The 72,089-nt window shown below is 40.7% G+C and overlaps 3 protein-coding genes across 3 annotated transcripts; all 3 read left to right on the forward strand.

Annotated features, from left to right (window-relative positions):
- The first annotated feature begins 6,712 nt into the window (after positions 1 to 6,712).
- On the forward strand, positions 6,713 to 8,428 carry LOC147448261 (uncharacterized). Its single transcript, XM_086523776.1, has one exon. The coding sequence runs from the start codon at positions 6,713 to 6,715 to the stop codon at positions 8,426 to 8,428; it is 1,716 nt and encodes a 571-aa protein (XP_086379902.1).
- Positions 8,429 to 9,038: 610 nt separating this feature from the next.
- LOC147448262 (uncharacterized) lies at positions 9,039 to 9,937 on the forward strand. Its single transcript, XM_086523777.1, has 2 exons — positions 9,039 to 9,476; positions 9,632 to 9,937. Exons 1-2 carry the CDS (start codon positions 9,039 to 9,041, stop codon positions 9,935 to 9,937), a joined length of 744 nt encoding a protein of 247 aa, XP_086379903.1.
- Positions 9,938 to 51,201: 41,264 nt separating this feature from the next.
- LOC147448263 (pentatricopeptide repeat-containing protein At5g27110-like) lies at positions 51,202 to 58,246 on the forward strand. The gene is made up of 6 exons (XM_086524117.1): positions 51,202 to 54,288; positions 54,467 to 54,551; positions 54,672 to 54,702; positions 54,793 to 54,876; positions 54,985 to 55,121; positions 55,247 to 58,246. Exons 1-6 carry the CDS (start codon positions 51,302 to 51,304, stop codon positions 55,256 to 55,258), a joined length of 3,336 nt encoding a protein of 1,111 aa, XP_086380243.1. The 5' UTR covers positions 51,202 to 51,301; the 3' UTR covers positions 55,259 to 58,246.
- The last annotated feature ends 13,843 nt before the right edge of the window (positions 58,247 to 72,089 follow it).

Consider the following 72,089-nt stretch of genomic DNA (forward strand, 5'->3'; position numbering starts at 1 on the left):
ATCCCAACAAGTGGTATCAGAGCTTGGTAGTGAGAGCATTGAGAGCTTCATCATCATTGTTGAGTGTGTTGAAAATTGCTGCTGTTTCATTGCCGTTTTTCGGTTTCGCGCACGCGCGCATTTCTAAAGAGCAGAAGGTTTTTCCGAGCTTGGCATTGGAAGGTTTAGCACTCCGCGAGTATTTTCACCAGGCGTCCTAGTGTTTAACCCCCCTTTCGGAGCCATTCGTGCCATTAGAAATCCCATCCGAGCTACAGACTAGGAGCTGCGTTTTTCAGCTCTCTTTGGTAGTTTTTTGCTGCCAGAGCTTCCATAGCCATTACAGGTGCCATTGTTGTAGTGTCTTCCACTTACGTGAGCCCACAACTCATTTGAGAGTGTGTAGCCTCTTCTTGGAGTGGCCTCATACACACAGATAGAGTGGGAGTTTGGCGACATTGTCTTCTTCGACTACAGGTACAGGTACATGTGCAGGTACAGGTACAGGTACAGGTACGGGTACAGGTACGGGTACAGGTTACAGGTTACAGGTTACAGGGAGCTTTGGATACAGGTTTCTTCTGTGGTTACAAAACATGTATTTTGACTGTGGGACAGCCATGTATATGGTTGTGGTTTGAGTGGGAGCTTCTACTCTTCTGGGCAGTCTGTTTATGCGTGTTCTTGAGCTACAGGTTTACATCATCTATGTATGTTGATGGATGTGGATATGGCAGTTTGACAGACACTCTTTATGCATGATATTGTGGAGATTTGGTTCACTTATACATAGAGCGGGTTTGCTCTTGCTTGCAGTGTTGCGGTTTGAGTACGGACAGGTACTTGGTTGACATTAGAGATTGGACTTCGTTGAGCTTGTGCATTGGTTATATGCTCACTTGGATCCATTTATGCTCACGGATTTGTGTAAGCTTGGTCAGCTTATGTCTCTATTGTGGTTATTCAGACATGGAGTATGTTTATGCCTCTATGACAGCTCATTGTTGATGCATTTTGTGGCACGGTTTTCCTAGGCCGGTTGAGTTACAGGTGTCACGGGTTTATGCATTTGTTTGTGGATTTCTACGTACGTTTTTTGACCATATTATGAGCTGATTTATACTCTATGCATTTGCTCTTTGATTGAGCAGCAGGTGTTGTCAGATTTGCAACACTACTTTGTTGTGGCAGTTTGTTGGTTGGTTACAGGTTTCTCATTGTTGCATTCTTGTTGTAATGGGCACTAAAGAGGACACAGTTTTCAATATTGAGAAGTTGGATGGTGCTAACTTCTCATATTGGAAAGATCAGATTTGGGATGTCTTGGTGCAGAAGAAACATATTCGACCTCTAAAGCTGCAGGGAGTTAAGCCAGAGAACATGGAGAGGGATGATTGGGAGGAGTTGGATGAGATGTGCAGGTCTACCATTAGGCTTTCCCTTTCAAAGTCTGTTTATTACAATGTGAAAGATGCACAGGGTGGAGCTTATGAGCTATGGCAGCGGATTTGCGATATGTATGATAAGCATTCGGCTGCTTCTATGGTGTATTGGATTAAAAAGCTTATTGATTTGCGAATGGAGGAAGGTGCTTCCATGAATGCGCATTTGAATGAGTTCAATACAATTTTCAGCCAACTTGCTACGCAGAAAATTACGTTTGAGGACAATGTAAAAGCTATGTTTTTACTTGTCACGTTGCCTGAGTCATGGGACAGATTTAGGACAGCCATAAGTAACTCGGTTCCTGCGGATGAGTTGACAAGTACTAATGTGGAGTCTAGTCTTCTCACGGAAGAGATTAATCGAAAGAATAATGCAGGTAGTAAGTCTTCTAGTGCAATGGTTGTCAGAGGCAGGACTATGGACAAGTATAAGTCCAACAGGGGTAAATCTAGAAGCAAGTCCCGTGCAGGCACAAGTAAAAAGGATGTGGAATGTTTTCATTGTGGTAGAAAAGGCCATTTCAAAAAGGATTGCTACAAGTGGAAAAGGGAAAATGGAGATGGTAAGAAGAAAGACCATGATACTAAGGACAAGCCTAAGTCCAATGTCAAGATTGAGGAGTTAAATGCAACACAGGGAGAGTGTAGCTCTCAAGATGACCATGTATGTGCTCCGACTAGTGCTACTAGTGAAGAGCTTGGTGATGTGTTGCTTGCATCCTATTTTGATGACGCTTTTCTTCTCACTCATGAGAGTAGTATGCCTACGGATTGGGTCATTGACAGTGGTGCTTCTTTTCACGTTACACCTCATAGGTCGTGGTTTCATGACTATGATGCTTCGAGCACAGGTACTGTCAGGATTGCCGATGGGCGTTCTATGCAGATTCATGGCATTGGAAATATTCATTTGGCTATGCCAAACTCTACTATGTTTGTCTTGCAGCATGTGCGTCATGTACCGGCTCTTGCAAAAAGCTTGATTAGCGTGGGTCAGTTGGATTCACTTGGTTTCAATGTATCTTTTGGTGATGGAGGTTGGAAGCTCACTAAGGGCAGCCTTGTTTTGGTTAAAGGTGCTAAGAGGAATACGTTGTATTCCCTTTGTGTAGCTAGTGTGGCTGATCACATTGTGGGGATCACTGAGCAACCTCCTGCTTCTTTATGGCATCAGCGTTTGGGGCATATGTCACTGAAAGGTTTGAAGTTGTTGGCACGTGCGGATTACATTCCCGTTTCAGATTTTGGTGGTTTTGAGTTTTGTGAGCATTGCCTTTATGGTCGACATGCTCGGTCTTCTCATAAGAAAAGTGTTCCACACAGATCTTTGGAAAAGCTAGCTTTGGTGCATAGTGATGTATGTGGGCCGATGCCCAATGCTTCTCTTGGAGGTGCTATGTACTTTGTTAGGTTCATTGATGATGCTAGCAGGAAGGTATGGGCATACCCCATTCGTAAGAAGGATATGGTGTTTGATATATTTAAGCAATGGTTGGCTCTTGTTGAGAACCAATCAGGTTGTAAGTTGAAGTGCTTACGTACGGACAATGGGGGTGAATTTATGTCTCATGCTTTCACAACATTATGTGTTGAGAAGGGTATACGGCGCGAGCTTAGTGCTCCCTATACACCTCCTCAAAATGGTGTGGCAGAGCGCATGAACAAGACTATACAGGAAAAAGTCCGTAGTATGCTTTCTATGGCTGGTTTGTCAAATGGATTTTGGGCTGAAGCTGTTGCCACTTCTGTGCATTTGATAAATCTTTCACCTAGTGTTCCTTCGAGCATCAAAGTGCCTGAAGAGGTATGGACAGGTTTGCCACCTTCGTATGGTCACCTTCGTGTTTTTGGCTGTGAAGCTTATGTACATGTACCTAAGGCAAAACATAGAAAATTGGATCCAAAGAGCAAGAGATGTATCTTCTTGGGTTATGGTAGCTCTGGTGAGATGGGTTATCGATTGTGGGATCCTATTGATAGGAAGATTGTGCGCAGCCATGATGTTGTTTTTCATGAGGACTCTATGTATAGAGCATCACCGCGAACGGTTGAGGTTTGGCGTGTGATATTTGAGGAGGATGGTCATCGGTATGATGGTCCCATGGCTGCTCGTGGGCAGCCCATTGACCCTCAAGTGGGAGATCAGCCCTTGTTGGGAGATCATGTAGATGTGGGACAGCCAGATGCACCTCCTGCACAGTCTTTGAGGCGTTCAGAGCGGCGTGCAAGACAGCCTCAGCGTTTTGTGCCTTCTATGGATTATGTATTGTTGACTGATTGCGGGGAGCCATCATGTTATGATGAGGCCATGTCTAGTGTTGACAAGCTCAAGTGGGAGCAGGCTATGCAGTCAGAGATGGATTCGCTGATCCAAAATGAAACGTGGGAGCTTACTCCTTTGCCAAAGGGTAAGAAGGCACTACCATACAAGTGGGTTTACAAGATAAAATTGTGTTCAATGGATGCAAAGCCTAGGTACAAAGCAAGGCTTGTGGCTAAAGGATTCAAGCAACAGAAGGGCATTGATTTTGATGAGATCTTCTCCCCAGTGGTGAAGATGTCTACTTTGCGTATGTTGTTTGCTTTGGTAGCTACAGAAGACATGGAGTTGAAGCAAATGGATGTAAAGACAGCTTTCTTACATCCGGACTTGCACGAGGATTTGTACATGGAGCAACCAAGTGGGTTTGTTATTCATGGTTCAAAGAAGATGGTATGCCGGCTTCTTAAGACCTTGTATGGGCTGAAGCAATCATCTCGTGAATGGTATCGTAAATTTGATGCATTCATGAGTTCATTGGGCTATGTACGCAGTTATGAGGACCCATGCCTCTATACTCGCAAGGCTGCAGATGGTAGTCTTATTGTTTTGGTTTTGTATGTGGATGACATGCTGATCGCAGGGAAGTGTATTTTTGATGTGGATGCCTTGAAACATAGGCTACATGAGACCTTTTCCATGAAGGATCTTGGGGATGCCAGTCATATTTTGGGTATGCGGATCACTCGTGATCGTTCTCGCAAGATGCTCTTTCTTAGTCAGAAAGAGTACATTGACAGGGTGCTTGAGCGTTTTCATATGGAAGGGGGAAAGGCCATTAGTACCCCGTTGCCTCCATATGTAAAACTCAGCCATGATGACTGCCCTCAGACAGATTTGGAGACTACAGAGATGTCTCAGATTCCCTATGCGTCAGCTGTTGGTTCCTTGATGTATGCCATGGTGGCTACGCGTCCAGATCTTGCTCATGCAGTTGGTGTGGTTAGCAGGTACATGTCTAACCCGGGCAAGCGTCATTGGGATGCAGTGAGAGGTATTCTTAGATACTTGAGAGGGACTTCAGACTTGTCCCTATGTTATGGTGAGAAGGATATGTATGTTTGCGGATATACAGATTCAGACTATGCAGGGTCAGTGGACTCGAGGAAGTCTACTAGCGGCTATGTGTTCACAGTTGCAGGTGGACCGGTTTCGTGGGCGTCACGTTTACAGCCATGCGTTGCTTTGAGCACTACAGAGGCTAAATATATGGCTGCCACTGAGGCTGCCAAGGAGGCCGTATGGCTCTCACGGCTAGTGGGAGATCTTGGTATGGCTGGTGATGCTCCGATTCTACATTGTGATAGCCAGAGTGCCATAGCGTTGGCACGGAATCTTGTCTTCCATGCGAAGACAAAGCACATTGAGGTGAGGTATCACTTCATACGAGAGGTGCTAGAGGACAAGCGCATAGAGCTTGTCAAGGTACACACTGACGATAACCCTGCTGATCTACTCACGAAGTCGTTAGCCTCACAGCGGTTTGCACACTGTAGATCGCTGATGGGTATGGCTTGACTTCTTTTGCTGTACTTTGGCCACTTTAAAGGCACACTACCTTTAAGTGGGAGATTGTTGGTTAAAGGCCCGTGTGCCCGGCTGCCCGTTGTTCAGCCGCCCATGTACAACCATTCATTTACTCATTCATAATAACTATACTCATAACTACACATTGTAGTGTGAGTACCGCCCCGCCACACACTGTGTCTATCTCCTTCTTCGTGTTGGCTCTCTGTGTGTGTGCTCTCCGATCCCAACAACAAACCCCAAAATTTTCTATTTCGAAGGAAACCCAAGTGATTCCTCATATTACAGTGGAAAACGTAGAACTCCTTACCTCATTTACGTTATTCTGAGAAATATTGCATGAGACAAGCAAGACCCCTTGAAACTTTTTCTCTTAGCATAGTAGTCAAAAAAATGGAGAGGGAGCTGGGAGAGCCAGTCTATTGCAATGGGGCAAGAAACTCTGATAACCAATCTACCAAACTTTAAGATTCCTCTTCTTCTTTATGCAGGTAGCCATGATAGGCACGTTTTGTAGCACAATAGGAAGACCCCATTACGAGGTAGGTTTTGAATGTCATACGGGCAATGCTAATAGACTTGCCGATGAGTCTTGATACCTAAGCATACTATTCCAATGTGAATTGGGAGAACCAACCTACAATATTTGGAGAAGGAATTGGAAAAGTCAATCTACCACATTGGGTGAGAAAACCACAAAACCACTCTTACCACACTTGGGTGGTTCAACCTTTCTCTCGTTCTTCATGCAAGAACCCATGAAAAATCTGTTCTTGATGTCATAGAGAGAACCAATGATATGAGATGCTAAATAACCTTCAAGAAGTCTCACAACTGAGTCTTCAACTCCAATGGTGTCATTTCATATTCAGTTTATCCTATGACGTCTATTAAATTTAATATATCTTACTAATAGAAGAAGTGGGAGGATGAGTGAAAGGAAAGGTTTGTTAAAGCAATAGAAAGGATCTATCAAACAAGCCTTGAACTCATGCGCACTCTTTATTCCTTCATTTGGTATAATACTCCAATTAATATGATGTGTTGAGGGTATTATATGCTTGCATTTGGAAGTTAGTATAGATAAGGAACTTCCCTACCTTAAGTACACTACTTTAATTAATACTATGATGTATTGAGGATATTTTATGCTTTCATTTGGGAGTAACTAAAATGATAAAACTTATGCACTCATTATGAACTTAGTGTTTTCTCTGTTGCTTGACAGAAGCATTTATGAGGACAAGGGACACATGCCTTTGTCTTCCTGAATCTACAAGTCATTCCTCTCATGTGCGTGCACCCCGAAAGGTTGCATGAAATTATCGACGTCAACTCGCTACACAACGTACGATATACTTGCTAGAGGATGCCTTGCCATGCTCAACAAATGGCCATGGTCGTGGTAGGAGTCCCTCCATATTTGTGGAGGGTTCTATCCATGGTGATGTCTATTCCACAAGTTCCTTTGCAAACTGTCACGCAAGGACAAGGACGAAGACATCACACTCTTTCATGTTTGGATGCGACAAGAAGATATTGTCGACAACGGGCAAGGCAACGCACCTCCAACATAAGACAACAGCGCCATCAACATGACGAACACTTTTGCCCTCTCATAGACGCTCAAAATGAGGAACAGGTCCCGTATGTTCATGACACATCACTTGGAGGAATTGCTTGCATTCTACATGCCTATCCATGTCTACGAGGTGTCCACCCTTCCCTGCTACCATTGATACATGTCTCATTGCCTACAGATCATACAGGAACCATGTCCTCCTTCTGTGAGTTTTGCGGTGCACGTCTTTGGCCGTGTGAAATGAAGAAGGAAGATACACCATCAATGGGAAAATATTGTTGCAAAGGTGGGAAAGTATCCCTCTTTCCTCTTGCAAGACCGCTAGATGTATTGGAGAGGCTACTCACTAATAGTGATGCTTTGAGTAGGTCTTTCAGAAGAAACATCAGGAGTTACAATAGTGTTATGGCATTTGCATCTCTTGGAGCTACCATTGATGAGACATTGATGGGTAGGTCTGGTGCATATTGCTTTCGTGTACATGGCGGTGTGTACCATCGAATTGGTTCTTTGCTACCACATGAAGCAGGGGATCCAAAATTTGCACATATATATGTATATGATACTGAGCATGAGGTTCGGAATTGTATGAGTGCCTTGGATGGTTTGAATTTGTCCACTCTTGAAGCATTATCAATGATGATGCGATCATGTAATCCGTATGCAAATGCCTTCTATAATGTTGGTAGAATGTTACGTGACAGTCCTGGTGTGGAGATCAAAATGACAATTTGTGAGAATAGAAATACTTCCAGGCAGTACTTGATACCTGTTGGCAATGAGGTTGCTGCGATTATGCTAGGTCAAGGGGATGTACAAACAATTGGCCATCGAGACATTGTGATACATTGTCAAAATGGAAGGCTGCAAAGGATTTCAAATCTACACAAGTCGTACATGCCACTATTGTATGTTCTTCTCTTTCCACGGGGAGAAGATGGATGGCATATCAAGCTTCCTTATGATAATGTGCATGGCCCTTTGGATGCCTTGGTTGGTCGACAATGTGTCACTCAAAGAGAGTACTATGCATATCGACTACAGGTTCGTGCTGATACAGAGTCATGCTTGCTTCGTGGGGGTCGTTTACTTCAACAATTTATGGTTGATGCATATTGTGCCATTGAGGAATGTCGTCTTGCATGGGTCCGTACAAATCAGCAGACGTTGAGGGTAGAATTGTATGCAGGCTTGGTTGACATGGTGCATTTGTCTGGGAGTGATGCTGTAGTTGGATGGTCTGCAGGTCGAAGAATTGTCTTACCGTCATCTTTTATAGGCGGCCCTCGGCACATGTACCAATTGTATCAAGATGCAATGGCGATTGTGCGTGCAAAGGGAAAGCCAGACCTATTTATCACATTCACATGTAACCCCAAATGGCCAGAAATAAATGAGGCATTACTTCTAGGACAGGTTTCCTATGATCGACCAGACATAACCACCAGGGTTTTCTTCTTAAAACACTCGAGCATGATGAAGTATATCTTAAAGAAAGATATTTTTGGGAAAGTGGTGGCTTACATGTCCGTCGTGGAGTTCCAAAAGAGAGGCTTTCCACATTCTCATACATGATTGATTCTAGATCCTCGATGTAAGCCTCAATCAACATTTGACTATGACAAGATGGTTTGTGCACAGCTGCCAGATAAAAATCGATTTCCAGATGCTGCATGATATCATTGTTAGTTGTAACATTCATGGTCCATGCGGTGAGTTCAATAGTTCATCTCCTTGCATGGTTGATGGCTGATGTATTAGAAAATATCCACGTTCATTTTGTGAGCAAACAAGCATGGATAATAATGGCTACCCCATTTATGTGCGATGAAACAATGGCTTCACCGCCAAGGTTAGGGGTTCTACTATTGATAACGGATGGGTTGTGCCATATAATCCTATTTTGTCAACACTATTTAATGCGCATATCAATGTTGAGGTATGCTCGACAATTTCAGCCGTCAAGTATGTCTATAAGTACATCTACAAGGGGCATGATAGGGCAACTGTAAGATTCCATACATCGGTACGTGATGCACAAAGGGTGAACATTGATGAGATAGACATGTACACAGATGGCCGCTATGTATATGCATCTAAGTCTTGCTAGAGAATTTTTGAATATCCTTTGCACAATGACGCACAAGTTGTTCAGAGATTGAGCGTGCATGTTTCGGCTGGTCAAATGGTGACTTTTCGAGATAATGATAGACTTAATGATGTCTTGCAAAGAGATAATGCAGAGAAGACCACTTTGACAGAGTGGTTCACATGCAACTTGGAGAATCCTGAAGCAAACGATAGTTTGTACATTGATTTTCCTCAAAAGTGGGTGTGGAATTCAGGTTCCAAGAAATGGACAAAGAGATGTCGTGGGGACACTATTGGGCGGATGTATTTTGTGCAGCCCTCTGCAGGTGAACGATATTATGTCTGTTTGCTTTTGACTATTTGTAAAGGATGTAAATCATTTGAGGATCTACGCTCCGCAAATGGTGTATTGTTTCCAAAATTCAAGGCAGCATGCATTGCAAGGGGTATCTTGGAAGATGATGGGGAATGGTTTGGATGCATGGAGGAAGCTTGCAGTACACATACACGCTTGCAATTGAGACATTTGTTTGTGACCATTCTATTGTTTTGTGAACCCTCCTCCCCTCATCTCTTATGGGAAAGATTTCGACGTTTTTTGTATGAGGACTATCAACACATGTTGGAGATGAGGACTATCAACACATGTTGGAGATGAGATATGAGTCGTTAGATGGTTGTGCACAGGTTTCTGAAGGGTGTGCATTGAGAGATTTGCATAACATTCTTGGTACTTTTGGACGAAGTTTAGCTGAATTTCTTGGAATTCCAATGCCTGATGAACGCTTTATGACACGTGATGAAAATAGCTTGCTTTTCCAAGAGCAATGCCTTGACACAATGCAAGATCTATCTGTGTCACGTGAAATGGAGCAGAGTCTAAATGAAGATCAAAGGATTGCTTTTGAGGCAGTGTTGCATGGATTGACTATTGATGGTGGGGCTATTTTTTTCCTAGATGGTCCTGCGGACTGGGAAAACTTATTTGTATAATTGTTTGTTGTCACGTGTGCGTGGAGAAGGAGAAGTTGCATTGGCCACATCATCTTCTGGTATTTTAGCATTGCTATTGCGAAATGGACGCACTGCACATTCTAGATCCTTGGACCTTGATAGTTGTAGCACATGCAATATCCTTGTTCAAGGTCAACTTGCTGAATTGCTTAGAATGTGCAAGTTGATTGTGTGGGATGAGGCTCCTATGATGCATCGATATGCCTTCGAAGCTTTGGACAGGTCTTTGCAAGATATCATGTGCTCAACAAATCCATTTGGTGGAAAAGTGTAGCTTCTTGGGGGAGATTTCAGACAGATCTTAGCAGTGGTGTTCCATTTTGATGCTACACTTTGTCAATTGCACTTATGGAATCGTGTGAAGATTCCTAGATTGGCACATAGCATGTGTGTGGGAGGTGGTGATGTTGCAAATTCTGCCTATAGAGAATGGCTTATGGATGTAGGAAATGGGACTTTGACAATCGATGATGAACAAATGATAGAAATCCCCCTCACATGGTGCTTTCTTCATCCTCATTGGATGTATTGACAGGTTGCATCTATTCAAAAATTAATAAAGATGTGGTCCATGCAGAATACTTCAGAGAGCATGCCATCCTTGCTCCAAAAAACTCTGAAGTTGATATTGTCAATGCTAAGGCACTGTACACAATGAAAGGTGATGTTGTGCAACACTTTAGTGCTGACTCTGTGGCGGAAAACTCGATGCAAGATCCTTTCTTATACTCTGTGGAGTTTTTAAATAGTCTCACCTTGGGTGGTGGATTTCCAACACATTGCTTGGAGTTGAAAATGAATGCCCCAATAATTCTACTACGGAACATTGATCCAAGTCGAGGTCTATGTAATGGGACATGCTTGGTGTGCAAGGCATTTCATGCAAGAGTTCTTGAGGCAGAAGTTATTACAGGTACATGGGTAGGCACTCGGGTTTTCATCCCTTGAATATGTTTTGTGCATTCTGGTACAAAGTTGCCATTTGTTCTTAGACGGAGGCAGTTCCCAGTTAGATTGGCTTTTTGTATGACGATAAATAAGTCACAAGGACAAAGCATTGCCATGTTGGGCCTATACCTGGTGACACCGGTCTTCACTCATGGACAACTGTATGTTGCATTGTCACGTGCACGTTCAGCCACTGGAGTGAAGATTCTCCTACGTGACATTGATGTAAATGAAACAACTGCACTAACAACAAACATTGTGTACCATGAGATATTAAACAATGCCATATGAAGGTTCCGATCCTTCTTTCTGTATGACGATAAATAAGTCACATGGCCAAAGCATTACCATGTTGGGCCTATACCTGGTGACACCGGTCTTCACTCAGGGATAGCTTTATGTTGCACTGTCACGCGCATGCTCAATTGTTGGAGTGAAAATTCTCCTACGTGACATTGATGTAATTACAAAACAATTGCACTAACAATAAACATTATGTACCATGAGATATCAATCAATTCCATATGAAGGCTCCAATCCTTCTCATCATTGTCTTCTTCTTTATATATGTTTCAAATCATAAAATATTTTGTGAATTAATTTTCTACCTCTCTCCATAACATATACTAAACTATGTCATGTGAAGGTTTTGTTCCTTCCTCACATTGTCTATTTTGTGGTTTCTATTTGGGTATATAGATCATGGATCAAATGACTTACATCTCCGAGGTGTCCTTTCTATTAAATGTAGAAGATCATCCACATCCTGGTATGTTTTTGTCCACCATTAAGACATGATGTGGAGACTTATTCTGTTATCTTTGGGACCTTGATTTTTTTTCCATTATTTTAAGCAGAACCACTTTTTTGGTGTGCACCTTTTCCGCACAAAAAAATTGTTAGGACCATCCGCAAGCACTACAAGACCAGGTGTGTGTGTGCATGAAATCAGAAATTCACGGCATAAAGTAAGATTCATGGTTTTTTTGTTTCCTTATGTGTTACGAACCTTAGGAAGTTGCCATCTATCGATATCTTTACATTGCGTATTTTGGCATACTCCCGACGTTGAGTACGGTGTCTACTCGGTAAGGAAGGAGTGTGTGTCTTCCCAAGATGAAGAAGATGCTCAATGGTTTGCTAGATATGAAGGATACTCCGTTCTCGATGATTGGGAGTACCTCCAGAGTTCTAGGTTCGTTGAGTTGATCTACCAAATCTACTTGCCTAAACAACTTGCATGTTTGACAGTACCATACATAGCTGCAATAACTGGTATGTGTAAATTGTTGTGTTTGGTGCTTCAATTGTATTATTTTAAAAAAAGTCTCCCTTTTTTACTACTATTGTTTGTTAATCCAGGAGATAATCAACCTTGGGATGGAAAAATGGTCCTCAATTTAGGAATGGAGAAACTCCAAGCCGATTGCCAATTGCATGATGAAATGAGCTACGTTGATATTGCCTCTTAGATCATTTGTGGCACGATAATTTCCTTGACTGTGTTTGCTTCTATGACAAACATACAATAGCTTTGCGATGCTTGTGATCCATTTTAGGCAATGTTCTTTGAAAATCTGGATACATTTCTAAATGTCTTGGTGTTTATTATGACTTTGTAATTCTATGCAGTAGAGTTTTCCACTTGCGATTTGAGTTTGAGGGATCCAAGATATTAGGTTCATATCTTAGAGATCTTTGTTTAAGCACAACAATTCTATGCATTGATCCTCACGTTTGTGAGAGGATAGGTTGTTATGTTGAGAGAGAGAGAGAGAGAGAGAGAGAGAGAGAGAGAGAGAGAGAGATGTGCAATAAGGAAGAGAGAAAATTGTGCATGTTGCTTGAGGAAAACATTAAAGTTTCTCTGTGTCTTTTCTTGAGCTTGCACCTCTTATGCTTTGTGTAGATTATGTTTTTTTGTATGATAAGATGTTATGTTCGTAATATTGTGTAAGGGGTTGCTTCCTTTGTGGTAGTTGACACATAGTTCAGCTTTATATGCATTGTGATGTACTTTTTAATGGTACAGCTATGGAAAACATGAATAACAATGCCATTGTTGAGACCGAATCGGATGGTATTGAGTCCACTCCTCCAAGGTTTGCCAATGTTCGAGCGGCAAAGAGAAGTGCTCGATGCGTGGGATCCTCTTCTATTAATCCTGTGGTAAATGATGGGAATCATGAACTCATGGCTGCATTATGGGACTTCTTTGTCCGTAGTGAGTCTAGGCAATTGGACTTTGAACGACACTTATAAGCACTTTTGGACGTGGCTCAACAAGCGAATGGCCAACAAATTGTAGACCTTCGCAATGAGGTGTGTTTATGTGCATGGCGCTTCAATGGAGGAATGGCCAAGGTTGAGGAGAACCAATTCAACATGCTGGTGTGCATGGAGCAACAATTTGAATCAATGCAAAGCTCACACGTGCCCAATAGGGAAATCCAGGTCCAAATTGATGCACTTAAGGACCAGGTCCTTGCTTTAGAAGGAGAGGTAACCCGGCTCAAGGTCCATTTGAATCGATTGAATGCATTGATGACAAAGATGGCTCGAGCTTCTGATGGCCGTGCCATATAGCAATGTTTCAACCTTGGCTACTAGAAATAGTTGAAGCACGCACTTTTGTGTGTTAATTTGATTCACTATGTTGATGTACTAAAGCATAACTTGTTTTGAACTGCGTTGGTAGGATAAATTAGTGAACGTGTTGTTTTTTTTTTGTTTTATACTTGTGTCGTTTGATCTACATGGCATGAAGCCATAGAGTATACTTAAATTAAGTTTTGAGACTTTGGTTGAGATGATATTTTTGGTCAAAACAATAAGAGGTACTACCTTTGTGGCTTGGGGTCATAAGGTAGCATCTTTTTAGAAAAGAGGCTTCCATCGTTACAACTATGCTTAGCTATGTGAGCTTCAAGGACGTTGCAATGAAATACTTGGAAGCTTGATAGATTCCATGATATTTTTCCACTATCTACATTTCATTCTGAAAGTTATCTTTAAGTTTACAAGTAGAAATTGTCTTACTCCTTTAGATTTGGTTCACTTTATGCACTCTCAAATAATTGGGTAGCACTTTACAGACCCCATTATTAGTTCGTAATGACCATTGTAGACAACTTCAGATTGGGGTCATGCACATCAAACCACTTCAATGGGATATTTTATTGTATTGATGCATATGCACGTGCCTAAATTTTGTTTTCTCTTTGCAAACAACAAACTTCCTCCTATGAAACCCTTTGCTTTTGGAAATTAGGGACCATTGAGACCCTGTTATGATGTGTATCCACAAAGTATGTATAATGTATCCTAATTGTGGAAGGTTCAAACAAGACGATAGAGTTTGTGGGATTATTTTTACAAAAGGGTCATCGATGTATGATAGTGTAGGAAATTTGAATGTTGTTATAGTTATTATATATTACCAATTGAAACTCCACCAAAGCATCCTTTGCCACTAACTATTTTCTTGATTGTTTCCTAAGAGTTTTGACATTTTGCATGGATTGGAAATGTAAATCGTAAATAAGATCTGTCGGTGTTTGAAGGTTTATTGGTATTGCATTTGAAGTTATTCTCTTTTCTTAAAATCTCAAAACTATGTGTTGCCTCTACTTTAAGTTGTTGCATATGCATGATATTTTTCATGTTTTTCCATCTCATTATGTGAAAATGTTGAAAATTTAAGGCTTATGTACACATAAAAGAGTAGATTTGTGTAGCTCTTTATGCATGTCTATGAGTGATCGAGAACTAAGATTTTGTTACAAATTTCAAAGTTTGAATGGTATCAATAGTGTGCTCTTTTGGATTACACCAACATGTGGATCGCATACTATAGTTGCTATGTTGATTCAATTCTCTATACACTTTGATTATCATGAAAAGCTGATGTTATGATGTTTCTTGGACGGGGTTGAAATATTGTATTTATAGATGCCAAGTCAAAGAAGGCATTGCACAGTATCTACGTTTAGCTGGATGCTTCATCATCCGCCGTTTCTTATCTATGGTAAGATCTAAGTATATCCTTTGATAATTTTCCAGCTTGGTGTTCAAACTAACAATTTTCTCATTTAGATCCACCTGGTTGAAGAGGCCCACTTAGTACGCGTGATGTTGTACACATTATTGAAAGCTTTGAAGTTGTTAGGTAAGGAACACCAATGAAGCACGATGCTTTTTTAAATATTTTTTGGTTATTGAACTTATTGTAATTAACCAATTGGCTTGCAGGAATCACTATTATCGTGATAACATTTTAATGGATGTGCATGAGTTTCTTGGAGGACTCCAAGGGTACTTTCATATCAGTGTGGCTTTGAATCTTAATCCAGCTTCAACTCGCATACGGGTTCGCGAGCTCAGAGATCGCTTGCCGGCCAATGCAGAATACTCTTATAGGGATAGATATGAGAATTGGAGGATTGTATTATACACCCTGTGTGAGGGGCATCGTCATTTTGGTAGGAGCGTTAATTGTGTGGGTCCATGGGCTCTAACGAGTACCAAATGCAACATCCCAAAGGCTGTCATTTTGAAGTTGCAGCTGTTTTGTTAGTTAAGATTTAGTGGCTTGCAAAAAAGTTTCTTTAGAGATGAATATTAGGGCTTACAAAGACTACTTATAGTAATGGAAGTGGATTGTTGTTTTTCTTTTAGTTTTCCTTTTCCCGTCTCTCTCTCTCTCTCTCTCTCTCTCTAAAGTTAAAAAAAACCATGTACTTATTCTACTCTCTCTCTCTCTCTCTCTCTCTCTCTCTCTCTCTCTCTTCATCCCCCCCCCCCAACCTCATGTGTAGTCTTTTAAGTTTATGTTATGTAGTTGTTATGTTCATTCAATTCTCTATGCACTTTCTATTGTCGCACAAAGCCAGTGTGATTTAGGTTGATACCATAATGCATTATTGCACATAATAAAGCATTTAAGATATGGTTGTCACTACCTTCAATTTGATGCATAAAAAATACTTACACATGTTATCCTTCTAAAGAAGGGGGGAGGGGGGGTTACACAAAATTGAATGATACTTCTTCTTGGCCGCAGCAACGCGCGGGTCACATACTAGTTCTCCTTATTTCCTTTATGGTTCCCTCTTTTGTGGTCTTGCTCTTCCCCTTTTTGCACGCACAAGCATGGACTAAGCGCTCAAAACTAGTATCAAACCCACTATGAATTGGGAATTATTAATTAGCCCACCTATTAGGCTCTACTAGTCAACAAAATCTTCCAATCAATGTCTAATTTTCCATGTGAGAGCATGTTCTTGGCAGCCCCAAATGAGCCACTACTCTCCATGTTTAATGAGCATTGATTAGAAATCTTTAGTTCCCCTACTTGCGCACCCGCATGTTTTTTCCTCTAGTGTTTATCCTTGACTTGATCAATTTATTTTCATTGTGCATGTGTGCACTCTTTAAGTCTATGGTCAAGCTTTCAACTAAGCTCTTAAGCTATAAATTTGGAACCCATTAGCTTGCCCTAATCTTCCCTAACTTTAGGGGCTTGTGTGTTTACACTACTTGGCTAAGCATAAGACTGTATTTTTTGGAAGCATTACACAAGAAGGCATTGAAGCCCATGTGGTTAGCTTGCTTGCAATAGTGCATTTTCCGGTCCACTGGGAGCTGGTCCTACGAGCAAATTTTTTTAAATTTCAATGAACTAGAAAAAAACTACACTTAAGAGCCTTGTTGTGTCCACAGATGGCCGCTCCCATGCGCCCTCAATCTCCCCATAGCTTCCCCACAATGGGGTGCTCCCGCACTCTGGCATTAGCTCCAAGCAGCTCATAAGGCCTCCCCAGAGGGTGAGTTCCATGAGCACCTCTTCTTTGGAGGCTTGTCACACCCACAATCAAAGCTTCAGGCAACTAAGAGGAGACTCCCACAATTAGTGGAACTATATTAAATAAAACAACATTTCAAAGAAGAGATCAAAAGGGGCCTTTCCCACCATTGGCCAACATACTTAAATAGTACTTCACACGAGCCAAGCATCACTTGAAACCCAAGGGAGACCAAAATTAAAGCAAAGGCAAGAAACCATCAAGCAAAGAAGAAGGGCTTTCATTGTTCTTATTGTGAAGAGGGGCTTCACCCCGGTGAAGAGGTACTTCACACAAGCAAATCAGAGCTATATAAAGTTAAAATTTTTGCCTCCAAGCACAATCTTTCCATGTATATTCACATAGAAAGATATGGATGTGTGCGCTTGTAAGGAGTTACACACTCGCCTTGGGCTAAGTATGCTCCATTGCACCATGAGGGGTTGGAAGATTAGAAAGCTCACTCCAAGGGGAGGAGCATTATCGTCAGCTTTTTGTTTTGCACTAGTGTTATTTAACTTTCCATTCAATAAATCTCATCATCAAGCTATGGGAACAACCATGCTAGCAGCATCACCAAGATGGCGTGGGTACCAGAGTCGAAAGAAAAAAAATTAGGAGTGGAGGAGGACAAGGGGCAATTTTTTGGAGTTTCGAGGGATTTTTTTTTGTTTTTTTGGGCGAGAGCTTTTCGGGAAGGGAACAAGGAAGAAAAAACAAGGGTTGGGGAGAGCTGGTGGAGTCGAAGGAGAACAAGTGTAGTGTGTTTTTGGGGAGGGCAAGCAGTGGAAGAAGGGAAACAGGTGAAGAGCATGGGGAAGAAGAAGGGCTCAACTCTCTCTCTCTCTCTCTCTCTCTCTCTCTCTCTCTCTCTCTCTCTCTCTCTCTCTCTCTCTCTCTCGTTCTTGAGAGCTTGATGCAACAAAGGGGAGCAATGAGGTGAAAGAAAAAGGAAGGTTTAGGAAGCTCTCTTGAGCTTGCAAAGCAGAGGGATATCGAGGAGAATGAAGCACAATAAGGGCTAAGCAGGATGAAGTTTATCTAACAAGTTGTGGATTGTTTCCATTGGGTTTGGGTTATCTCAATAGGGGATTTCAAATCAGCAGGCATACCAACCTTGGCGTAGGCAACCGATTTGTATCAAGGGTTCCAGATATTTATTTAGTGGAAGCATCTTTTGATTGCTAGCTTAATTAAGTGTTAATATCTATTCTAAGTTGGTTTTAGCCAGTTAACTCTGTTTCAATCTGTGATATTCTCTTGCAATTCTCTCTAAACACCTCTATATCATCTTATTAACAGTAAATTGGCCCTAATCACACTAGTTTCCCTTGGTTTGCACCTAGAGTACTTCTCCATCTATAGCCAAAAGCCCGATGCTTTCCCAGTCGACCATGGAGAGACGTGCACTTTGACAATTTGGTGAACCCGACGTGAAACAAGACCGGGGTAGACAAAAGCAATGATGTCGCAGGCCAAGATAATGGTATGCAACATTTAATGCAACAATTTTCTGCACTTACATCAACAGCATTTGCACCATCAGCAGATGATGACTCAAAGTTTGGAAAGGGAAATGAAAGCTCGGATTCATGAAGCCAGACAAGCAGTGATAGATAAATTGGGGCGCTTTGAAGGTCGTGACATTTCTAAATTTTGCAAAGTTTATGAACAGGTTATGGAAGACAAGGGAGCAGAGGAGCATGCTGCAGTGGAGAATTTTGTACTTGTTGTCATGGCTGAATTACGTGCACAGATTGAGGAACTGAGAACTACACTTGGTGCTACATGGGCATCGTTTAAACAAGCTCTCAAGGATGAATATTTTCTTGAGGATAAGGAGCGCGTTACAAAGAAGAGTTTTTTGACGTGGGTGCAACAGCATAATAAGGGGCTATCTTCTCCTGAATTGGAAAAGAGATTTTTCTAATTATCTGCAACCGAACGGGCTGCTCTTAATTTGAAAAAGTAGGAACTCTTTGTTGCGTATGCTAGAATTAGAAGTCGTGATGGTAAGAAAGCAGTTCAATTTCTAGCTGTTTGTGTGGATCATGCTAGGAACAGGGATACCTTAAGAAATCATTCATTGCCAAAGTTGACAAAAGAATTCAAAGAGAACAGGGGTTTTCAGGATTTTTTCCAAGTGCCATTGTAAAGCGAGACTATGATGGTGCTTTGGAGGAAAAGTTCTCGTTGACAGTGGATGTTTACAGAGAGACTTTTTCTTCAAGATTTCTTGGATTGGCTCCAGAGGGTTCGGTATGTTACAGAAAATCCAATGATTTTTGCAAATGGGAGAAGAAACATGGTTGTGATTTCCAAGGCATACTTGAAGGATGTGAAATATTGGACCCAAATGAAGCAATTTCATGTATTTTTGAAGAAATCATGTTTGAGGATACATTATGAGAATTGGGTATAGTCATACAATCTAATGATCAAGCTGGGGTAAATATGGTTAAGGTAAAATATCTTAACATGTATGATTTGATTTTCCAATTCAAAGAAGGGTTAGATGCAGAAGAGGTACAAGTGAATACGAAATACAAAACAGTGGCAAACAAGGTCAGATCATTGGCCATTCCATTTCCAAAAGAGAGTGATAGAATTATTGAGAAAGCATCTCAACAACCTATCCGCACTTGCCTTGGAATTTATGGCCTATCCCTGTTCCAAAGGCTCAACTTCCTAAGTTTGTTGATTTGCTAAATAAGAAGATTACGATGGGAATTTTGGAGCCCTCTTGTGCTCCTTACTCTAACAGGTGGTTTACGGTTCCCAAGAAGAATGGTACATTGAGGTTTATACATGATATGTAGCCAGTAAACAAGGTAACTATCAAAAATGTAGAAACAGGTCCAATGGTTGATGAATTTGCGGAGGCCTTTGCAGGTAGAGCTATCTATTCTATGGGAGACTTGTATTTGGGCTACGATCAATTTCAACAGGCTATGGAAAGTAGAGATCTAACAACCATGCGTACTCCTTTGAAATTAGTAATAATATCTACCTTTCCATAAGGTGCAGCCAATTCAGTTGCTCACATGATGAATGGGATGAATAAAGTGATGCGGGATTTCATTCCTTAGGTTACCATGCCTTTTATTGACTACATGCCGATAAGAGGGTGAAAAAGATGAAGCCAAAGATAAGAGGGGGTGCAGACACTTTGTGGCTAACTATATTGTTGATTGTGATAGGATAGTCTCAAGGCTTGAAGAGGTCAACCTTACACTCTCATGCCAAAAGTCTATGTTTGGGGTAAGAGAAGTCCTTATTGTGGGCCACTTATGTGGACCGTCTGGCAAAAGACCAAGCTCTGTCAAAGTGGATGCTATTCAAAAGATGAAAGAGACATGCAATTCAATTACAAAAGTGCAAATATTTTTAGGTGCATGTGTTTTCTACTTGATATGGTTACCCCATTTTTCACATGTTGCAGAGGTGTTATACCAATTGCTCAGAAAGGGACAAAAATTCGTTTGGAAAGAAGAACATAGGAAGGTTATTTGTAAACTGAAGAAGATGTTACAAGAGGCTCCTACATTAAGAAAAGCAAATTACAAAAGTGGAAAGCCAATCATTGTGACAGTTGACACGAGTCCAACAGGTATTGGGTGGGCTATTGGACAAGATGACAAGGAGGGGAAAAGGTATACTATCAGATTTGGTGCCAAAGTATCACTACAAGAGGTTGTGTGCTCTTATGACGCTGTTAGCGACGGAAATACATTGGGTTTTTATAACCCCCGGCGTCGCTAAAACCGTCGCTACGAGCGTCGCTATGAGCGTCGCTATATGCGTCGCTATATGCGTCGCTATGAGCGTCGCTATATAGCGACGCATATAGCGACGCCTATAGCGACGTTTACACAGAAGACTATAGCGACGCTCATAGCGACGCTACAGAGCCATAAATAGCGACGCTTATAGCGACGCCCGAGAGAATTTTTTTTTGGTGGCAGGGCATTGAATGCCGTGCCACCCATCAACCATATTGTACTTGATTCACTTTTTAAAAAAAGTGCAAAGGTAGATAATAGACCCAAAATAGTCACCCACAAGACGCATTGTTTGCAAAATTGACAATTGTACACATCATAGGCAAAATGAATTGATTGGCAAATGTAATAATGACAATTGTACAACATCATAGGCATAAAGAATTGATTGGCAAAAGGAATTGCGGTGACAAATGTAATAATATACATGGTTCAAAAAGACGTATAAAATCCGTCTCATGATACATAAGCTATGAGAACCCTAAACTAATGCTATCTAGCTACGGCTAAACTGACGTCGTCTAGTCAGATGTCTCATCGCGTCCAAGCGGCGTATCTGTCGGATTCTGCAAAAAAAGACAATAAGACAGCTTTCAGTAAGTATAAACATATAACGACATTTATAAAACAATACAAAAAATAAAAAAGAGTAAACCCTAATACTAACCATGCCGCCGCGAGAACTGAGAATGTCCATCAGGGCGTTTAAGCCCTTCCTGCCTGCGTACTCGCGCTCGTACAGTGTGGGATCACGTCCTGTCATCGACCACTGTCAAAACATACAAAGATTTCATTATGTTAGAACTAAAAAACTCATAAACCCTAAACTATCGAACATGCATAAAGAGCAATGTGAAAAGACTTACAAAATCGGCCTCAAATGATGCCCATCCACCGCTCCCCAAGTGGTGCGAGCTCCCTGCCTCTACTCGCGCTCTGGCTGCATCCTTTTGTTGCTTCCACTTGTCGGGATTCTCGCGCGCTGCTTTCTTCGCATTCTTCCAATCTTCTTTGGCCAGCCAATCTGGCCTGTTCCACCCATTCTTGATTGCTTTTTGCACTTCGGAACGCTTGTGTTTGCAGTATTCGCGCATTCGAATCTTCATCAGGTCTTCATTGAAGCGCTGATCCCGTGTTGGAACGGGAAACTCATCATGAAGTATGCTGATGACTCTGTTTTTTAAATCACTTGGTACTTGGCAGAGAGCATATCCGCAATTAAAAAGAGAACTTTGGGGCGTAGCAACTGCCCTAAGGTGCGACAAGTAGTACTTTATTGGTGCTTCTGTAATAGTAGAGACAGATTGCTTGCCATTACTTGGGATGATCACAAGTTTTTCTACTCTAGATATAGCTATGCTACATTGATTGGATATATAAAGTCATTAAATCCTGAGTCTCATCACATTGTAGGTAAGGATAATCTGGTAGCTGATATGTTTTCCAGAGCCAGATTTGAGGATGAGGAAACTATGATTTTTGAAAATGAAGACGTGGGCTTGAGGTTCTTTACCTCTTCAAAATTGCACGTAGAGTAAGAAGGCTTATGGATATTTCTTACAGGATGGTCTTTTATGGAAACATCCAAAGAAGAGAAGAGGAACCCCTCAACGAGTGGTTTGTGATAGGGTAACACAACTCCAAGTACTTAAAGAATTCCACAAGTCATTATGGGCAGGCCACAGCAGAGTTTGGGCCACTTTTGCTAATCAACCTTATGAATAATGTTAACAGCTGTTATGACAGTAAAATGGCAGATATGTATGCTTTATGTGGGTTTCTAAACTAAAAAGGCTCCAAACAGGGCCTGACAGAGTGGCACGTGAAGAATGTCCATGGTGCTGGTTTTTGATCCTGATATGTAGATCTTGAAGTGTTGAGGGAACAGGTCCAGACGGCTCGTCAAATAGAGCTATAGATTGCAAGATATTTGGTTTTGAAGTTGGGAGTGATGCAAATTTTAGACGGATAGCCCAAGTGATGCAAGGTGGTTCGAGCCAATTTGGAGCCATGGGTATGTAGTGCTTGATTTATGGAGCATGTCGATCTTAATAGACCATCGATAGAAGTCCTAGATGCCAAGATACGATCGGTCAAAGTTTTGTCAGTGGGCCAGGTTTGAGCCAGGTTGGCTGCCTTGGGAGATGTGCCATCGAATGATTTTGGAGCTTTGCCAGGAATTGTATGAGTTCTATGCATCAAGTGAAGGCCACAGGAAGCTTGGTGCATCAAACAAAGTCCAAAGGGGTAGCTAGAAGTTAACAGTGGAGGTTGACTGGAAGCAATCTGATATCTTTTGCCATTTCGATCATCTCGATTAGCAGGACTGTTGGGAAGATGACGGTGTCTGCACGACGTAAGGTCGGGGGCCAAGGTTACTGATGGTGCCTTGCTGCTCGGAGACTGGACAAGTCAGGGAAAAACCAGTGCATTAAAGGGAGGGCAAAAGAAGGTTTTTTTTTTTTGAGTAAACTAGATTTTTTATAGTGCTTGGAAGGTCTTGGAATGCAGGTTGACGGGTTGTCGCTACATGGCACCGTCACATGAACCCATATGCGCACGTGGGCAAGCAGTTTACGCGATATTTGGGATGTGTGAGGCATCCATTATAGCCAATGACGAGGAGTAAGAGCTCATGAGCTCGTGGATATGGAGCTTGGTGTTGCCGGTTCTACGCGTGGCCGAGCGCTGTGGGAGATGGTGGCGCTGCCTATCGGGCGGCGTGCCATCTTGCCTGTGTTGGTCGTTGTCGACAGTGGATGGGGTTTGTGATTGATGACGTGGTAGGCCCGTGTGGCGGTTGGTTCACACGCCCTTGGGGAAAAACGCTTTTGACTCGGGAAAGTGGGAGCACCATCGGCATCGTCGGTGCCCCGGCTAAGAGGGAGTGCATGTGGGAAGTTTGGGGAGGGCAAGCAAGGGGGCAAAAAATAGCAAAAGAGCCCGTCACACATCAAGGAGGGGGGCAAAAAATGGGGAACTTTGGAGCCAAAAATAGGAGGAGGGGATGGCTCACGCGCCCTAAGGGGCAGTTTTTTGGAGTTTTGGGGGATAGTTTTTTTTGGGCGAGAGCCCTTCAAGAAGGAGACGAGGAAGAAGAAACAAGGGTTGGGGAGAGCTGGTGGAGTCGAAGGAGAACAAGCGTAGTGTGTTTTTGGGGAGGGCAAGCAGTGGAAGAAGGGAAACATGTGAAGTGCATGGGGAAGAAGAAGGGCTCAAACTCTCTCTCTCTCTCTCTCTCTCTCTCTCTCTCTCTCTCTCTCTCTCTCTCTCTCTCTCTCTCTCTCTCTCTCTCTCTCTCTCTCTCTCTCTCTCTCTCTCTCTGTGTGTGTGTGTGTGTGTGCAACGAAGGGGAGCAAGGAGGTGAAAGAAAAAGGAAGTTTTCGGAAGCTCTCTCGAGCTTGCAAAGCAGAGGGATATTAAGGGGAAGGAAACATGAGAAGGGTTAAGCAGAATGAAGTATATGTGGCAAGTTGTGGATTGTTTTCATCGGGTTTGGGTTATCTGAATAGGGGATTTCAAATCAGCAGGCATACCAACGTTGGCGTATGCAACCGATTTGTATCAAGGGTTCTAGATATCTATTTAATGGAAGCATCTTCTGATTGTCATCTTAATTAAGTGTTAATATTGTTCTAAGTTGGGTTTTAGCCAGTTAACTCTGTTTCAATCTGTGTTACTCTCTTGAAATTCTCTCTAAACACCTCTATATCATTTTATTAACACTAAATCGGCCCTAATCACACTAGTTTCCCTTGGTTTGCACCTAAACTACTTCTTCGTCTACAGCTAAAAGCCCAACACTTTCTCCGTCGACCTTGGAGAGACAGGCACTCCAACACCACATTGATTGAAATCATGCAGCAGTACCAGCACGCTCAAGCCAAATCAAGACTATGAAAATGAAACAGTATCTCATTTTGGAAAAGTCTTTAGCATTAAAATCCCTAGAGCCTCAAAGGTCAGAATTTATGGAAGACAAGACGAAAGAAACACAATTAGGGCCAATCAAGTTAAACCTGCCAAATACAAAGCTCAAGTGGTTGATATGGTCATAGGCAAAAGCTCAATAAAAAATACTCCTACACATATGTTCTTCTTCAGAGGAACCCAAGGGGGAAGTCAATCGGAAAGAACAACCTTTGGTGGGACATACCAGTGTACTTGCTAAGGGTGAAGCAAAACAAGAAGCAATACAACCACAAGAGCAACTCAAGAGCAATCAAATGGAACTTCACAAGGGTTGACCACAAAGTCACTAGTTAGAATGCAAAAGATGCATATGGGTTTCTTTATGGGGACCTTGAAGAGGATCTCTATATGAAACATCCAGAAGGTTTTGCGATAAATCTTCAGAAGCCAACATGGGTAGAACTGGTATGTAGACTCAAGAAAGTTTTGTATGGATTAAAGCAAGGCTCAAGGCAATGGTACATCAATTTTGATAAGCACATTCAGCCCCAGGGTTACGTACAGAGCCAAGAGGATCACTACTTGTACACAAGGAGGTTGAATGATGGTTCCCTCATCATTCTGATTTTGTATGTGGATGATATGCTCATAGCTGAAAAGTCAAAAGATGAGATTGTACTTCTCAAGGATGCCTTAAGCAAGCAGTTTGCTATGAAAGATTTGGGTGATTCACATCACTTTCTTGGTATGCGTATCAAGAGAGATCACAAACGTGGTATACTTGAACTTTCATAGGATGAGTATATTTACATGGTCTTGCAACATTTTAATATGCAAGGGGAGAAAGCATTGAGTACCCGAATGGCAACATACAAAAAACTTAGCAAGCATGATTGTCCCAAATCAGATGCTGAAAAGGCAGAGATGACAAAGGTGCTGTATTCTTCCGTAGTTGGCAGTCTCATGTTTTCCATGTTTAGCACATGCCCAGGCATTGCATATGCACTGGGAGTGGTCAGTAGGTTTATGGAAAATCTAGGCAAAAAGCATTGGGAAGCAGTGAAGCACATCTTGAGATACATCAAGGGTTCAACTAGCAAGTGCTTACGCTTTGGAAACAGTGATGTATCCATAGTTGGATACAGTGATTTGAATTATGCTGGTGGTGTGGACAATCGACGATCCACATCTAGCTATATTTTCAGAATTGCACTTCATCTACCACCACTGAGGCAGAGTATGTTGCAGTTCCCAATTCTAATAAGGAAGTTGTGTGGTTATCATCTAGTGGGAGATCTTGGTATACACCAAACTCCATTGCTACATTGCAATAGTCAAAGTGCGATTGCATTAGCAAAGAACCCAGTGTTTCATTATAAGTGAAACACATAGAGGTCGAGTATCATGTGGTACGGGATATTTTGGCTAGCAAACGTATTCAGTTTTTCAAAGTTCACATGGATGAAAACCCAACAGATGCTCTAACAAAGAGCTTAGCCTCAGAGTGGTTTGCACATGCATAGAGATGATGGGCTTAGGGTGAAGCTATGGTCATGCTTCACATTTTGTACAATTGTACATAATAGCCCCTACATTCTTTAGCCACTTAGGCCATGTTGGCCTTCAAGTGGAATATTGTTAGGTTGCAAGCCCCGTGGCCGATCTCAGTCAGCCGATCTCAGTCAGCAGGCACCCGTCCACTTACCATTCATTCGTTCATAATGCAAATAAGGAGTAGAGAGGATTATACTTCAAGTGCTCCACCCAAAGGTCTATTTTCTACTCATCTCCTTCCCCCTTCTCTCCATCCCTCTCTTGCACTCATCACACTGTTCCTACATCTTGAAGGCAGGTCAAACAATGGAAGCAAAATGAAAAAACTACCAAATACTTGATATGGAAGCAGTTAATCTAGAATCTTACAAAAACTAAGTGCAAATCACACAATTGTTGCTGGAAGAACAAAAACCAAAAATGAAAACCATTGGGAATCCAACAAAAGAGGAAGTAGGACCAGAACTAGTGGAAACAAAAGCATTGAGGGATTCTTTAGCTGAAAATGGAAAATTTGAAACGATAATGCCAGACAATGATCCCTTGATTGGAGGAATAATGGTTGAATCACTTGTGGAAAAGAGAGAGAGGGCTTTAGGGTGACTTCGAGGAATTATGGAAACCAAATCCTCACAAGATCCACACTAAGAACCCAATGTAAATGCAATGGGAGGATCCACTTACAGACCTAGATCACCTTTATGGAGAAGAAGAATAAGAGAGAATAGAGGCTGAAGGAGAAATAGTGGATACTAGCACACATGATGTGGGCACCTCCAAAGGTATAGAAGCCCTACAAAACTCAATTAAAGCACTCTCTCCAATCCAAGAGAGAATGCAAGAAGAGGATTCACAAGAGCCTCCCATTACAGAAATGAAAATACTTGAGTCCATACAAGTGGAAGAAAAGCAAGAAGAACGTGCACCTAAACAGAAAGGGTTGACAAAGAGGAGCAAGTTCCAGAGAAAAGATCTGAAGAGAAAGACACGGAAGAAAAGAAAGATGAAGCAGATTCGTCAAAGCAAGATTATCAAAATGAAGAAGAAAAGACAAAGACGAGTGAGTCAAGCACATCCTTGCGAAGTTTTACAAAAGAGGTAGAAGAATATGCTCAATTTGCATACCCCATCAATGAAGAAAATTAAGGTAGAGGAATATACATACTCGAAAAAGCAAGATAAAAAGGTGGAAGCCTTCAACCAATACCTTATAATTAGAATTGAAGTAGTTGATGCTTTCTTAGAGGAATTAAGTGCATTACATGAAGGAGTTGGTGTTGTCTTGGAGAAATTCAATGCATTGCATGATAAGTCTCAAAAAGAGATAAAAAGCTTGCAAGACACCAACCGTGTATTCTCCTCTTTCTTCTCAAGCTTGTAACTCTCTCGCACAATGGTTTGTTTGGAGTGTTGTTTGCTCCATTGTGTTTGTAGATGAAAGCTCTATGCGACATGGTAAGTTTCTTGGGATAAATCTATGATTTTGTTTTAGCTATTACTCTTCTTAATCTTCTAATAACTCAAGTTTTACGCATCTAAATGGCATTTTATGCATAGGAGGGGTATTAGGAAAGCATTGCTAAGCTCAAGAGTGCATTTGAGACCAAAAAATGGTTAGGTCAAATATTCCCATGTAGATGATAAGCACGATTTAAGAAAGTGGTCAAAAGGGGGATTTGAGGCCATAACCATGTGTCTTTAGTCATTGTCTATCCATCCTACAACTTTGGTTGCATTCGGACTTTGCAGGCTTAGTGAATCAACAAGATTTTCTTGCAAACGTGTCAGTTAGTTTTGCTACCTGACATGCAATTGAGTTTGGCTTTGGGTAGATAAGGATCGAGTGTGTTTTCCAAGAGCTTGACATCCTCTTGTAGCCTCCATGCACTAATCTAGTTGACTTCGTCTCACGATATGACATTTATGTACGTTTTTCTCACTATCCTTATGGTAAGATAGTGAGGCTTGAGCTTACAGTGAATTCCTTTTTGTTGATATGCAATCACTCTTACCAAGAGGAGGATCCTTGAAGCTCTACTATGGGATTTATCCCTTGAATGCCTTTGATGATTGCATGGGATCAGAGGCTAAGAGCTAAATTATACAAGTAATGTAGGCATGGACTTGTAGTCTATGAGTAGAAGACACATGTCAAGCATGGAAGCGACAGACGACTAGTGCAAGTGATGAACCCAGAGCTTGCATATGAGTAGTGGGAAACATGGTAGCACAAGGGTAGGGAGCAAGTGACATTGTCCATGGTAGTGGCAAGTTGTGAGGAGATGGCAGGACAGCCTGAGCTTCAACTTTGATGAGCCTTAACAAAAGCCTTCTTCAGGTCACTTGAAGAAGAAATTGGAAGCACAATAGAAAACACGATAGACAATTTGATCCATGAACAAAACAATTCAAGATCAGGGGCTCTACAAGCAAGAGTAATGAGTCTGCATTAGCTAGTTGGATGGGTATGGAGCTTCCTTGTCACCCTTCCATGTTCAACGGGTTGGCCACCTTCTTATGTTTTCAAAAAATTGACTATGTTGACATTTGCCCTTAAAAGATTAGGTGCTAGTTTTAATGCTCATGGGTATTATCAAAATTAGTTCCCTATCTCACTCTCCACATATTGCATTATGTGCAAACTTAATTATGCTACAAAATCTAAATGCAATCCTAATACATGCAATGTAAGAAGGGAATTGATTTACGGACGATACTAACTAAAAACTTAGATGTCAATATAACCGAGCATTGAGATGTGTGTAGGATCCTCCCTAGGATCTAGGAAGGATCTAATAGTGCGAGATTAGGAAATACGAACTTTGTTTAAGCTTTGATGCCAATTTCAATTATCATGGTGGATAATGATAAAGAGCCTTCATGATTGATGCATGCACTCAACAAGAGTTTAGGCACAAGAGAGAAAGAGAGTATCAATGCACAAATTGGTCTTGGATTAATTGATTATTTTTGTATGTTGGGTGTTCTTATATAGAGCTTTTTGTGTCTACATAAGCAGTGATGTCACTATGCATGTGGTATATGCTTCTCTAGTCATGCATAAAGATAGGGGAGATCCCATAGTAGAGGTGTAGAATGTGGCACACACCGTAACACAATTGAGAGATGCATTTTTTTGTAGGTTATTCATCCAAGTTTCTTAAAGTTTGCAATATTGTTGGTCGTCAATCAAGAGGGTAATGAAAGATGCTATGAGTTTTGTGTGGCATTGTTTTATTTTCCCTTGATTGTTAAATGTCACTTTATAGTTTCCATGAGGCACGATTCTAGTATCAATATTAAGGTTATTTTATGACATCAACAGGAATGTGCAAGTCATCTTTCAATGAAGGCTATTCATCAAAAAACATGCTTAGAGTGTTATTGGTTTATGACAAGGTTAGGGGACATGGTTCCAATATTAACAAGGTCCAACTATAGTATTCACTTTTTCACAATAAGATATGCTTCCCATTCCTAGTTCTACTTTTGTGGGAAAAGTTTTATAGATCTACAGTTGGATTAATATAAGTACATCTCATAAAAATGATGCCAAAGGCTTGATTCTATATATCTTTTCTCCAAAAAACATGCCATGGATTTAAAGAGCATTAACTTTTACCTCATGGGACATGGGTTCCGGATAATTTTGTTTTGCTTCCATAAGAACAGATTTTACCCAAAGCTTTTCTAGTAGCATAGTGGTCATAGGATTTCTGTCAAACTTTGTAGCAAAGTGCTTATCATAATTTTTTCAAAAATTTGTAGCAAAGTGTTGCTTCTATAGCAATGGGATCATAAAAATTTTCTTTACAAATTTTAAGGCCCATATGGTGGGTATGCAAACATTTGTTAGTACGATGCATATTGCTTGTTATTTATTCTTTCAACGGTTCTATTGCAGATTTATGATTATATCTACGAGACGATAGAGTGTACCCTTAGTGTAGTACCTTGGTCAAATTTCAAACCAAGATTCATCTTTAGGACACTAGGATCACCTTTGGCTACTCAACCAGACAGATTGTGCAACCATATAGGCAAGTCTTTTTATGTAGAGGAAAGTTGGTTTAGAGTTTGTGAAAACATGTATGAGTATAGAGAACCATTAACGATAAAGCAAAGATATAAGTTGAGGGATCTTGTTCACTTGAGTAGAGGCACTCCACACCATGCTCTTCTTCTTTTACAAAGAACAACACCAATTTTGGGACTTACTGTGCATATGAAAAATAAATGTACCCATGAACTTTGGCACTAGATGCCCAGCTTTTTTATGCACCATAGACAACTCCATACACAAATCCATCACTTGTTGTCTAATCTACATTAGTATGTAAGCATTCCAATTTTTGGAAAGAATTGCTTGAAAAATAGGAGTAGTAAATTTTGTTTAGTTAGAGGATCTCACTTAAGGTAGGCTCTACTATTAGTCTAAGCTCCAGAACAAGGTTCCTTTTGGCCAAAAAAACATTTTTTTGGGGAGATATTTTGATTGCAATCATTCAGTTTTCCACTATTTAGTTTTTGCTACCAAAGATTGGAATTTCTTGAGTGGATCAGTAGACTTGATGTAGCTTTAGTTTAAAAAAGTATTGATGACCTTATGAAGGAGTTTTTCATTGATTTTTGAGGAAAGAAACTCTCCTTTATAGAAAAAGTCATATCAAATCAAGGGTAGGGCCAAGGAGGGACATGACTATGAGCAAGGCCGACAACTAGGCATGCAATCATTAGGGGTCTCCTAAAGATAAACTAGGAAGCCTATAAGAGGAGGTGGTTGGGTACAGAAGAGAATACACAGTTTCTTGGTCCTTTCACCCTAGGTACCAAATACTTTTTGAGTGTCATAGTTGTTTATGTCTAGGTCATCCAAGGATAAAGAAGATATGCTCACTCATAAATTCACAACCCTAATGGCCAAAATTTGATAAGGAAGTCCAAGATTATTGTCAAAAGTGCTAGATAAATAAACCTAGCATTTAAAAGTAAGCAAGCTATTGCATCCATCACACAATCCAACCAAAAATTATCTCTAAGGATGTCATTGTAGGTCTTTCAACCATGAAAGGTGAACATGATTCTATTTTACTAGTTGTTGATTGGTTGTTAAAAATGTGTAGATTTATTATGTTTATTCTTAGAATGTCAACATTTAAAATACTAAAGTTAGCACAATTATTCATGGAGAAAGTGTACCACACGTTCTACGGGTTGCTCAAAAATATTGTTTGTGATTGTGATCCCAAGTTTAACAAACCATTTTGATCAAGCCGTATTCCAAGGGTGGATTTGATTATCAATTTAAGCATCATAAATTATCTACAAATTGATAGCAAAACTAAGTGTGGAAACCAAGTTCTTGAAAATATACTACAATCCTATGTAAATAGTTACCAAACTCACGAGGAAATGTATTTGACCATGGTAAAAGTAACTTACAACAATTCCAAGAATCCAACACCAACCATTCATGTGGATGTATGGCTTTTAAGCTAGGTGACATGTCATGAGTGAGTTAGCCACAATCCAATATTTTAAGGATTTTCTCATGCACATATGGATATGTTACTAAATGCTTATTGTAATGCATATTATGCATGAAAAAAATAAAAATATTATGTGAAAGAGGAGCAATTCCAAGACCCCTTTTGAGGAAGTTGATCATGCTTTACTAATGGAAAAATGTAAAAATTCCAAAAACTAGAGAAGTGCTTAAGATGTGTCCCAAGTATTATAGAGTGCCTCATTGCTTACAAAGTATATTGACCTCATAATTATGTAGTGTTTCAAGCTAGTACTTTAAAGAAATGGCTTGACTTCACGGATAATGTTCTTGAAATAGCGGAAGTCATTGAACCTCCAATTCAACCCCATGATTTGTATGACAATGTGTCAAAAACGAAGTGCATATTAAGTGGAAAGAAAGGGTTCCACTTGGGAAAAAAATATTCTGAAGAAAGATTTCCTAGTTTCATTTTCAAGGACATAAAGTCTTTTATAAGTGGAAGTAGTCTTAGCACAAGGTTCTTGATGGAGGTAACCCTAGAGTGTAGCTATCTAAAAGGGTCTATATATAGGCTAAGGCACTATATAGGTTGGGATGGTGATTTGACAGCCTTTTCTCACTAAGTTTATGACGAGGGCTCTAGGGAGCTGCTAAGAATGCATTGCTATGGAGGAGGCCTAACTAGTAGCATCACTTGATACCTTGTGGATTCATTCACCAAAAAGGCAAGAAGCTAGAATATGCATGTTAGAGAGAGCATTGCACACCTGATATGAAATAATTCATGTATACTTTATTAGTTGCAAATTGTAATTTATTTAATAGTCCAATTGAATCCACCTTGTATGTGAAACGAATGGGTGGTATATTTCTAACCATTATTCTTTGTGTGCATAATGTTGATTTTAATTCTAATTTGAGTTTAATTTTTGAGATATCAAATTCAGGTTTTGTGAATCATTATATAGAGGATTCATTTTAAGCATTGTGCTGGAGGCATGCTTTATGTTAGATAAAGTATATTGAGCTTGGAAATTCGGGCATTCTTAGACATATTGAAAGTGAAATTGGGATATTGACATGTTGCAATTAAAAAATCGTAAATTTTTTTGGTTGAATGTGTTGGAAATATGGATATATAATTGCATACAGAGGTGGAAAAAAAGAAGGAGAAGCTCAAAAGCATACAACATATGAAGTAGTATTATTGAGTGTTCTTAAACAAAGATATAGTCTACCCTAGAGTGATGTTTATATATATAAGCTGAGGAAAAACAACCTCTTAGCAAGGGGAAAAAGTGCCACGGTGGTCCTAAGTGTGTTCATACACATCACTGCCATAATATGGTAACAAATCCCCTCAAATGTAATGACACTCATGTTGATCAATTTAATCTTGCCAATTGCAAAATTTGTTGATACACCTATGGAAATTGGTTTGAAACTTAGCATGCATGAGTCTCAAAGGTAAGTAGATTTATAAGTAGCCCAAGAACCAAGCCTTGGCATGTAGTTAAAAGAATTTTTTGGCTATTTGAATGGCACTTGAAACCTTGGTTTGTTTATCCCAAGGGAGGATTCATGACTTCCATGTTGCATGTGGCTAGTACCAGCATGTGTAGGGTATAGCTAGGCTATTATCAACATGTGGCACTTGAAACCTTGGTTTTTTCATCCCAAGGGAGGATTGTTGTGATATTGTCTATCCTTTATGACTTCCATGTTGCATGTGGCTAGTATCAACATGTGTAGGGTATTGTTAGTCTTTGTACTCGTTAATTACTTTGTTGTTTTCTTGATAAACAAGTGGTTAACTACCTATGAGACTAATGTTTATGTTGATTGGAATTTTAAAAGTTAAGGAGAAGGTTGCAAAGTTGATTATTTAAGTTCAATAATTAATCCATAGGGGCTCATTTTTTGTCAATATTTTATATTCATTCAATAAAGCCAGCCGTCTCAACTCATTTTCTATATACTAGGCTAGAGATAGTTTTTCATAAGTTGGAATCATCTCCTATGGTTGGCCATGCAACTATATATAAAAAGAGAGGCCTATAATTTTTGGCATAGATCTTACTTTAAAATAAATATGAGATAGCCAAGATGTCGAGTGCCATGCACTTGGGGGCTAGCTTTAGGCCATTAGTTGTGCGATTCTCCTATCTCGTTCTCTAATCTATTATATGTGTACAATTTGGTCACCATCACCTTCTCTTACACCCTCTTACACTTCCATGTCAACATCTACTTGTGTGCATGTGTGTGTGGCACAAGTAAATATCACAACCTTGAATTTTTATGTTTTTGACAGAGAGATGAAAGGTGCAAAACATGAGTATTTAGAGCTCAGAGGAGGTTCTCCATTTCCCTTCCATAAACAGTGGTATAAGAGCATAGCTTCGGTGGCTCAATCATTGATTTCAAAAATAAAAAGCTTCACATTAGCAATCAAGCTTATGATAACTTAATCTTGCATTGATATTTCAAGCAAAATTCTTAGTATTTCTTGAAAGCACTTGTAGCAAAGTCCTCCTTGCCATGATTCCATGCAAGCAAGCCAATAATTCAAAATTGGCTACTGATTCTAGAATTGCCTTAAGGGAAAAATTGCCATGACAATAATGATCGATTTCATAAATTGTCACATTGCTGAGAGTAAAGCTATTAATTACAAGAAAGCAAGTTTAACTCTTATCAAGCCCTCTTTACTCACTAATTTCAATCGGCTTATTGCCAATTTCATACTCAATTGCAAAACCAATAAAAATTTTGTTGAACATAGGATTGTAACAACAAAGGTAAGTAATTTTAATTCCTTACTACTCTCTTTGCTTACATATTTTCATAATTATTACAAGCACTCATGGCATAATTGCAGCAAGCACCCTTAATCCACTAAAAATTAGTTAATTTACGATAAAGTCATGCACATGAGCGATTGTGATGTATTAAACTTCAGGATAAACTATTGCATACTCCACACACTAAACTGAGACCAACTTCCAAAAAGAGTATTATCATCAATAAAGCCTTCAATTTTAAGGATTATGAAGAAACAAGCATAGTTTTAGTAGTCAATTAAATGATTATTTTCATGACAAAGTTTTTTTTTAATGTGGTAAAAACAAAAGTGCATTCACTTGTCTCAAAAGGACTGTTGCATTATGGTGTAATTCAATTATAAATTGTAGTTAATGTCCATGTGCATGGTTTGCATTCAAAAGTTTTTTCATCCACAATTTTATGTTCATAGTACAAGTCCAAGGCACGAAGGCAATGGGATCTAGTCCAATGGGTAGAATTGAAAGTATACAAGCTTATGTTGACTGTTTTTTAAACAATTTGATCTAGTTACAAGCTATTGAGCATGTTAGCAGGACAAAGTTGAAGGATAAGTTTGTTTCAAGCTTAGCATCCCAACTTGTTATTGAGGTTGACATGTTTGAACCTGAAGATTTATCTAAGGTATTAATTTGGTCTCAATGCTGAGAAGAAGAATGCAGGTCACTGACAAAGTGTTGAATCTCAGCTACGATTAGAAACAATAAGCCTAATTTTTATCATGATGTCATACTTTCTTCAAGAGACATAGATTGCATGATTCTTCTACATCTTCTCAGCACACCTACAACCACAACAATTCTCAACTGTTTGAAGTGTCTTCAAATTTGATCATTAATATTGATGCATGATGATGATCATAGTCATGACTTTATTTTTGTACGGCTTGCATAACAAATCACTATACATCATGTCTTGTCACAATATAAGGTTAAGATTGTTTTCAATAACCAGCAGCATAATAGTAATGACCAAGTGGAAGTTGAAATTTCTATTGGTGGTTTGTACAAACACGTATATTTTTGGTTTCACCTTTGCACTGGATTGATGTGATTTCATTGCAACACAAATACAACCCACCAATTGACTATAAAACATATCCACTCACTTTCAAACATAACAATTGTTTTTCTCTCCCAAGCCATATTTGAGCATCAACAATTTCTACTTCTTCCTTACACACAAATTGAGAAAGTTATCAAGCAGAATAAAAGATACCTTATGCCTGCAAATGAAGTATCTATCAAACCACAACCACTACATAATGATTCAGATAATGCATTTATTTCTCCTCTTAAGGATTGTTTCATGCATGATTGGCCTCCTAAAGTAGCAGCTTCATGACTTGAAGACCATAGGATAGAGAACATTCCTGGTAGTGAACCACCTTGTAGTCACCTTATAGAAGAAATCCTAGTGCACAAAAAAAAATATAAACCCAAATTCAGGATTTTCTAGATAGTAATATTAGCTCATCGTATGGGGCTCTAGTACTTTTTAAGAAGAAGAATGTAACTTTTTTGTATGTGTGTTGGCTCAAGAGCTTTAAACAACATCACACTATCAAGAACCAATTCAAGTTTTTTTAGATAGGAATATTAGCTCATCATATGGGGCTCTAGTACTTCTTTTTAAGAAGAAGAATGGAACTTTTTGTATGTGTGTTGACTCAAGAGATTTAAACAACATCACACTATTAAGAACCAATTCCCTATTCTTAGAGAGAGGATATTGGTCTTAGTAAACTTAACTTTAATTTGAAGGACTACCATAAAGTCAAAATGGTTGAAGAGGATATTTACAAAATTAAAACACAAACAGAACACCATGAATTTCTTGTTATGCCATTTGGACTCACAAATGTGCTTGCTAATTTCACATGCATGATGAACCAAAAACTTATTGATCATTAGGATTTTATTAGTCTTTTTTTAATGATACATGTCATGAAAATTAGCTTCTAAAGGTCTTGCACCTGAACCGAGGTTTTGGATTAATGGTTGGGTAATTAAAAGCCTAAGGCTATATTAATCCCACCATATTTGGTAAGTTGACTCTAGTTCCCCTTTACCAAGTTTGGCTAGGCCACATGTCCAAAGTAGCTTGCACTTGATTTAGGTAAAGTTGGGCAAGTGTGTGTGTGTGTGTGTGTGTGTGTGTGTGTGTGTGTGTGTGTGTGTGTGTGTTTCCTTGCCAAAGATAAGTCAAAAGGAAGAGGGGATGAATTGGGCAAGAATAGCAAGACGAGGGAAGGTGCAAGTGTTAACATGTGCACTTAGTTGTGTTTTAAAGTGTTCAATTGTCATTGGTCCATGTTGAAGTTTTTGGCAAGTGTGCAAGAGGAAAAAAGCAAGATGGGATCGTGGGGTTTTTGGATGCATTCTCTCTCACTTTTTTATTTTCTCAATTACCTAAGTGCGAAAAAGAAATTCCTCTCTCTCCCTCTCACATGGGAGCTTAAGAGGTGGTTTATATGCTCAAAGACTTGGCTATGGATGCAAATCCAAGCAAGTGAATGCATGAAAGATCTCCTTCTTCTTTCTCTTCTTTGTTATTCTAGCTATGCTTAAATATTTCCAATGGAGTAAGGATATAAGAAATACTACTTCTTTGCTTAAGAAATACTTCTTTTCACCCTCATCTACCTCTTACCCCGTAGTACTTTCTCCCTGCTAGGGTGTTTAGGGTTTGGGAAGGAGGGTTACACCATGGAATCATGAAGTTCATCATCTTCTTGGTTCAAGAAAAGATCCACAAGAGCACAAGATTGTATTGTAACTAAGGATCTCATTGAGAGAATTATAATATGTACAAAGTCCTTTTGGAGGGGGGACCAGATCTAAGCATATTTGGTCATCATCAAGTTGTCAATCTTAATTGTGTTATTCTCTTTGAGTTATGTGCATGATTTGATTTTCTAATGTGTAATCGGTGCAATGAAATCAGCCAGCACAATTAAAAATTCTCCTCTAAAGAAAGCTCTTAAAGGAAAACTCGCCTTTCATAGTTTGATTCCAGTGAATCTATAAGAAAATACTAGAGTCTTTGACAATATATTGGTGTTTAATAAGTATAAAGAAGAGTATAATTGGAATTTAAAGAATTATTTTGTAAGAAATTGGGGACAACCACATGCTCATCTCCACCCAATCTTACTATATATAGGGCCCGGGCCTCTGGCTCGTAGCTATATATAGACCCCAATACTACATGTGTGTCCTAGCCCTATCTTGGCTTGAGATTACTCCCCCCTTGGAGAATCGTTTTTGTTCTCAAAAACAAAAGTGGAGATACCTTCTTAAGGACAATAATGGTTTTCATAGTGGCACCTCCCTCGGGTCCAACTGTCCACTTGACCGATACCAGGATAGTCAAGAATATGTGCAGCTTCATACGGTTTAGTAGGAGGTTCAATGAAACCAACAAGAACATCTTGATTGCCTACATTATTATCCCTTTGTAAGCATTTTTGTAAATGGCTTATATCCAAAATCGGATGAGGATTGAATACAATAGTTTGTAGAATCGGCTTATAACTCACTTTATTTTAAACGAGTTACCACAACTAAGAGGTAACCAAATGAATGACCAGTTTTTAGACTTTCTGTAAGTGTTAGAACATGTAAGAATACCATCTTCTTAACTTTCCATGGAAGTGACTTGCCGACATATCTCATCAGCAAAGATTAAGTCCTTGACTTGCTGTCATTCCTCATCAGTAGCCAACCCCACATAATTGGTGATCAAGGTTGAAAACCTGACATAAGCATGAAGGAACTAAACCTAGTCGTAACATGCTTTGCATCATGATAAGCAAACTCCAAAATAGAGAGATAATCTTTCCAATTGGATTGTTGTTCACTAACGTATGCTCTCAGCATGTTCTCTAGCATTGGATTAACACTTGTAAGCTACACATCCATCTCTGGATGATTGGCAATACTGAGATTGAGTTGTTTTTCCCAACCATATACAGATAGTGCTCCAAAAATGACTGGTAAATGTGGGTTAACAATTACCGCCAATATTACTAAATAATTGTAATCATTGATACACATTGTGAACAACCAACTTGGTTAACTTTAGAGATTTAATAGTGCACTCAATAAACTTTACAGATTTTAGCCAACTTATCTAAAAGCACCATACCGAGCCCTGACCTTGTATGATGATTCATAGATCCACCATAAATCCCATATAGGTATTACACTTATGGTGCAAAAGTTTCTCAAGCTATCATAATCATGAATTGGCATGCCGCTACCAATATGCCATTGCTAAACACTAGGACCCATAACACCTAGTGCACATGCATTAGCAACAACTTGCTCGAGCATGCCTTTCCATCATTGGAATGTCTTGTACTTGCCAATGCTTATAGCAAAATTTATGCTCAAAGCACACATGAAAGAACCGGGAATAAATGTGTAATAAAAGATCTAAACACATCCCCACCATAATTACTAGAAAGCCTTACCAGAACATTTGAACCATAATAGAATGTGAAGATAAATCACATCTAGGTACAAACAATGAAGCGGTTTCATTAACAGGATATAGCCTATATATATGCATATATAGCCATCCTCTGTTATTGTTGTTTAACAGTACTTGTAACATTAAAAAGACTTTACTAGGTATCCGATATTTTTTTGGCCACTAAAATTGTTATTGCTACGTGCTCAAAATGGTTTGAGAAACAGATTTGACCAACACCTAGGGACTACATCATGACATATAATTGGGGAAACAAGCACCAGTGTCAGTCCCAAAGACTCATATTCTCCACGTGGAATATGTCTCATATAGTGATATCAAGAAATATGACATCCATCAAGTATGAGATGTACTTGTGTGTGGATGTAACTAGAAACACTCACCGACATGAGTGAGAGGGACCCTCATAAATCTTAGTCCACAGTGGCTAAACCATACTCCATGAGTTCTTATACCATGTCTCACACATTGTGACTAATAACATGTGCCAAACAAAACCCTACCTTGTATGCCCATAACCACAATAGGGAGTGAACCCTCGATTCTATCAATATGAACAATTAATAGGGAAAGTCATAAGTTGCAAAGATGGTACTTGATACACTACCTTCCCAAAATCCTTTGCTCATACATGACCTTGCCATCATATGCATCCCACTTGTGAAGTGCAATCAAAGCATATGCAGAAAAGGAACAAGTCCAAATTTATGTATGCTTACCATGAGGTGACAAAGTATCGCATACTTACTAGGAGGTCAATGGAAATTTTCAAGTCTCAAGGGTATTTCTTTGAGGCTTTAAAGTATTTCTTTGACATGCCAAATACTTAAAGTAGAGATTGGTGAAGATAAAAAAATATTTAACTAAGAACCCTTGTGTTGTCTTGGCAATCCAAACCCCATGATCATATTCTGAAAAGAAACTACTTAAACCATTAGGTAGTTGAGACCAACATAGGCTACCATGCTACCAATTGTGATTGTAAGTAGTTTGGTAAAGTGAACTTAGATACCACCCCTTGGTAGTTGAGAATATATTTCCTTGAAAGTACAAGGTTGAAGAGGCTAATCACTGACCATCAATACTTATGGAGTGATTTGTCACATTAGCTAGGTCATACCCCTGAAAATACCACTCCTATAGACACAATCAATGCTATAGACTAAGCAAGAGATCCTCTCAAGTTGGAATCTTATTCAAAATTGGATATTTGAAACAATCATATCTCCCCATTGAAAGAATAAAAAAATCCCAAAACCCAAAAGAAGGTAGCCATACTAGGTATTCTTTGGTTTTTGAAACAAGAGATTTCTTGTCTTGAGGCTCTCTTAGAAGTGTCATGTTATCACATGAACTAGTTGCTTGATATGGAGGCCATGCCTGTCTGCTACATACAAAAATAATCATCTGTAGTGCATGCACCTTGTTGCTTGATAGTGAGGCCATACGTGTCTGCTACATATGAAAATTATCATATGTAGTGCATGCACCTTGTGCATGTAGCCATTGATATATAATGTCTGTCGATGCATTGATATGCAACAAACACAAGAAAAGTTACTAGCTTCAATTACTATAGAGTAAAAGGTCACAACTATGGATAAATCATGTAACAACGTCAACATGAGAATCATCAATAACAATCATTGGAAACAAATAAGATCTTACCTTGTTTCAAAGAAGCATGCAATTCCAGTGCACGTGGAGACCATGTTCAATTGAGTCCTTGAACCATTAGGTGGAGAATGTTTTCCTTGTTGACAGAGTATCTGGTGTTGTAGAAAAAGAATAAACAATGATTGAGTGGAATTAATTCCACCTTATTGACATGCTATGCGTGCAATCCAAAAAAATAGAGTGATAAGCTCTTGGCTACAATGTTGGCCTCAAGACTTTAAGTTGACAGCGTTAAGTGCCTTGCACAATCTAGATCTGGTGTAAATACATAACAATTTGATGTTGTCATATGTCAAATGTAAGCTTGTATCCCAACAATGCCAATTCCCCTGGTGCTAGTGCCTTGTCATCAATCTAGCATGGGGCATGAGCCTTGATTCCAGCTTTGGCCTTCAAAACACCTCATGCAACAAGATATAATGCTTTCCAAATTGAAGATGAAAAAAGATATAAACAACAGTAACACTTGGAATCTGCCAACCTGGTCATCCGCCCTACGCCAGATGTCTCAAAATCAAGCAAGCAATTGCTCACTTTGAGAATAGATTTTGGATGGATTTGGCAGTCCTTGCAATAAAATAGTACCAGTGAAAATTTGATAAGCTTTGGACCTGGGTCATAGCCATAGTTTCTGAAGTATCTATGGTTAAATTTGGTGTAAATACATCAGAATTTTATGTTGTCATATGCCAAATGTGAGCTTGTATCTTAACAATGCCAATACCCCCTAGTGTTAGTGCCTTTTCATTGATCTAGCATGGGGAAGAAGCCTTGCTTCCTATTTTGGCCTTCAAAACACCTCATGTAGCTAAATATAATGGTTTCCAAATTGAAGATGAAAAAAGGCATAAACAATAGTAAAACTTGGAATTGGTCAACTTGGTTGTTCGTCTTGTGCCACATGTCTCAAAATCAAGCAAGCAATTGCTCGCTGTGAGAATGGATTTTGGATGGATTTGGCAGTTCTTGCAATAAAATAGTACTAATGAAAAATTTATAAGCTTTGGATCTGGGTCATAACCGTAGTTTTTAAAGTATATGTATTTGAATCTGGTTCATAGCTGTGGATTGTGCTATATGTAGAACACATCCTATTTAACTATTAAGCCCCTTGGCTATATGGACAATGGCAATCCCCCTCAAATTGGGATGTTCATAGCATGCATGTGCCAGACTTTGGAAGGTACTATGCCATATTCATAAAAGAGGAAGCCTTGCTTTAGATAGTGACATTGCAAGGAAAAACATCATGTCGAGTTTCTTGTACCTGGCATAACAACATTGAGCCTTGTGTGGTTTGTATGCCTTGGACAAGCCATGAATGTATCAAAATTTGATAATAAAACTGCTTGCACAATCCTTGCTTGATTGACTCAAGAAATTGTGCTCTTGTTGAGTGATATGTTTGAAATTTGTTGCTTATCATAATTTTCACAAGCCTTGCTTGTGCCTTGCTTTCTTGACTCAAGAAATTGTGCTCTTGCTGAGTGATTTGTCTAAAATGTTGCTTATCATGATTTTTACAAGCCTTGCTTATGCCTTGATGCAGCATGGCTTGAATTGCACAAGCATTTAAAAACTTCCAAGGGCTTGCACATGGCCGTTGCATCCCATATCCACTCAACATGTTCTTGAACAAAATCAAAATCTACTATGTGCCTCATTAATTTCCTGTGCCAAATTGTCTACCGGCCGCATGACCTGTTTGTTCGAGCTTCACAAGCTTTGCATACCATGTGGACCGCTAGATACGAGCCTTTCCAGACCAAGAAGGACAACTCACTTGAGCCATCTTCATTGGTTGCACTTACTTTTACATCACAACTACTAAATAATTAACTCCTGTAAAGATTCAATGACATGTTCAAGCACTTGCATGGCCATGATTGCCAAGATTCTTGGTAGAACTTTGTCGTAGCTTGAACCATGAGTTGGATTTTCAAAATCCTTCCCAACATGGATCGCAATCCATGTACGTTTTTACAAGAATTCATCTGTTACCCTATGCCCTTGTGCCTATAGTAATCCCATATGCACTGGTGAAATTTGGGTAGTTTTGACAAAGTTATGCTCATTTTTCATTTTATGGTCAAAGTTTGCGTTTTCTTCATTTTTTTTGTCAGTTTTGATCAATTGCTAAACCTTGTTTCAAATCTAAAACTGACCACTGAATGCCTCGAAGAAAACCACAAATGGAATGTGAAGCAAATCCATATGAGATAGCAGATATATCCTTGAATGAGAAGGCCCTTGTCACAGAATAGGTGCTCGAAGCAATACCCACCAATATATTCATTGGAAGATTTCAGGCAGCGGTGGATGGAGAGATAGTCAAAACCACCATCTTTTCAAGGGAATTGTGGACACTACACCAAAGCCAGAAGTGCAAGCATGGGGCAGGTGCCTACAGTTGGACAGCTTTCTACGATTACCGCCATGGGGAACGGACTTCAGAAGAGCTCATGAACTCATAAGCTCGATCAGTACAATGGGGAAGCCACCCTGACTGACAAAGATGGAGCAATAGTTAAGGTTAAGATCACAGTGGAAACAATCAATGTGCAATGATCAAAAGATGGTTTTGCTCTACTACAACACAAAAATTGACGAAGCAGAAGGGCGATGCCATGTTGAATCTTGTGAGTAGAAGGGCCATGACATGTGTTGCTCATCTGAATTTCTAGAGACGGATGGGAACCAACCCTTGGCCCACCCCTTGGTTTAATTCAAAAGGTGGGTGGCCCTTTGTTGTGAACCCTCAAGCCTCCAACTATGGTGCCAATGAGAGGTAGAACAAAGCAATAGAGAGCTGCTTGTTGCTCACCTTGTAAGCTTTTGTTGATGATGACCATGAAAATTTCCCAGTAGCCCCGAGTGCAAGCACTTGTTTACTTGTAGCTGCATGGAAATTGGACAAAATCACCGCTCCCCCTCCTCACATAAGGACTTAATCCCACGTGGAGTCCTCAAGTACACCATAGTAGGATGCATACAAGCATCATCCAAACTCCACAACCCTTCGAGCACCTTCTTCTATCGTTCCCCCCTCATCCCTTTCTCCTTCCTGAGAGAGAGAGAGAGAGAGAGAGAGAGAGAGAGAGAGAGAGAGAGAGAGAGAGAGAGAGAGAGAGAGACCTTGAGCTCTGAACCAGTGTAAGAACTTAGGGATAATCACATGCTCATCTCCACCCAACCTTATTATATATAGGCCCCTGTCCCTCTAGCTCGTAGCTATATATAGACCCTTGTACTACATGTCTGTCCTAATCCTACCCTTGGCCTGACATATTTAACTTACTTAAACTAAATCAATTGTACTTGAATTTAGAGAAGAGTAATTTGTTTCAGTCTGAAATTGAGTACTTAGGACATGTAGCCAAAGAAGATAGAAGCAATTAGCACGGCCAAGGCCTAAAAGTTTATGTGATTTATGTTCTTTTTTAAGTCTCTGCGATCATTACAATTTTTTTCTCTATAACATTGCATACAAAGCTCATTATTTGACTCTCTTATTGAAAAATGCTCCATATATTTGGGCTAATTTACTTGAAAGTTCAATTAATGCACTTAGTTTACAATTACATGATTTCACTAAAGCATTCTTTGTTTCATTATTGATGCAAGTGGAAAAGCTATTGGTGTAGTTGTCATGCAAGATAACCGTCCACTCGCATTTGTAAGTGGTTGTTGAGTCCAATTTGACTATTGTTATTCATGCATTGACATTCTATAAATATTATTCAGTGTCGAATTCATTGATCAACAAATCATTAAGTTCTTACAGTCTCAACCTTTGATTGATGATAGACACATGAAATTGGTTGCTTTTGATTCAACCTTTTTAGTCTACCATTCAATATCAACATGGTAAAGAGAATTTTGTAGTTGATGCTCTGAGTACAAGACATCATATCACTCATCTATCAACGATTGAAGGTATATCTTTTGCTTCTATGCCTATACTTATGCACAAGACAATGACTTTAAGACCACATGGCTGCATATGGTTAAAAATGCCGCTCACTCATTTTTGGAGTACATACTTCAAATTCACTTTCTTTATCTCAATTATAAACTATGTGTCACTAAACCTTTTTGTTTCTTGATTATTGAGGAGTTGCATATCCCACCCTATGCTTGTCAGAGGTTTTGTAGCTACATTTCAAAACTGATGTTGTTATTGCCTACTACATGCATGTGTGTCAAAGCAATATGTCTCATCTTGTTTTTTATGTCAAACATGTGTTTCTTTCTTTCTCTTCTAAGAAGTGTTCATCAAAAAATTAAGTCTATCACACATAAGAAATTGGGTCTTTTGTATCCACTTTCTATTCTTGAAAGACCTCAATAACACAATTTAATGGATTTTATGACTCATTTTCCGCTTACTATTCACAAACATAATATGATTTGGATTGTTATTAATCGTTTTCTAAGCAAATATATTTCATTGCTTGTAAAAATATTTCATAGTACATCGAGCTGCACTTATGTTTCTATGGTCTACCAAAGGTAAGGCTTTCAAAGAATCAAAGTTTTGCAATTAATGCTTCTTGGGCCACTTTATCTGAATTTAGATAGAGATTGAAAGTTTCGCGCTGCTGCTAAAAATGTGAGTCTTACACTTGATTTTACTTCCTCATTTCATAATGAATCAAATGAACAAACAAAAGTAACACTAGTGATTTGCATATAATAACACCACTCGCTCGCTATTGGTAAATCACAATTTAAGGTTGTGCATGATTACTCACTTCCTATACTTTGTATCATGTTTCTCTAACAATGTATCTACTGTTGATAATACGTCCATTGAATTTCATGAGATTTATAATAATTTCCTATACTTGTATCTTGTTTGTCTAAAATGTATTTACTGTTGATGATATTTCCATTGAATTCCATGAGATTTATACTAATGTTCAATATGCAATCAAGCATTCACAAAATGAGATTATGAGATTTTGTGAATTGAAAAGTGCCAAATCAAGAGTGTGAAAACTAATGCTTTTGTCAAGCTTGCTCCTCGTTTCTACAGTCCTTTTTAAATTTCAGCTACCATGAATGATGTCTCTATATACTAGGTTGGCCATCTCACCAGCACATTCCTAATGTGTTTTACGTCCGCTTTTGTGAGACCTTTTCAAGGACCCCTACCCTCTCATTCAATCTATGAATATCCACTTGCACTTGTAGATTAAAAAGAGCCACTTATACATGCACAAATTGTTGTTGACCATGAAACCAACACTACACGCACTAGCACAATTTATTATAGATATCTTTGACCTAAAAGGGTAACCCAAGAGAAGATGCCCACTAGAGGCTTGAAAAATTCTTTCACTATTTTTTAAACATTCTCTCCGCCAATCATCATTCACAAAGTGGATGGAGGGTTGTTGTAATATTGTCCATCCTTCATGAATTCCATGTTGCATGTCATTAGCATATGCATGTGTAGGGGATATGTGGGCTTTTAATGGTTAATTACTTTGTTGTTGCTTTGATAAATTAGTGGTTAATGTTGGGTTCAATCTTTGTATAGTCTAATCCCATGGGAACACTCTCTTGGAGCATGCAGATGCACTCCACTCCTTTTTAGTAGTTTGCATGGAAAGCAACTCTATATATGTTATAGTCTTTTGATCAAATTTACAAGGTGTTATTTTAACTTGCTGTGTAGAATCTCTCTCTGCTCTCCAACTCGTTCCCTTCTGCTGCACGTTCTCTCTCGCCATGGCTTGCAGCCTATATCACCCACCATAGTCGACACCTAACACTAATATCAGAGCCCAGGCGGGCGAAAGCAAGGAGACATTGCATATCAAAATGTTGTTGTTCCTAGGCTACGAGTTGGAGCAGACCGTGGTGGTCGTCCTCCTCCTACACACAGCCTAGTTGCTCAAGGTTGTAGTTTTGCAAGCATATTGAAAGGCACACAAAGTCATCGGCGCTCTCAACAAGCAGTTCTACTAGCAAAGCCTAGGCAGTGAGTATCGACATTTCAAAATGCTGCAGATTGATCGTTTTTGACAGGCAGCTTTGTAAAGCTTCTCAAAACATTGTCATCCCTTGCATTCAGCAAAAGCAACAACATATCAAAAGGCATTGAAGGATTTTGGACTGTTTTGCGAGCATATCGAGATGCTGTCTATCCAGCTATAGTAGAGGTGGTCTCTCTTCGACTAGCATATCAAAAAGCTTGTGTACAAGGTGGTTCCTTTCACTAGCATATCAAAATGCTGCTACAAATGATCTAGACACCAAGGATGCATTTCAAAATGCTACTATAAGTTGGCAGTTTGTATTGCAATCCAACATAGTTTTTTGGTCCAACTTCTTCGTAATTTTGCGAGCATTTCAAAAGGCTGCTAGTCACAGGGTCCCTTGTTAAGATACACGGGTTGCCAATTGTTGGGAGATCCACAATCATTACAGTCATTGTGTAAACCATTCGCTTCGAGCACTCGGTACATCAACACATAGTTTAAAAAGCTATTATTCTTTGTTCAGTATCATAGATTTGTTTTGTCTGTTTATTGTCAACAAAATCAATCAAAAGCCTTGTTTTCTCTTATCAGATGTCAGATGTTGCCATGATAAAAATTTGTACGGGTTAGACACTGCCACACATACATGAGTGGTTAGGCCTCCCAAAATTTATCTACTCAAGTCCTATTTTGTTCTGCTTCTCATGAAGTTACTGGGTACACCTTAAACCCAAGGGTTGGCAGTGAACCAAAAACTCCATTTATTGGTAGCTAATTTTTTAACCTACACCCTATATGTTCAAGGGGAGTTTCACTATCATAACACCAAGTTATGGATACACCAAAATCCTTGGTTGTGAGAGAACCTAAAACTCACGGTTGTCGAGAAAACCAAAAACTCGAGATATCATGAAAGTGATGTAGTTCGGGCTTGAGGGGGGGATTGTTGGGTTCAAGCCATGTATGGTCTAGTCCCATGGGAACACTCTCTTGGAGCATGCAGATGCACTCCACTCCTTTTTAGTAGTTTGCATGGAAAGCAACTCTATATATGTAATAGTCTTTTGATAAAATTTACAAGGCATTCTTAACTTGCTGTGTCGAATCTCTCTCCGCTCTCCATCTCGTTCCCTTCCGCTGCACGTTCTCTCTTGCCATGGCTTGCAGCCGGTATCACCCACCATATTCTCTCTTGCCATGGCTTGCAGTCGGTATCACCCACCATATTCGACACCTAATAGTTCTATGTGTGAGATTGATGTTTGTGTAAATTAAAATTCTAAAAGTTGAGAAAGAGGTTAGAGAGTCGATTACTTTTGTTCAATAGTTAAACCGTATCAGCTTAATGTTCATTAGTACTTTATTTCCATTCAATAAAACCATCCGTCTCGGCTCATTTTGTATATACGAGGCTAGAGGTAGGTTTATATAAGTTAGAGCCATCTCTTATGGTTGGCCATGTAATACTATGTAAAGAGAGGGACCTTTAGGTTAGCAGTTGTGTGACTTTCTTATCTCCTTCTCTAACTTATTGTTTATGTGTAATTTGACCACCCTTTCCTTCTCTTACACCCTCTTATATTTTTATGTCAACATCTACATGTGTGTGCGTGTAGCAAGTAGATGTCACAATCTTGACTGCATGTTTTTGAGAGAGAGAGATGGCGAAAGGTCTGAGGAACACGTGTGTATTTAGAGCTTAGAGGAAGTTTCCAACTTTCCATTGAGTAAATAAGGAACAATGACAATTGCTAGGAATTCACTATTTAGGCTCACATAAAGCACATAAGATGCATGATTGTTACGTCGAGATAAGACTCTTTACAGCACAAAAAGAGATATGAGCTTGGCTTATATGCCAACACAAGATAGCCTTGTTTACATATTCTCAAATTGTTTATATATTCTCAAAGGCTTTGCATTGTGAGGATATTCACCAAAATCTTGGACTTACTCGCCTTTGTAGATTGATCATAATCCATAAGGTTTGGTCTTTCCCAATACTTTGTTTGTCAACTCTTGTTCACCGAGGGAGGGTTTGTTATTCTATTTTGGAACAGATGTTTGTGAACACACTTGAGATTGTTGGGGCACTTTTTCCTTCCTTAAGACACATTCTGCTTTACATTGCATAGACCCTCACCATTTTAGGTCTTGTTGTGCCCATGAGCTTCTCCTTCTCCTTTAAGATTTTTGCGTGCCTTTTTGCAACCCAAAATCCAATGCTAGCTTCCTGTGCCGAGGGAAAATTGGAATTGTTTGGCCTCTCTCAGTCTCAACACTATTTGACACACATATCGCAAGGCGGTGGGATCGACGACAAAGGGTAAAGCGCATGAATCACGAGGCAGGGGAAGGGTGCATAAAAAAGTCAATGCACTGCAACGATTTGAGATTTGAACTCAAGGATGGGAGCTTGGTGAGCTAACCACACAGTCACGTATGGGTTGTTGAAACCCATGTGAATCCACATGTTTATAGAATTGACTCTTGTTTATCCCCCTCATGTCCTTGTTTACTTCGCGCGTCTTTGTTTGCTTCTCCGTTTTCGATCCAGACTTCATTTAAGATCCGGTGTCCAATAGTGCAAGAGTTGAACCATGCTCGCTCGAACACGCCAACAACAACAGGGTGACGAAGTCGACAGTTTTCCGCTTGGCGATGCAAGCACGCAACAGGCCAGTGAAAGACGACTCCTTCACCAATATGAAGCATTTGTGTGCAAGTGGACTTCATTTAAGATCCGGTGTCCAATAGTGCAAGAGTCGAACGCTCTCTCTAAATTACAGACTCTCAAAGATGTGGCACCCTTGAGAGTCGTCCATGTGGCGATAGTGTTGACCTGCTGGGCCGGTGCAGCAGGTCACTTTTCGGCACTTAGTTTTTTTGCAAGGCTCTTCATTTGCACAAAGGGCGATATGTTCAATTGCCAAAATTGATTAAACATGTTTGTTTGTTCACGGGTAGGTTTTGATCTCGCGTCCACGTAGAGAGGCATGATTCAAACCACTAGAGTACAGACCATGCTTGTCGAAAGCTTGAATTCAAACGTTAGTGTCGTTTACACTTTTTTTTTGGGGGTGGGTGGGGGGGCTCGTCTATAAATGTCACGGGACTTTCTCTCGGGATCTACGGTGGATATTCAATCCACCATTGATCCCATCTCTGCATGGCAAAAAATTATGGTCCCCAACCTCCCGCTTCCCGACTCGACCTCACCACCTCCCACTTGAGACTCGCGCTCCCTATCCAACTCGCATGTCGCGCTTGCTTGAAATGACTGTGAGTGCAGTACTATAAAACTCTGCCCCCCCTTGCTGCGTTGATCCGACGGCCCAAAGCCCCCCGCCCCATCGAAAACTCACCCCTGTCATAGATCCCATGAGTGACACCCCGTGTCACTTATACATTTGGGGGGGGGGGGTTTAAGCCTTTTAAAAGGGTGTCGGTTATCGGTAGACATGACTCCCTGCCATGTCGGAGAGAGTCCGATATTTAGCTCACGCCGAGTCAAACCATGCTCGCTCGAACATGCCAACAACAACAGGGTGACGGAGTCGACATGGGTTGATCAGTCTGCCGTTTGGCGATGCAAGCAGGCAACATGCCAGTGAAAGACGACTCCTTCATCAATATCAAGCATTTGTGCGCAAGTGGACTTCATTTAAGATTCGGTGTCCAATAGTGCAAGAGTCGAACGGCTCTCTCTAAATAACGGACTCTCAAAGATGTGGCACCCTTGAGAGTCGTCCGTGTGGCGATAGTGTTGACCTGCTAGTCCGGTGCAGTAGGTCACTTTTCGGCACTTAGTTTTTTCGCAAGGCTCTTCATTGGCACAAAGGGCGATATGTTCAATCGCAAAAATTGATTAAACATGTTTGTTTGTTCACGGGTAGGTTTTGATCTCGCGTCCACGTAGAGAGGCACGATTCAAACCACTACAGTACAGACCATGCTCGTCGAAAGCTTGAGTTCGAACGTTAGTGTCGTTGACACTTTTTTTTTTGGGGGGGGGGGGGGGGGGGGGGGGGGGCTCTCGTCTATAAACGTCACGGGACTTTCTCGAGGGATCTACGGTGGATATTCAATCCATCGTTGATCCCATCTCTGCATGGAAAAAAGGATTATGGTCCCCAACCTCCCGCTTCAGACTCGACCTCACCACCTCCCACTTCTTGAGACTCGCGCTCCCTATCCAACCCACCTATCGCGCTTGCTTGAAATCATTGTGAGTGCAGTACTATAAAACTTTGCCCCCCTCCCCCTCCCTTGTTGCGTTGATCCGACGGCCCAAAGCCGCCCCTGCGGTAGATCCCATGAGTGACACCCCGTGTCACTCAAGCCTTTTAAAAGGGTGTTGGTTATCGATAGACGTGACTCCTTGCCACGCCTGCAGATAGCTCTAGCACATGGAGCCGGTGCGGCCAGCCAGCTAGCAAGGAGGAGAAGCAGGTAGCCGGTTGCCTTCGCGTTGATCTTGAGCACAACAGGGTTGCCTACCGGAGGATCAAAGGCCCAGAAAACGATAGCTAGGAGAGAACGACGCGAGAAGAGAGTGCACTACGTGCAAAAAGCCTGGGTGAGCCTTGGGCTACACCGGCCAGCCAGCCATGGTCCGGCCACAAAAAGTGCTTGCCACATCATCGCTCGCACCTGCAATCCTCATTTAGCCGGCTGGCTGGAGCCTATGTGCTCATGCCAAGAGAGTCCGATATCTAGCTCACGCTGAGTCGAACCATGCTCGCTCGAACACGCCAACAACAACAGGGTGACGGAATCGACATGCGATGCAAGCACGCAACAGGCCAGTGAAAGACGACTCCTTCATCAATATCAATCATTTGTGCGCAAGTGGACGTGTCCGTGATGCGATTCGAACTGCGGAGACCCTTCACAGACAAGGTATTCGCGTGCCCATTCATGTTCTCTTTCATCTTCTCAAGTCCTGTATTAGCGAACCAGACCTCACAACTGGCCGAGTGTTGCACTCCCTCATCCTCAACACTGGGTTGGGCAATAATGCGTTTTTGGCATGTCACCTTATACGCATGTTCAGCAGCTGTCAGAGTCTCTTTGATGCCAAACAGACCTTCATCAACCTTCCTACACATTTGCATACAGTGCACATATGGAACTCCATAATCTCAGCCCATGTCAAGCATGGTCATTGTGAGGATGCCATTGTGTTGTACCATGATATGTGCAAATCTGGCTTCCAGTTGGACAGACACACCTTTGTTGCCACTCTCAAAGCGTGCTCAAACACATCCACCATCAAACGTGGTAGGATGATACATTCTGACATTATTAAATGTGGTTTTGAGCTCGATCTTCTTATCTGCAACACCCTTGTCGCAATGTATATCAAAAGTGGGAGCATTGCTGATGCCCACCTGACTTTCATTTCAATTCAAGAGAAGGATGTTGTGACCTGGAATGCTCTCATTTCAGGCTACGCACATCATGGACACGGACTCAAGGCCCTCCATTTGCTCATGGACATGTATCGTGATGGATGTGAACCAACCCATGTCACATATTTATGTCTCGTAAGGGCATGTTCCAGTACTCTTGCTTTGCGTGAAGGAAGGCTTATTCATGGGCTCATTGTCAAGAATTGTTTAGAACAAGAAAGGTTTATGGGAAGCAGTCTCATAGACATGTATGCTAAATGTGAAAACGTCAAAGATGCTCGTACGGTATTTGACAATTTGCAGACACGGGATGTAGCAGCATGGAACACCATTATTCAAGCATTTGCCCAACAAGGTCTTGGTAGCATTGCACTGGAACTTTTCCAAGACATGCGAAAAAAGGGGTTTGAACCTGACAACGTCACATTCCTCAGCATTTTGAAAGCATGTAACAGCACTTTAGACTTAGAACAAATACAGTTGATTGATGACCATATTGCGCAGAGCAGCTCCAAAAATGATAGTTATGTTGCAAGCACCCTCATTGATCTATATGTCAAGTGTGGTAGCATTGAGCATGCAACCCGGGTTTTCAATAGTTTTAAATGTCGAGACACTGTGATGTGGAACGCCATGATTGGGGGATGGGCCCAGCATCAACAATTGCAGAAGGTATTCCATTTTTTCCAGAAAATGCAGCTGGAGGGTATAGACCCAGACGCACTTACATATATTTCCCTCCTAAAAGCAAGTTGTAGTGCAGGGTCCTCACATATTGGAAAGCTGATTCACACTTGCATTGTAAGTGCAGGTTTTGAGGATGAAACACTTGTAGAGAATAGTGTCGTCGACATGTATGCTAAGTTTGGCAGAATGGAGGATGCACACGATTTGTTTAGAAGATTGCCTAGGTCAGATGTCATCTCATGGAATACATTAATTTCAGGCTATGTTCAACATGAGCAAAGTGTGGAAGCTTTGCAGATTTTCCATTCTATGCAACAAGGGGGTGTAGAGCCTGATAAAGTAACTTTGACTTGGATGCTAAAAGCTTGCTTTAGCAAGTCAGCCCTTCTTCATTATGGGGAGCTGGTTCATGTGCAAATAGTTGAAAATGGCTTTGAGTCTGATAAACTCATAGAAAGCACCTTGATCGAGTTATATGCCAAGTGTTACAGCATGGATGATGCAAGGGGGGTTTTTACAAGGACTTCAAAGCAAAGTGTGCACGCATGGAACATGCTACTATCTGGCTATGTTCATTGCGAGCAGATCCAGATTGGTTTAGAGGTTTTTGCCAACATGCAACAGGATATGATTCAGCCAAATGAGACAACTATCATCTCCGCATTGCAAGCTTGCTCCAGCTTAGAGGTCCATGAACCAATCATGTTGTTGAATGACCTTATCATTAGAAGGAAATTTGAGCAGGATGTTTTTGTCATGAGCGCCCTCGTTAACGTTTACGCAAAACATGGAAGCCTGGCAGAGGCATTGAGCATCTTTATAAACATACCAAAGCCTGGTGTTATTACTTGGACTGGATTGATTTCAGGACACGTTCAACATAGAAATGGTCTGCAGGCACTTCAGCTCTTTTATCAAATGCAGTCACTGGGTATAGAGCCAAATGAAGCCACTTTTGTTTGTGCTGTAAAAGCATGCATTATTCTTGAATCTATGGAGCAAGGCAATCTGGTCCATGACTGCTCAATTAGAAAGGGTCTTGTACTGAACAAAGTGATCGGGAGCGCTCTCATTAACTTTTATTTGACATGTGGCAGCTTGGAAGATGCGTTCAAAGTGTTCTTTAAATTGCCTAATCGAGATATGGTTGTATGGAATGTGATAATTGCAGGATTTGTGCGTTCAAATGATTATGAAACAGCAATTCAGTATTTTGAGGAAATGCAATTAGTAGGGGTGCAGCCAGATCTAGTGAATTTTGTGTCTGTTCTTGCTGGATGCAGTCATTTAGGCCTGATTAATGAAGGTTTTGACATTTTTGAGTCTATAGGTGGACTACCTTCGATTCCGCTTACTGCTCACCAGTTCAGTTTCCTGATTGACTTACTTGGTCGTGCAGGCCATTTAAGCAAGGCAGAGGATTTGTTGCAAGCTCTTCCTTCATCATACAGTAGTTTAGGATGGAAATCATTGTTAGGACACTGTCAGACCCATTGTGATCTTCAATTAGGAAGAAGATGTTATGATCGTCTTGTTGAGCTGGGCCTTGCTGATGCCTCTGCGTGGAAGCTCATGCTAAACATATATTCTCGTGCTGGCATGAAGGTGAATGCAGAAGCGGTAGAGGAGTTGAGACCTGCAAAGGGTTCTGTCAAGATGCAAAGGATGCACGGGTTTGTACTAACAGACCGATGCCACACCGCTAGTGATACAAAACCACTCATACTACCTCTAGGAACACAAAAGGGGAAGGGGTACATACCAAATTTGGACACTTTACTAGAGCAAGATCAGTTTCGTACGGTGGCCATTGAATGTGGCTAGTCCAAGTGGATTTTGGTTTTGGCTTAGGCATGGCTGGGTCTGGGAACAGCTGCTGAAGCATCTGACAGGAAGGAGGCTTTTCCTCTCATGGTTCATGCAACAAACTGAGAAGGTGCTACACGGAAGCTGGAGAGTATTTAGCAGGGTCAAAATTTGCAGTCATGTAACAAGAAGAAAGACAACTGCCTTCCTGTAGCTGCTTGAGAGACGCATTTAAAAAGTGTCTTTGAAGCTGTTTGACCCCCACGATGGGGGCGGGAAAGGTAAGTGTCTTTATATTATGTGCTTGTAGACATCTCAGCTGTTGTATTTTGTAGAAATTGAAGTTATCAATGTTGCATTTTATCTTTCAGGTTCACTTCGATGGAAGCAGCTCCAGCCTGTATGGTTACTGGAGGTTGGTCAGTACGTCAAGGCCAAATGGACGCACCATGAAGGTTAAGTATATTCAAACTTTATTTTCTTTCTTTGTGATGTGTTGGTCTGGAAGATTTTAAGCTATGGTACATTTACTTGCACACATTATGTGCTCTTTGTGCTTGCAGGTTCTCAGCAACTGGTGTTTACGAAACAACACACACACACATTTTGGAAAATCTGTGAGATTGTTGCAGAAGGCCAGCTACTTGATTCTGAGTCACCTTTCTTAAGGTGGTTTCACGCAACCTATTTTCGCATTGAGGTATGTGCCTGAATCTGTTGGGCCTTCATCTATGTTTGGAAAAATGGCAGACAAGGCACAGTTTTAAAATTTATAGACACAGAATCATCAACATCAAATGATAAGTTTATTTTTTGTTGATGTAGGGTGATTGCTGAGTGCGACATGTGATCTCATGGTTTCAGCACAATCAACCCTTTTTTTGTTTTCTTTTGTAATGCGTAATCGTATCGATCACCAAAAAGAAGCCTACATGGTCAAACGGCTATACAAACAAGTATTTACAAAGGCTAGAAGATACTATTGGACATGAACATGGAAAGCCCATAGCCAAGATGGCAAAACAATTATGCTAGAGAATCAGGCAATGAATGCCACCGCCAAAGATGCCATCCTTCCAAACTCATGCATTTCCCATAGAAATGACCCCAGCAGTGGTGAGCGAGCAAAGCAAAATGCCTCTCTACCAGAATACATGTTCTGTGAACACCACTTGCAACATAGAAAATAAAGGCATGCCTGGTGGTCCAATTATGTCAAAATCCCCAATAATAAAGCATGCCAAAAAGCACCTTAAAATGGAAAATGCTCAGGATGGAGAACGCTTTCAAAAACCCAGTAAAGAGGGGGAAAAGATGAAACCAGATGGAGGAAACAAAGACCTATATCTTCTTTGCAAAAGGGCAAGTAACGAAGCGATGTCTATTGTCTACTTTGAAAGCGGGGTGCAAAAGAAACACATGCCAGACTTTAAAGATGATGACAATGCAGACTCGTTGCCATTGCAAGCCCTCCTAGGCTCGCCATAGCCCTCTAAAGAAACACCGTTGCCTTCAAGGAAGTTGACCATGGTGGGAGATCTTCTCCCATGGTTGCACAAAATGAACACACTTACTCTGAAGAAGGCTCCAATGCCTGGCTATCATATGTGTCCATGAATCCAGAATTGTCACCCCACCCATTCTTTTAGGGGGGGTATGTGCTACTATGAGACCAAAACCATCCGTGACTTGAAGTTACTTTTCTTCCAAAGCATAAAGCAGATTGCTTTAGGATTCCTAGGCAACAAAGTCATGAAATACGGAAGCATAGAAAAACATGATTGCGTGAGCTACTTTTAGCTGCACATGAAAGGCCATGCCTACATTTTTCTACAGAAATTTTTCTATGATCTTGTCAGAGATCCAAGACAGCAGTTGATTGACTCTTAACATCGAGGCATAGAAAAACTTATCCATGATCTTGCCAGAGATCCAAGACAGCTGCCACAAAGTGGTGACTGGCAAAGACTACCCAATTGGAGCAGGGTGAGAGCAGAACCCAAGACCAAGTATTGCAGTCTATGAAATGCGTCACGTTTTCCAAGACTATATGACAGTGCTGTGGCATGCGGAAGTGGCTTTTGCACAGAAGTTATGAAAGCAGCTGATTTTTGGTGTCTTGGAGCACAAGTTATTAATATCATATGATTTATGCCCTTTGAGCACTTTCTAAAAATAATGAGTGACTTTTAATTCTCTTTTGGGGCTTTTGGGAACAAGTGCCTAAGAAAGTGAGGCAGGGGTACCATTGGTGCTCATATTTGGCTCTGATTGTATCAGATTTTGAGTGTGAGTATTCACGAGCAGTTGTAACTGACGGCTTGATTAATATGAAAAGGAATACCACCAGGGTTGGTTAGTTTACGGGCCAATGCTTGTAAGAGTGGAACTTTGCCATTCTGTGTCTCTTGCATAAACTGTTAATTTCAAGTTAATTGCATCATGCAAGATGTTGGTATGGGCAGAAGACTTCACGTGATCTTGTTAGTCAGGGGTTGTTGACAGAAAATGTCATGCTTGGGACAGTGCCTTGGTCCACATGTATACCAAATGTGGTGTGCTTACTACTTCATAAACCACTTAGTATGTATGTCAAGTGTGGTGTACTTGTCTGAGCGCAACGAGTCGTTGACGAGCTTCCTGTCCGGAATGTTGTCTCTTGGAGTGCATTGATTGCGGTAAATGCCCAACAGGGGCAGGGCTAGGAAGCTCTGGGCTGTCTTTAGCAGATGCAAAGAGATGGCATCTCTCCAAATGAAATCACCTACATGTGCAACTTGAAGGTATCTGGCATCATGCAAGAACGACCTTCCTGTCCGGAATGTTGTCTCTTGCAGTGCATTGATTGTGGTAAATGCCCAACAGGGACAGGGCTAGGAAGCTTTGGGCTGTTTTTAGCAGATGCAAAGAGATGGCATCTCTCCAAATGAAATCAGCTACATGTGCAGCTTGAAGGCATCTGGCATCATGCAAGATGTTGGTATGGGCAAAAGAGTTCATGATTAGTCAGGGGCTGTTGACAGAAACGTCGTGCTTGGCACTCCCTTGGTCGACATGTATGCGAAGTGTGGTGTACTTCATTAAGCTCAAAAAGTGCATGAGGAGCTCAGCTGTGGGCTGTTTTCAGCAGATGCAAGGAGAGGGCAACTCGTCAAATACAATCACCTATGCTTGTACTTTGAGGGCATGTGGCATTATACAAGATGCTGATATGGGCAAAAGAATTCACGATGATATTGTTAGCCAAGGGCTGTTGGAAAAAACGACGTACTTGGCACGGCCTTGGCATGTATGCCAAATGTGGTACACTTGAGAAAGCACAAAAAGTGCTTGAAGTGTCACAAAATGATGACGTGGCATAACTGCCCGGGATAGAGGAAAGCTGACATTGCAGCAAGCTGTACGGACAAGCCAGGGATTTGTGCTGTCGTCGTCACCGACATAGAGTCAGAATTCAGCAGATAAAGATTTGCAGATTTCAGCCATTAGCGTTTTCAGATTTCAGCCCGTCTCGTCGTCGACCTCATCATCGTCGACATCATCGGCGGGCAAGTCCAAAGCATTGTAGAGATTTGTGCAATCAATAGTAGACCGCTCTCGCCATAGAGAGTGGGGCCTTCGGAGGAGGGTTTGACAACATTTTGGTGTCGTATTCTTCTCTCTCTATCTCTCAGTCTCAGTACCTTCATTCACATTGTTTATCCACTTTGTTTGTGATCACGTGTACTCTCTTACTAAAGAAACGGAAGGCTCTCCCTTCCGTAAGCAAAAAGGAACCTTGAGCACAGTTTGGAGCACTCATCTTGAGCAAAGTTCAACATTCACTTCCGCTGCACCTTACACCGACGCACTAGGAACACACATCTAGCACATGTACCAATCCACAATCACATCATTCAACATCACAGGACATCACTTGACATCACATGACAAATCACCTTCAACATTCATTCGGATCTTAGACCATGATTTATCGGCAATGCAATTAGCAATCGCATCTAGATCCACTCAGGACGTCATAGATGCCCGATTGACTAATCCCTATTGCAACCATGTCTATCGAGATCATTCACACCAAAATGCTGCAATCATTTCGTCTATCAATTCCTGTACTTAAACAAGTAAAGAACAAATCAGTTTCATATTTTTTGGAATTCCATTTCATAAAGTCATACAACAGAATATTGCTGAAGCTCAAAGAGACATCAGTGACTCTAGTATTAAAAAATCGAGGCATCCGTTGACAAAGGAGCGGAGTAACTCCCCTCTTGTGCAAACCCACTGCACCAGATCTCCGGCCAAGCTGAATTCGGGATTCCATTTGGAGTAGACTATGCTATAACAAAAGCTTTAAGGTAAAGTTTCACAATCTGAGGAGTATCTGCTAGGTCCTCTTCCTCCATCCACTTTGCATTCAATGTAGGATAGTTCTTGAATTTAACCAAGAACCGCCTTCTCACTTTACCGTTATTCTTTCTGTCCTTATGTGCCAATGTCTGTTCAGGAACAAGGATCTCCTCGTTTTCTTCCACTTTGGGTTGCTCATCAGACTCCCCATCTTCCGGCACATCACCTTTAAAAGGTTTTAAGAGACTCACATGAAATGCATTGTGAATCCTCCAAGTGTCAGGCAGCTTCAGTCAGAAGGAGACATCATTGATCTTTTCAGAGATCTGGAAAGGTTTGTAGTATCTCATACTAAGCTTTGAAAAAAGCCTCTCCTTTTCCTTTTTCTTCCTTAGGCGTGCCTTCTCAAAACATAAGAACACCCAATCATTCTTCTTCAATTTCAAATCGCGACGATGTTGATCTACTGCCTTTTTCTGTCTTTCCTGAGGTTTTTGCAAAGCCTCGCAGACCTTGGCAAAAGCCGTGTCAAGTCGCGCGTGTACTCGTCAGCTTGAAAAATCTTATCTTTCGTGCTTAGGAAGGGTGGAACTTTCGCAGCACTTTCAATAATCTCAAATGGCGCCTTCCCCGTTGATGAGTGTATCGTGTTATTGTAGGCAAATTTCACCAAAGGTAGATACTTTTTCCATTGAGTCTTCTGATCCGAGATGTAAGACTTCAATAAATCTACAACCAGTGAATTGGCAATCTTAGATTGCCTGTTAGTCTGCGGGTGGAAAGATGACGAGAACTGCAACCGCGTGCCAATGTTCTCCCAAATTTCCTTCCAAAACAAACTCGTGAATCTGGGGTCCTGTCGGAGGCAATCGTCTCAGACATGCCATGTAATCTGAAGATTTGGGCCACAAACAGTCTCGCTAAGTGATCTGGTTTGACTGTTTTCTTCATTGGAATGAAATGAGTTTGCTTGCTAAATTTGTCAATAACAGTCCAGATACCATTGTGACCACTCTGTGTTCTCGGGAGATTAAAAGTAAAATCCATTGCAATACTTTCCGAGGGGTGGGTGGGTATGGGCAAAGGTTGTAACAATCCTTGTGCTTTATGCCTGTCAAACTTGACCTTTTGGCATATCAAGCAACTGCGCACAAACTCGTCCACATCCTTCTTGAGTCTCGGCCAAAAGAAGTATTTCTCTACCCCTTTCAAGGTGGTAGCAATGCCGCGGTGACCCGTAAAAGGTGGACAGTGGCATTCGGTTATAACCTTTTCCCTCAACGGTTGTGTAACGCACAACATGGTTTTCCTCATTAAGTAGCCATCTCGAATGGAATATCCCGCTACCGTCTTCCCATCTCGTATTCGTGTGAGAATGTTTGCAAAATCTGTATTTGTGGCATATTGATCGACAATATCCTCGAAGCTCCTATGATGTATCGCGGAAATAACCAGAACCAACGGCTTCTGAGACAAAGCATCTGCCACCAAATTCTTTTGTCCCTGTACATGGACAATCTGGAAGTGAAACTGTGACAAGATGTTCGCTCACCGCATCTGCTTTTCCGATAGCTGCTTCTGTGACAAGAAGTAGCGTAAACTCTGATGGTCTGTAAAGACAGTAAAAATCGGCTCCGAGTAGGTAATGCCGCCACTGAGTAAGAGCATGGATAACCGCCAAAAGCTCTTTCTCATAAATTTGTGCTGTCAATTCCGGCCTTGAGAACAATCGGCTCTCGTAAGCAATGACATGGCCTTCGGCACCCAGACTATGACCACAAGCATCACAATATACTTCAAATGACTTCTGCAAGTCCGGCAAAGTCAAAACTGGGCCCGTAGTCAATTTCTCTTTCAATGTCTGAAAGGCAGTCACCTCTGTGGGTCCCCACGAGAAGGGACTCCTTCATGTGTTAAGATATGCAAAGGGGAAGCAACCTCTGCAAACTTTCTAATGAACCGCCTGTAGTACGAACACAATCCCAAGAAGCTTCTAACTTCATGGACATTCTTCAAATCAAGCCAATCACGGATAGTCTCTATCTTGGCCGGATCCATCTGCACTCCTGCTGCTGCTGACACAATGTGTCTCAAAAAGTGTATCTCTGGTAGGAAAAGTTCACTTTTCTTCGCATTAATCACGAACTTGTGATCTCGTAATGCCTGAAAGACCTGAAGCAGATGTTCTCTATGCTTTGCCTCATCTTTGGAGAAAACTATGATGTCATCAAAGAAAGTGCCAACAAATAGTTTATACTCTCGAAAAGTCCTGTCCATCATCCGGTTAAATGTCGCAGGAGCATTGGTTAAGCCGAAAGGCATCACCAAAAACTCAAATAACCCAAAAGTCGTCCGAAAAGCTGTCTTGTAGACATCTCCTAGTGCAATTCAGATATGATGATATCCACTTTTCGAGTCGATCTTGCTAAAGCACGAGGATCCCTGAAGTCGGTCAAGTATATCATCGATTCTAGGAATCGGAAATTTGTTCTTGATGGTGATTTTGTTGAGAGTTCTATAATCGATGCACATTCTCCAAGATCCGTCTTTCTGCAAAACCAACAACACTTGATAAAAGTACGGTGAAGTACTAGGCTGGACAAGACCCTTTTCCAAGAGGTCTTTCACTTGGTTCATACTTTCTTCGTTCTGGGCTAGGCACACACGGTAAGGTGGCTGGTTCGGTGGTGCGCTTCCAGGTATCAGATCAATAGTATGATCTTCAGGAAGAGCGGGTGGTAACTCGCGTGGCAGGCCCTCTGAGAAACAATCGACATGATTCTGGAGAAAATCTTGGCATTCTTTATCAAGTTTAGATATATTTGTCCTATCCTCATCACTCAACTCTTAAAAAAGATCGAGTAAACAAACAGACTGGATTTCATTAATTTTGAAATGGCCAAAGCCGATACAATAGGGACGGACTTGCCCTTAAGTTTTACATTGAGTACAATGGTTCTACCCTTCACTGTGGTCAAAGTGGCTTTCCTCGCTCGATAGTCCACCACGGCGTTGTTCTTGTGGTACCAGGGAATTCCCAAGAGAACATCACAACCTTCCAAAGGCATTATGTAGAATTCCTCATGCCCCAAATACCCCTGACAATGCAACCGAAGTTTGCCAATGACAGGTATAATGGCTATGTCCCTGCCGGGTGCCGCTAGAACTGCCTTTGCAAGTGGTCCCATCCGACCGGGAGTGATTTCGAGCCACGCCGCCAATTTTTGGTGAAATGAAGTTGGCCTTGGCTCCTCCATCAAAGAAGATCAGGGCTTCTTGGTCTTTCACTTTGCCCCAAGCTCGGCAAATTTCTGTACTCTCGTCCATCGTGCTGGGATCAGTACCCATGCAATCTGGAACGAGTCTTGTTGTCATCTTGCCTTTTCGTCCACGTTTCTCAGCTGTTCTCGAACTCTCAGGCCTCTCATCATCCTTGTCGTTCTGTTCTTTCTGTGCCTTTTTAGGGCACTTCGCGGAGATATGCCCAGTTTCCCTGCATCCAAAGCACTTCCCCTCCTTGATGTAGAGAGCTCTCTCTTGAGGAGTGAGTTTGGATCGTGCATCCTTTTCTTTCTTTTCTGGTTGCTCTTCCTCTTTCTACTTTCATTTTTCGAAGTCTGTTCGGTCCTTTTGCTTCATGATCTCATCAGTGGGGTAGGTCAAACTGCCTCAGTGAATGGCAAAACCCCATTTCGCATGACTCATTAACTCCTGAATGGAAGCTGACTTTTGTTCTAAGCAGTGATCTTAGATCTCTGTAGGAAGACCCAAGGTAAACCGCTCAATCTGTTCTTTGAACGAGATCTTAAATGAAGAGGCGGGTAGAAAAGAGCTCCAGAATCTCTCGCAATAAGCGCCCACTGTATCCTTCTTGGTCATCCGAAGATGGTTCCGAGCAATTCGTATCTTGCGTTCATACTCTCGGGTCAGCCAAGAAGAAATAAAAAGCCTTTTGAATTTCAACCATTGAACTGGCGCTGTCTTGTTTAATAGAAGCGTGGACCACCAAGTTCGATCATTCCCCTTAAAATAAGAGGAAGCCCTCCGAATCTTGGAGTGCTATGAGTAACGCCCTCTTGAGAAAGCTATGTCAAACTGATGTATAAAAGACAAAGCCTTGGAAGCATCTCTATAACCAGAAAACGTGTCAAATTTAATTGACTGTCCACCTTCCTTAAACTCTCGGACTTTCTTGCTTTTGTCTTCCAGAAAGTTATACTGGCTGGCTTTATAAAAATTCTTCTTCTTTGCATAGAAGCTGCTGTCGTCAGAGTCCGAACTATCTGAAGACGAGTCCTCTGTAGAACTGTCAACAACTGTGCGAGATTTAAGCTTCTTTGCCTTTTTCTTGCCCTTTCCGAAGCTTTGCTTTTTGCTTCGCTTTTTGCCTTCTCTGTCTTCTTCGCTCGAGTCAGAGGAGCTAGAAGAACTGTCAGAAGAAGAAGAAGAAGAAGAAAGAACTCTTCTTCTATTTTCTTGCCGACTCAAAGGTAGACTGACGACCCAAATAACCCGGAAAGTGAGCGCCTTTCTTTTGCTTTTTGTTGTGTTTTTTAGCTTTGTTCTACGTGTCAAAAAGCTGAGCAATTCGTGCATCAACCACCTCTTCTAATTCTTGCTCTGTGTATATCCTGGGAGTAGGAGGTTTCTTGAGAGCCAGTTTGAAGAGTGGTTTTGTGGTCTGCCGCCACTGTGAGTGCACCTCATCGAAAGAGGTCTGACTCATATATTTTGCAAATTTCGAATCCTTTGTAAAATTAAGCATCATCTTTGTTGCATCGCCGATCAATCGTCGACGCTCCATCTCTTCGAGCTCCGCCTGAGTAGGCCGAGGCGGGCCGTACTCCTCACGTGAATCTTCGTTGTGATCTCTTCTCGCATATCCGGATGTAGATGAAGTCGACTGATCTCTGTCTGAAGCCATAAGTGCCGCGTAAAAAGGATCGGATTTCTCGTAGAAGAGAAATCGGCCGTGCTGTGATACCACTGTAACAGACTTGGATACTCCAAGTCGAGATTCTACCGCGACACCACAAGAATATACTTCAAACAGTTCACAGTTCACAATTGATTCGACACTGGCCCGCCGGCAGAGTTTCGTGCCTAGAGATATTGGTATTAATCTGCAACTCAAAGTACAAGCGAGTAGTCGGGACTCACTCTCAGACTCTGCGTCCAGATGCTCTGAGAAGTGAGAGCTGAAACTACTAATATATAGATTTACAAGGGATGCTAAAAGCAGATCCCAAAAGCTTCAAAATCAAAAGCATGTTCTTTTCTCTCTCCAGCTCTGTTGAGCCTAAATAAAGCAAAAGCAAAAGAGCTCTCTCTGTGTCCCTCTCCAATTTGCGTACACAAAATAAAGCAAAAGCTGCAGCAAGCTTCTCTGCTTTTTTTTTTGTCTGCTGTCGCAAAATGCGGGCGTCTGTATAGCGCCACGTGTCAGCCCATCGCCTCATTTTTCGGGTCTACAGTACCACGTCAGCAGTGTCCCCAATTCGGCAAACCAGGGGAGAATTTCTGTGTGTGTACAAGGCAGCTACGTCACCAGCTTGTGACACCGTAATTTGCGTTGATTGTTTTTTATGGCAGATTTTGGGACCAAATGCTTTTGGGACAATTTGCTTTTGAGTTTACTGCTTTTGGGGAATCCCTTGTAAGAATAAACGAACCCTTGGGGCCTCACTCTGCAGGGCATTTGGATGCAGAGTCTAAGAGCAGAGGTCCCTCGAGAGTTGTACTTTGCAATGATTAATGATAAAGAAATACTGAAAGGGGTGCCAGACTTTGGGGCCAATTCTTCTGGGCACGGAACTCCGCCGGGCCGTGTTGACTCTCTCTCTCTCTATTAAAGTTCAGTGATTTTGAAGTTTCTGTTAGTGTGTTGCTATTGATTTCACGCTTGGAGTGTCCAAGCTTGTTACAGTGGTATCAAAGCTCATAAAGACTCCTCTTCTACGGAGGATCCAATCCTTTTTGTAGCACACACAATTTTTTTTGTGAAAAAAGCTTTGTGCCCCAACCCCGGACTTATTAGCCACTCCCACCCTTCGTACATCGTGCATCGTGCGCGCTCCCATCTTTATCACTCTGTCTTACAGGGCATAAGCCATCAAGAAGTCCAAATTACACATGGGTTCTCGCTTAGAATCTGACAGAGATAACACTTTTCGGTGGGTAGGTAGAGAAAAGTTGAAATCCGACGCGGGAACTGAAAAATAGAATGAAGATTTAGACAAATTCTTGGCAGAGAAGTTTGCCAGAGTGGACTACAAACGTCAACTGCAGGTTTGCATTGTTGGAATTAGGGTTGCAGGAAAAGCACACAGCTTGGAGAAGACGAACGAAGCTCAAGGCACACAATAGAGAGTGTATTACTTAGTGTGCAATAGAATGATAGATAGCCCTAGAGTGATGGGCGTCTATACAATGCACGGGAAAAAAACCTCCTAAAGAGGGAAAAATGCCCCGACGGCCCTAGTGTGTTCACACACATCGCTACCACATGTATATGGTAACAAATCCCCCTTGGGAGTGATGCGGTGAACGAGGGTTGGTGTAAGGATTCTAGGTACTAATCCTTTATTAAGTACTTAAACTCATGATTAAGACTTAAGAAACTTGAACTGAACTCAGAAACAAGACTCAGAAGACTCTGTGTTTGATTGATTGAATGACTTGTTGAAAAGTGAGTACAATAGGCTCCTTATATAGGAGACGAATAGACACAAATTAAAAGACACATCTCTTGGTGAAGAGACATGACTTTAGATGTAAAGACACATCCTTTTGGTGAAGAGCTGCAACCATTGGGCGAAGAGTCGCACGCGTAGAACGAAGGGGTGTGACCAGTCGTGGAAGGAGTGTGGCTTTTGGTGAAGAGGCGCGTCTTTTGGGCGAAGGGGTGTGACCATCCAAGCATAGGGGTCCTCCTTGGCATGGCACTTCGTGTATCTGCAACTAGGAGTAAATGTATTGTTGTTAACATAGTCACAATCGTGACATTCCCTCCCTCTTTAAATAAAACCCTGGGTAGTTGAAGAAACTCCGGGAGAAGGAAATGTATTGTTGTTGTGCTTCTGCATCCAAAGCTCTTTCTGTTAAGTCCCACCGTCATGGCAATGTTATTGACCATGACTATTTTGCCAAACTGAAAACTGATCCTATCTGCAACTTGTCTCATCTTTGTCAAAAGTAGGAGTAACACATTTGCAACCTGATTAGTGCCTTTGTCAAAGTCATTTGTCACTTCGAGCTTTGTCCAATAAAAGATTGAATTTGTGTCTGCTTCGAGTGAAATTATTGGTGAACTGACTTGAGTACTCTGTTGAGTGATGACCACTGGTTGGAAATCTGTAAGGTATTCCATTGGTTTGTCTGGAACAGTAAAAACCTCCTGAAGGGATGTTGTAGACTGAGACAGAGTATTGTTTGGAGGTATATCTATTTGTAAAGGTTTATCAATAGAACAAGTTGTGTCCAAAGATTCATTTGCAGCGACTAAAGTCGTGCTGCAAGAGTCTGTATCTGCTTTATCCTTTGCACTGCTGAAGGTAAGGACTGCAGTCTTCAAGTTTGAAGAATTATCATTCACCATAGCATCTCGTATCCGTTTAGAGACAAAGACTGTATTCTGCAAGGGCGGTGACGAGGCGAATTTTCCTGCCTGGATCACAACCAAAGAAGGGGTTATGTGCTTGTTGGTTGTCACATAAGAACTGGAATCTTATGAATCTATAACTTTCTCAGCGGGTATTAAGGCGTCCAATTGACAAGGGGGAGGTTGAGGAAGTTGTTGCCTCTTATGTTAGGAAATAAGACGTAGCTAAATAGATAATTGAGTAGATTACTTAATGGAGAGAGACAGATTTATATACATGAGATTATAGAGTAGAGAGAGAGAGAGAGAGAGAGAGAGAGAGAGAGAGAGAGAGAGAGAGAGAGTACACACGATATACGTGGTTCACCCGATGTGGGCTACGTCCACGGGAAAGCAGCCACTCAATGGATTTAGTACTTCAAAACAAGAAGTAGTTTAGAAAGGGATTATACCCTTAATGGAGCTCCCGCCTTGCTTCACTCTCACCACCTCACACTCACCTTGTTGCATCAACTTCACACTATGAAATGTGTGTAGAAATGGCCTCCTTTTATAGGCCAAAAGGGCTGCCCTCTCTTATGAGAGACAGCCATGTGTAGCCGCCCTTGTGTGAATAAGTCCAAATCGGACCCTCCAATCCGCCCATGTGTGGCCGCCCTTGAGAAGACAAGTCCGCTTTTGAATTCGGCCACCGGCCACCGGCCATTGACTTCCGACCACCGGCCACCGTCCATTGACTTCCGACCACCGGCCATCGGCCATTGACTTCCGGCCACCGGCCAACCGACCGGTTGTTTTCCGACCACTTTCCGGCCGCCGTCCGGCCATAATATTCCAGCGAAAAAGAATATTCCGGCGAAAAAAAAGTCTCGGGGGCCTCCGTCCCCGAGGCCTTTAAAGTTGCCCTTGATTCTTGTCCGTGAAAATTTTGGTTTCCGGTGAGTGATTTTCCTTCACGCACGATGGCTTCTCCTCATAATGGGGGCCTTACAAATGTGCGCTTTTACCACAGAAAATTACAAGGGTAAATCAGGCTCCATACTTAACAATCTCCCACTTGGAGACTAATCTCCAAACCAAACCTGTGACTGCTTTCCATTCTGACTTCTTATCCTTGAATGCCGATTGAAGATGAGCAAATCGGGGGCAAATGTGGTAAAGCATGTAATCTGCTATCAAGTTATTAATGCATGTGAACAAGCTCTAAATCTCATCAATAGACAGAATGTAATTCAAAATCAAAATCCGTGTAAGAGCAGGGTCTTTGAATGCGGTCTGGCTCAAATCTCGTCAAGTGGGACGTAATCTTGCAAAATCGGGGGCAAATGTGGTAAAGCATGTAATCTGCTATCAAGTTATTAATGCATGTGAACAAGCTCTAAATCTCATCAATAGACAGAATGTAATTCAAAATCAAAATCCGTGTAAGAGCAGGGTCTATGCATGCGGTCTGGCTCAAATCTCGTCAAGTGGGACGTAATCTTGCAAAATTTGGACTCTCTAGGTGTACATAGTTTAAATATGCCTAATTGTGTATAGATGGGCATGAACAGGGGGGTGTGTACAGGATATGTGATGCGTATAGGAAGAAGGGGGGAGAGTCGAGAGAGAAAAATGAAAAAAAATCATTTTTTATTTTTAGCTTTAAAAAAAGAAAATAAAATAAAATAAATAAATAAATAAGTAAATAAACAAAAAATTCAAATTAAAAATTAGAAAAATGCTCAAAAGAAAAAATCACAAAAATAAATATAAATTTTCTTCTAATTTTTACAAGGTTTTATATTATATTTTGGTTTGTTATATTTTTTTGTTACTTACTTTTTGGATTTTATTACTTTTCTAAAAATTTTGAAGTCTTTTTCATAATTTTCTTTAGTTTTTATCTTTGTTTGGATTTTCCCCTAATTTTTATATCATTTATTCTAAATTTTCTATTTTTATTTGGATTTTTTTATATTTTTAGTGATTTGTAAAAAAAAATCTTTTTGTATTTCTTTATTAATAATCTAGAAAAATATTTCAAAAATGAAAATTTAATTGACATAAAATAAATCTAGAATGAAATGCAATGAAACTAAAATATTAAATTAAATTAAAGGAATCTACAAAAGTCGACCAAGCAAAAGTGGGCAGCAGGCAACCTCGTCCGACAAAAAAAAAAAAGAAGAGAATAGATGAGAGGGTGGGGCCCAACAGCGTGCATGGAAGGCGGGAAATGGGGGTTGGGCCAGAGAGAGAGAGAGAGAGAGAGAGAGAGAGAGAGAGAGAGAGAGAGAGAGAGAGAGAGAGAGAGAGAGAGAGAGAGAGAGAGAGGTGCCGATGCGGTGTGCGTGTGACTGTGTCTGTGTGTGTATATGGTTATTTTTTAATCGTTTTTGTTTTTCTTTTTTGGTGTTTTGTTTGTTTTTTATTAAAAAATCTTTGTTTTATTCTTTTTATTTTTGCCTTTTTGAAAAAAACCCCTTTAAATTTCTTTTTTAAGAGGGTAGTTTTTTAATGATTTTTTTAATATAACAAAGAAAAAATTAAAAATTAAAAAGAAAATGCTTAATTTTTTAAATAAAACCAAAAATGAAAATAAAATAAAAAATTATGCAAAGATTTAGAGAAATAGCAAAGAAATGAGGAAGAAAGAAGCAAAAGTTGGACTAAGAGATATGCATGCTGTGGAGATGGATTTTTAAATAAATAAATAAAACAAGAAAATATGTAGACAATCTAAGAAAATATTAAAAAGTACCTAGGTGGAACTCCAAAAAATATCCTAAAACTTTAAGCAATTTATGAAAACTCACCAATTTTTAATGCAAGCCTGGGATTGGCTGTTTGCATCAATTCTTTTTTCATTTTTATTATTTTTATAAGAAATTAGCAATTTTAGATAATGAATTAATAAAAACATGCTTTAAAATTGCAAACAATAGCCAAAAATTTTAGAAAATTTATGCAGACAATTCAACTCAAAATGCAACACTTAGTAATACACTTAAACATTTCAGTTCATCATTCATTAAAGTGCTAATCAAAATTGAATCATTTTAGACCATTTTTATAATTTTTATTTAATTTTGATCCAAAAATTAGTCTAATTAGTGGTTTCATTATAAAAAAAATTGCATGTCGTTTAAAACACTACCAAATTAGTGTTCCTTCCATTTTTCACATCAATTCACACATACAAATTAATTTTCAAGTTTGTAAACATGCATATTAAGCACGATCACTTTATAAGCATACATGCACATAGTTCTAGCGCAATTTTGAGGCAATCCATTGGCACCAAAATTACCATACATTTACATCCAAATGTGTGCACATTGTTGACACATAGGCACACACTAATGCACCTAAGATTGCCCCAAATTTGATGCACTTAATCCTCAATCAAAACTTGCAAATAAATCATGAAACAATAGGGTTAATACAGTCACATCTTCACCAAAAATGGTGTTGATTTTCAACTCCATTTGATGCTTTCATTTGTGTGTGTGTGTGTTGTTAGGAAATAAGACGTAGCTAAATAGATAATTAAGTAGATTACTTAATATTTACATACATGAGATATAGAGGAGAGAGAGAGAGAGAGAGAGAGAGAGAGAGAGAGAGAGAGAGAGAGAGTACACACGATATACGTGGTTCACCCAATGTGGGCTACGTCCACGGGAAAGCAGCCACTCAATGGCTTTAGTACTTCAAAACAAGAAGTAATTTACAAAGGGATTATACCCTTAATGGAGCTCCCGCCTTGCTTTACTCTCACCACCTCACACTCACCTTGTTGCATCAACTTCACACTATGAAATGTGTGTAGAAATGGCCTCCTTTTATAGGCCAAAAGGGCTGCCCTCTCTTATGAGAGACAGCCATGTGTAGCCGCCCTTGTGCGAATAAGTCCAAATTGGACCCTCCAATCCGCCTATGTGTGGCCGCCCTTGAGAAGACAAGTCCGCTTTTGAATTCGGCCACCGGCCACCGGCCATTGACTTCCGACCACCAGCCATCGGCCATCGACTACCGGCCACCGGCCAACCGACCGGTTGTTTTCCGACCACTTTCCGGCCGCCGTCCGGCCATAATATTCCGGCGAAAAGGAATATTCCGGCCTCTAAAGTTGCCCCTGATTCTTGTCCGTGAAAATTTTGGTTTCCGGTGAGTGATTTTCCTTCACGCACGATGTCTTCTCCTCATAATGGGGGCCTTACAAATGTGCGCTTTTACCACAGAAAATTACAAGGGTAAATCAGGCTCCATACTTAACAATCTCCCACTTGGAGACTGATCTCCAAACCAAACCTGTGACTGCTTTCTATTCTGGCTTCTTATCCTTGAATGCCGATTGAAGATGAGCAAAAGCTCAACTTCTCCTTGTTGACCACCTTTGTAAACATGTCTGATGGATTTTCACTTGTATGCACCTTTCCTAGCTTTAGCTGTCCCTCTTCCAAAAGAGTGTGTATGAAGTGATATCTCACCTCAATGTGCTTTGTCCTTGAATGAAAGGCTGAGTTCTTCGCAAGATGGATAGCGCTTTGGCTATCACTGTACAAGACACAATTGTCTTGTTTGAATCCAAGCTCTTCTAAGAATCTGTGAAGCCACAGAATTTCTTTGCTTGCCTCCGTCATTGCTACATACTCTGCTTCCGTGGTAGAAAGTGAAACCACTTTCTGCAGTAACACATAGCCAGTAGTGCTCCTTCGAGTATCTTTGTCACCTGCCATATCTGCATCAGCATACCCTTCTAGAAAAATATAAGTTCCTCCAAAATACAAAGCATTTGTTGTTGTCCCTTTTAGATACCTAAGTATCCACTTCACAGCTTGCCAATGCTCTTTACCTGGGTTGTCCATGAACCTACTCACAACTCCCACTGCATGTGCAATGTGTGGCCTTGTCCAGACCATAGCATACATTAGAGAACCTACCGCTGCAGCATATGGAACTTTAGACATATAGGCTATCTCCTCTTGTGTCTTTGGACACATATCCTTCGTTAGTTTAAAATGACCAGCCAAACGTGTAGAAACTGGTTTTGCATTTTGCATTGCAAACCTTTCTAGTACCTTCTTGATGTAATCTTCTTGAGATAGCTTTATTGTCTTCTTCGTCCTCTCCCTTGATATTTTCATACCAAGTATCCTCTTTGCAGCACCTAAATCTTTCATTGAAAAAGATTTGGATAGCTCCTCTTTTAGGTCTTTGATGTCCTGCATGTTAGCACTTGCAATCAACATGTCATCAACATACAACATTAGGATGATGAATTTACCATCTCCCAAATTCTTCGTGTAGACGCAGTGATCCGAGTTGCATCTTGTGAATCCATGATCCAACATCCATCGATCAAACTTCAAGTACCATTGTCTTGATGCTTGCTTTAAACCATACAAGCTCTTCTTTAATATGTAAACCATTTTCTCCTTACCTTTTACTTCATACCCCTTTGGTTGAAGCATGTAGATTTCCTCCTCTAAGTCACCGTGAGGGAATGCCGTATTTACATCCATTTGCTCGAGATTTAGATCATGAGCAGCCACAAGGCTAAAGACAAGCTTAATTGAGTTCATTTTTACAACAGGAGAAAATATTTCATTGAAGTCAATACCTTTCTTTTGAGAAAACCCTTTTACCACAAGCCTAGACTTGTACCTTTTCTTCCCACCTTCTTCTTCCTTCAGCTTGTACACCCATTTGTTTTGAAGTGCCCGCTTACCTTTA

The sequence above is a fragment of the Adiantum capillus-veneris genome, chromosome 11 (assembly GCF_014529385.1).
Source record: "Adiantum capillus-veneris isolate H3 chromosome 11, ASM1452938v2, whole genome shotgun sequence".
Taxonomy (NCBI): Eukaryota; Viridiplantae; Streptophyta; class Polypodiopsida; order Polypodiales; family Pteridaceae; genus Adiantum; species Adiantum capillus-veneris.

What these genes read in the sequence shown, in the direction of transcription:
- LOC147448262 (XM_086523777.1), top strand. Translation starts at nt 9,039, where the DNA reads ATGGTGACTTTTCGAGATAATGATAGACTTAATGATGTCTTGCAAAGA. An exon ending in TGCAATTGAGACATTTGTTT is followed by an intron (nt 9,477 to 9,631) that starts GTGACCATTCTA and finishes GGTTGTGCACAG; the next exon opens with GTTTCTGAAGGGTGTGCATT.
- LOC147448263 (XM_086524117.1), top strand. Translation starts at nt 51,302, where the DNA reads ATGCAAGCACGCAACAGGCCAGTGAAAGACGACTCCTTCATCAATATC. An exon ending in AAGATGCAAAGGATGCACGG is followed by an intron (nt 54,289 to 54,466) that starts GTTTGTACTAAC and finishes GTTTTGGCTTAG; the next exon opens with GCATGGCTGGGTCTGGGAAC. An exon ending in CCACGATGGGGGCGGGAAAG is followed by an intron (nt 54,703 to 54,792) that starts GTAAGTGTCTTT and finishes TTTATCTTTCAG; the next exon opens with GTTCACTTCGATGGAAGCAG.
- LOC147448261 (XM_086523776.1), top strand. Translation starts at nt 6,713, where the DNA reads ATGGTGATGTCTATTCCACAAGTTCCTTTGCAAACTGTCACGCAAGGA.